The sequence below is a fragment of the Triticum urartu genome, chromosome 5A, assembly GCF_056163025.1.
Source record: "Triticum urartu cultivar PI428250 chromosome 5A, HENAU_Tu73, whole genome shotgun sequence".
NCBI classification, from domain to species: Eukaryota; Viridiplantae; Streptophyta; class Magnoliopsida; order Poales; family Poaceae; genus Triticum; species Triticum urartu.
The window spans coordinates 216,601,669-216,673,757 of NC_141877.1; positions in this window are offsets into that span (position 1 = coordinate 216,601,669).

The following is a 72,089-nucleotide window of genomic DNA, read 5'->3' on the forward strand; positions in this document are numbered from 1 at the left end:
ATCATATGTTCAGATCCTTTATGCATAGATATACCCCTCTGATTATGAACATGAATATGATTTGTGAGTAGTTATGTTTGTTCTTGAGGACATGGGAGAAGTCTTGCTATAAGTAGTCATGTGAATTTGGTACTCGTTTTGATGAGATGTATGTTGTCTCTCGTCTAGTGGTGTCATGTGAACATCGACTACATGACACTTCACCATTGTTTGGGCATAGAGGAAGGCATTGTGAAGTAATAAGTAGATGATGGGTTGCTAGAGTGATAGAAGCTTAAACCCTAGTTTATGAGTTGCTTTGTAAGGGGCTGATTTGGATCCATATGTTTCATGCTATGGTTAGGTTTACCTTAATACTTCTTTTGTAGTTGCCGATGCTTGCAAGAGGGGTTAATCATAAGTGGGATGCTTGTCCAAGGAGGGGTAGTACCCAAGCACCGGTCCACCCACATATCAAATTATCAAAGTACCGAACGCGAATCATATGAACGTGATGAAAACTAGCTTGACGATAATTCCCATGTGTCCTCGGGAGCGCTTTCCTTTATATAAGAGTTTGTCCAGGCTTGTCCTTTGCTACAAAAAGGATTGGGCCATCTTGCTGCACCTTATTTACTTTTATTACTTGTTACCCGTTACAAATTACCTTATCACAAAACTATCTGTTACCGATAATTTCAGTTCTTGCAGAGAATACCTTACTGAAAACTGCTTATCATTTCCTTCTGCTCCTCGTTGGGTTCGACACTCTTACTTATCGAAAGGACTACGACAGATCCCCTACACTTGTGGGTCATCAGAAGGTGAGAAAATTCTGAATTTTTTTGCACAGTACTGCTATACAAATTGTTTATTTTTTTCCAAATTTGTAAGAACTGTTGGAGTTACAGAAGTATGGTAGATGTTCAGATTACTACAGACTCTGTTGTTTAAGATAGATTCTGTTTTTGACGCATTGTTTTGCTAGTTTTGATGAAACTATCGATTTTATCGGTGGTATAAGCCATGGAGAAGTTATTATATAGTAGCTACAATGCAAAAAATAAAATCTGAATGGGTTTGCAACAGTATTTGAAGTGGTGATTTGCTTTATCTTACTAACGGATCTCATGAGGGTTTTGTTAAGTTTTGTGTGGTTGAAGTTTTCATGTTTTGGTTGATAAAATGATGGATGAAGGAATAAGGAGTGGATAGAGCTTAAGCTTGGGGATTCCCGAGGTACCCCAAGGTAATATTCAAGGACTCCCAAGCAACTAAGCTTGGGGATGCCCCAAAAGGCATCCCCTCTTTCTGCTAATGACCATCGGTAATGTTACTTGGAGCTATATTTTATTCGTAACATGATATACGTAAATCTTGGAGCGTCGTGTGCTTTTTATTTTTATTTTAATAATGCACCATGATGGTATGAGATAGTCCTTGGTTGATTTGTAGAATGATTCATGCACTTCACTTAGATCTTTTGAGTATGGCTTTATAGAATGCTTCATGTGCTTCGGTTATATCATTTGATGTTTGGATTGCCTCTTTGTCTATGCATAGAAAACTTCCGTTTTTAGAATGCTCTTTTTCTTTAGTTATATTTGTTGAAGTGTGGGCATATCTTTTGTACAAACAATGGAACTCTCTTGCTTCACTTATATCTATTTAGAGAGTCAACAGGAATTGGTCATTCACATGGTTAGTCATAAAATCCTACATAACTTGTAGATCACTGAATGTGATATCTTTGATTCATTGCAATAGTTTTGCGATATAAAGATGGTGATATTAGAGTCATGCTAGTGAGTAATTGTGGATTGGTAGAAATACATGTGTTATGGTTTGTGATTCCCGAAGCATGCACGTATGGTGAACCATTATGTGATGAAGTGGGAGCATGATTTAGTTTTGATTGTCTTCCTTATGAGTGGTGGTCGCAGACGAGCGATGGTCTTTTCCTACCAATCTACCCCCCTAGGGGCATGCGTGTAGTACTTTGTTTTGATAGCTAATAAATTGTTGAAATAAGTATGAGAGTTCTTCATGACTAATGTTGAGTCCATGGATTGCTAGCCTCTTCGGTACCGTGCATTGCCCTTTCTCACCTCGAGAGTTGGTGCAAACTTTGCCAGTGCATCCAAACCCCGTGATATGATACGCTCTATCACACATAGGCCTCCTTATGTTTTCCTCAAAACAGCCACCATACCTACCTATCATGGCATTTCCATAGCCATTCCGAGATATATTGCCATGCAACTTCCATCATCATTATATATATGACTTGAGCATTCATTGTCATATTGCTTTGCATGATCACAAGATATCTAGCATGATATTTCCATGGATTGTTCGTCTTTTGATATCTTTGCTACGCTAGATCATTGCACATCCTGGTACGTCGCTAGAGGCATTCATATAGAGTCATATTTTGTTCTAGTATCGAGTTGTAATATTGAGTTGTATGTAAATAAAAGTGTGATGATCATCATTATTAGAGCATTGTCCCAGTGAGGAAAGGATGATGGAGACTGTGACTCCCCCACAAGTCGGGATGAGACTCCGGACGAAAAATAAAATAAAATAGAAGAGCCCAAAACAGGAGAGCCCAAAAAAGGTAAAAAAGGAAAAATGAGAGAAAAAGAGAGAAGGGGCAATGCTACTATCCTTTTACCACACTTGTGCTTCAGAGTAGCACCATGTTCTTCATATATAGAGTCTCTTGAGTTATCACTTCACATACTAGTGGGGATTTTCATTATAGAACATGGATTGTATATTCCAATGATGAGCTTCCTCAAATGCCCGAGGTCTTCATGAGCAAGCAAGTTGGATGCACACCCACTTAGTTTTCAGTTTGAGCTTTCATACACTTATATCTCTTAGTGCATCCATTGCATCACAATCTCTACTCCTCGCATTGACATCAATTGATGGGCATCTCCATAGCCCGTTGATTAGCCGCGTCGATGTGAGACTTTCTTCCTTTTGTCTTCTCCACACAACTGCCACCATCATAATCTATTTCACCTATAGTGGTATATCCATGGCTCACGCTCATGTATTGCGTGAAATTGGAAAAGGCTTGAGAACATTAAAATTATGAAACAATTGCTTGGCTTGTCATCGGGGTTGCGCATGATGAAATAATTTGTGTGATGAAGATGGAGCATAGCCAGACTATATGATTTTGTAGGGATAACTTTCTTTGGCCATGTTATTTTGAGAAAGACATGATTGCTTTATTAGTGTTCTTGAAGTATTATTGTCTTTATGTCAAATGATAGACTATTACTTTAAATCACTCGTGTCTTAATATTCATGTCATGATTAGATTATATGATCAAGATTATGCTAGGTAGCATTCCACATCAAAAATTATCTTTTTTATCATTTACCTACTCGAGGACGAGCAGGAATTAAGCTTGGGATGCTAATACGTCTCCATCGTATCTATAATTTTTTATTGTTCAATGCCAATGTTCTACAACTTTTACATACTTTTGGCAACAATTATATGATTTTCTTGGAGTAACATATTGATCCAGTGCCCAGCTCCAGTTCCTATTTGTTGCATATTTTTTGTTTTGCAGAAAATCCATATCAAATGGAGTCCAAACGCGATAAAAACTTACGGAGATTTTTTTGGAATATATGTTAATTTTTGGAAGTGGAATCAACACGGGACGATGCTAGAGGCGGCGACAAGGTAGGGGGCGCGCCCTGGGCCCTTGTGGCGACCCTGTAAGGCGGTTGGTGCCCTTCTTCGTCCGCAAGAAAGCTAATATCTGGATAAAAATCGTGTTAAAATTTCCGCCCAATTGGAGTTACAGATCTCGGGGAATTTAAGAAACGGTGAAAGGCCAGAAACAGGGAGCGCTGAAACAGAAGGAAACTGAGAGAGAGAGACAGAGAGACAGAGAGACAGAGAGAGAGAGAGAGAGAGAGAGAGGAGAGAGGGGACAGAGAGAGATCCAATCTTGGAGGGGATCCTGCCCCTCTGCCGCCATGGAGGCCAAGACTAGAGGGGAAACCCTCCTCCCAGCTAGGGGGAGGCCAAGGAAGAAGAAGATGGAGGGGGCTCTCTACCCCTCTCTCCCGGTGGCGGCTGAACGCCGCTGGGGCCATCGTCGTGACAGTGATCTATAACAACAACTTTGCTTCCATCATCACCAACTCTCTTCCCCTCTATGAAGAGGTGTAACACCTCTTCTTCCCGTTCTAATCTCTACTTAAATATGGTGCTCAACATTATATATTATTTCCCAATGATGTATGGCTATCCTATGATGTTTGAGTAGATCCGTTTTTTCCTATGAACGTGATTGGTTCGAGTTGTATGTTTTATTATTGGTGCTGTCCTTTGGTCTTCTCGGTGTTGCGCAAGCGTGAGGGATCTAGATACGTCTCCAATGTATCTATAATTTTTGATTGTTCCATGCTATTATATTATCTGTTTAGGATGTTTTATATGCATTAGTACTATTTTATATTATTTTGGGACTAACCTATTAACCTAGGGCCCAGTGTCAGTTCCTGTTTTTTCCCTATTTTTGAGTTTTGTAGAAAAGGAATACCAAACGGAGTCCAAACAGAATAAAACCTTCGCATGATTTTTCCTGGACCAGAAGCAAACCAAGACACTTGTAGATGAAGTTGGAGGAGCCACGAGGGGGGCACAAGGATGGAGGGTGCGCCCCCACCCTTGTGGGCCCCTCATGCACCTCTTGATCTAATTCTTTCGCATATATATTCCCAAATATCCCTAAACCAATAGAGGCATCCACAAAAACACTTTTCCACCGCCGCAACCTTCTGTGCCGGTGAGATCCCATCTAGGGCCTTTTCCGGCACCCTACCGGAGGGGGGTTCGATCACGGAGGGCTTCTACATAAACTCTATTGCCCTTCTGATGAAGCGTGAGTATTTTACCTCAGACCTACAGGTCCATAGCTAGTAGCTAGATGGCTTCTTCTCTCTCTTTGATTCTCAATACCATGTTCTCCTCGATGTTCTTGGAGAACTATTCGATGTAATACTCTTTTGCGGTATGTTTGTCGAGATCCGATGAATTGTGGATTTATGATCAGCTTATCTATGAATAATATTTGAATCTTCTCTGAATTCTTTTATTCATGATTTGATATCTTTGTAATTCTCTTCGAACTATCTGTTTAGTTTGGCCAACTAGATTGGTTTTTCTTGCAATGGGAGAAGTGCTTAGCTTTGGGTTCAATCTTGCAGTGTCCTTTCTCAGTGACAGTAGGGGCAGCAAGGTACATATTGTATTGGTGTCATCGATGATAAAAAGATGGGGTTTTCTTCATATTGCTTGAGTTAATTCCTCTACATCATGTCATCTTACTTAATGCATTACTCTGTTCTTCATGAACTTAATACTCTAGATGCAAGCAGGAGTCGGTCGATGTGTGGAGTAATAGTAGTAGATGCAGAATAGTTTCAGTCTACTTGACACGGACGTGCTGCCCATATTCATGATCATTGCCTTAGATATCGTCAGAACTTTGCGCTTTTTTTATCAATTGCTCGGCAGTAATTTTTCCACCCACTGTACTATTTGCTATCATGAGAGAATCCTCTAGTAAAACCAATGGCCCCCGCATCTATTTTCCATCATATAAGTTTCTATTTTCCATCATATAAGTTTCTATTTTCCATCATACAAGTTTCCGATCTACAATATTAGTTTCCGATTTACTACTTTTGCAATCTTTTACTTTCCGATCTATAAACCAAAAATACCAGAAATATTTACTTTATCGTTTATCTATCTCTATCAGATCTCACCTTTGCAAGTAACCGTGAAGGGATTGACAGCCCCTTTATCGCGTTGGGTGCAAGTTGTTTGATTGTTTGTGCATGTATTCGGTGATTTGTTCGTTGTGCGTTGTCTCCTACTAGATTGATACCTTGGTTCTCAAACTGAGGGAAATACTTATATCTACTTTGCTGCATTACCCTTTCCTATTTAAGGAAAACACCAACACAAGCTCAAGAAGTAGCAAATCCCCACTGTATGGTTTGCAATATGTTCATGATTTGCTTATGGTGGTTTGCTAGAGTGACAGAAGCTTAAAGCTGAGTAAGTAGGTTGTTTTTCTATGGGAGTAAAGAGGACTTGATACTTTAATGCTATGGTTGGGTTTTACCTTAATGATCTTTAGTAGTTATGGATGTTTGCTAGAGTTCCAGTCATAAGTACATATGATCCAATGAGAGAAAGTATGTTAGCTTATGCCTCTCCCTCATATAAAATTGCAATAATAATTACCGGTCTAGTTATCGATTGCCTAGGGACAAATAACTTTCTTGTGACAAAAGGCTCTCTATTAAAACTAACTTAGTTGTTTCTTTATCTAAATAGCCCCTAGTTTTTATTTATGTGTTTTTTATTATCTTGCAAACCTATCCTACAACACCTTCAAAGTACTTCTAGTTTCATACTTGTTCTAGGTAAAGCAAACGTAAAGCATGCGTAGAGTTGTATCAGTGGTCGATAGAACTTGAGGGAATATTCGTTCTACCCTTAGCTCCTTGTTGGGTTCGACACTCTTACTTATCGAAAGAGACTACAACTAATCCCCTATACTTGTGGGTTATCAATCTTCCTCTTCACCACTGGCGTACCAATTGGCTATTAACATAGCCCGAGTAATAGTTGTTGTCTCAGTTTGAGCAAACTTCATGTTCAGCTCCCGGTACCTAACTCCGTCCTTGAAGGTGCAGATGTCCTGGTGCTCGGTGACATTCTCCACTGTATTGTGCAAGGTGGTCCACCGCTGAATGAACTCACGGAGAGTCTTATTTTGCCTCTCCACACAGTGCTGCAGCTCGGCTAGGCCACCCGGTCTCTTGTAAGTGCCTTCAAAAGTTTTGATGAACACTCTTGCCAAGTCGTCCCAACACAAATTGCTACCTAGCGGAACTTGTGTAATCCATGCCTGACCAGAGCCCTCGAGCATAAGCGGCAAACGCTTCATGGCCACATTGTCATTGGCACCGCCAATCTGAACTACCACTCGGTAGTCTTCCAGCCAAATCTCAGGCTTGGACTCGCCAGTGAACTTGCTGATCCCGTAGCCAACCTGAAGTTGTTGGGAGTCTCCGCTGTCCGTATGTAACGACTGAAGCACTCGGGACCCGATGCTACAGAACCACTCGGTACGTCATGATCCTCGCCCTCTCACGGGGCTGGGCCTCTGTCGACCAGGTTCTGAGCGAGAACTGGTCTCGCATTGAACCGCGGGTCTCGAGTGTCCCTTGTGTGACGAGTGGGACTCGGCCTGCAATTGGCGCTGTGTGTTCGCCTATCGTTGTAAGGCTGGCACCCATATGCACCATCTCATGGTGGAGGCATCAGGGCGCGGTCGTAGTCGTCGTGACACTGGGGCGATGCAACTCGATCGCGCCTCGAATCTTCGTGATGATCTCTTAAGGAGGAGGTGACTCGGCGTGTACCCAAGCTGAGTGGGCAATGAGCCGACTGAATAGTCTCCGCGCGCATTGGCGTGCTGTGAATCCAATCTCTAGACGGAGACACCACCGCGTTCTGCGACAGCGCTGTCTTCAGGAGTGCCTGGATCTACCGAATCCCTTCTCCGGCCATAGAGCCAGAGGGCTGGATAGAATCCGTGATCCGAGTGGTAGCTGCCAAATTTTGCAATGGAGTGCTGAGGACTTGATACTTACAAGGCTGGTGAGGGAGTCCTGGACTAAGGGGTCCTCGGGCGTCCGGCATGTTAGTCATGGGCCGGACTGATGGGCTGTGAAGATACGAAGACCAAAGACTACACCCGTGTCCGGATGGGACTCTCCTTGGCGTGGAAAGCAAGCGCGGCGACTAAATATATAGATTCCTTACTTTGTAACCGACCTTGTGTAACCCTAGATCCTCCCGGTGTCTATATAAACCGGAGAACTTAGTCCGGAGGATAGACATTATCATAGCCATACAAGCTAGACCTCTAGGGTTTAGCTATTACGATCTCGTGGTAGATCAACTCTTGTAGTACTCATATTCATCAAGATCAATCAAGAAGGACGTAGGGTATTACCTCCATAGAGAGGGCCCGAACCTGGGTAAAACATTGTGTCCCCTGTCTCCTGTTACCATCGACCTTAGACGCACAGTTCGGGGCCCCCTATCCGAGATCAGCCGGTTTTGACACCGACATTGGTGCTTTCATTGAGAGTTCCACTGTGCCGTCATCAAGAGGTTCGATGGCTCCTTCAACCATCTACAACGATGCTGCCCAAGGGGGAGTCTTCCTCCCTGGACAGATCTTCGTGTTCGGCGGCTTCGCTCTGCGTGCCAACTCGCTTGGCCATCTGGAGCAGATTGAAAGCTACGCCCCTGGCCATCTGGTCAGATTTGGGATCTTGAACTACGTGGACATCCATGGAGACTTGATCTTCACCGGATTTGAGACCGGGGCTACCACTCCTGGTCACCCCGAGGGACATGACCTAAATCTGTCATCGGACCGCATCCAGGAAACAACTCCCATAACCGCTCAGAGCCTAGATCCAGAGCAGACTACGCAATCCAAGGACGGGAGGATCGACCCTGCCACGGAGGCCACAGATTCCACGGCATTGGAGCCGCACATAGACTTGATCTGACACGATACCTGTGCCATCGGAACTCTGGACTCGTTTCCGGTCGTAAGTTCTAAACCATGTGAGCCCACGGATGCCGAACTTGATCATTTATCAATCTTCGAATTCAGCGCTGCAGACATCTTCTAGCACTCGCCTTTGGGCGACATGCTAAACTCATTGAAAAACCTGTCCTTGGCGGGGGACTCACAGCCGAACTATGTTCGGTTGGAACTAGGGGCTGATGATGGATAATCTTGCTTCCCACCCGCCACCCACTCCATAGCCACTGCCGAGGACTCAACCCGACATGCTCGATTACGGCTCCGAAGACTTCGGCGGTATAGACGACGATGTCGAAGAAGAGCAGGGCCGAAACCCGCCACTCACCGGATGCGGGACAGTCACCTCATCATACGATGTATACATGGTGGATACACCTAAAAAACTAACAACGATGACAAAGAAGATCCAGTTGAGGATAAACCTCCTGAGACATAGCCCATACGCCGGCATCAGTGGCGCCGCTCTAAGTCACGTCGTGCAAAAGACAGTAATACCGGCACCAGAGAAAACAACACCCCAGACGATGTCGAAGACAATGAAGCCCCTATTGGGGAAACATCCGAATAGGATGAACTAGAGGACAGGCACGATAGCCCGCATGAACAGGCCATACACGAAGACTCGGAGGATAGTAATTATATTCTGCTCTCCGAGGACGAGGAGAGCCTCGGCGACGAGGATTTCATCGTGCCTGAGGAACCTCTTGAGCAGGAGCGCTTTAAACGCTGGCTATTAGCCACGGCAAGGAGCTTGAAAAAGAAACAGCATCAGCTTCAAGCTGACCAAGACCTGCTCAAGGATAGATGGATAGACATCCTAGTGGCCAAAGAATAAAGCCCCAAGCACACAACCAAGGGTTACCTTAAGCACAGCTTGCTACCTCAGTTCGATGAGGAGGCGCTGGCACTTGTACCATGCGGTCGGGACAATGCGGCTAACCGACCACTATGCAGTCGGGATAAAGCGGCAGCTCAAGCTGAACAGCATCCCGCCTCACCCCAAAGAAAAACAGAGACAAAACAGCTCAACGTCATACATACGACCCTCAGCAGAACCTGGATGGCAGAGCACGACAAACCTGGCCGATCCACGGTCGCGAGGACGTGCCTCAACACACGATGTCGGCTACCTATTCGGGAGGGACAAGTCTAGTTATGCCCAGGCCAAAATCTGCAGACGGACTCCATCTGAGCTACGTCGCGACGTGGCCCAATATAGAGGCGCCGCACACCCACTCAACTTCACTGACGAAGTAATGAAGCATGAATTCCGAGAGGGGTTTAGACCCGTGAATATCGAATCGTATGATGGAACAACTGATCCCGCGGTTTGGATCGAGGATTTTCTTCTCCATATTCACATGGCTCGCGGAGACAACCTTCATGCCATCAAATACCTCCCACTAAAACTTAGAGGACCAGCAAGGTACTGGTTAAACAATGTGCCTGAAAACTCTATCGGCAGCTGGGAGGATCTGGAAGACGCTTTCCACGACAACTTCCAAGGTACATATGTCCGGTCACCAGACGCCGATGACTTAAGTCACATCATCCAACACCCCGGAGAGTTAACCAGAAAGCTTTGGACTAGGTTCTTAGTTAAAAAGAACCAAATCGTAGACTATCCGGACGCAGATGCCCTGGCAGCCTTTAAACACAGTGTCCGGGATGAGTGGTTCGCCTACCACCTCGCCCAGGAAAAACCAAAATCCATGTTAGCCCTTACCGCTCTGATGACCCGCTTTTGCACGGGGGAAGACAGCTGGCTCGCTTGTAGAAGCAACAGTGCCAGCGCCCCAGGCACTTCCGACGTTCGAGACGGCAACGGGAAATCACCAAGCAATATGCACAAACGTGGCAATAGTAATGAGGGCGCGCATGACACAGCGGCCAATGCCAGATTCAGCGGCCCCAAACCCGGTCAACGGAAGAAGCCATTCAAGGCAAACAGAGACGGACTATCCAATTTGGATAAGATATTGGATAGGCCCTGCCAGATTCATGGCCACCCCAATAAACTAGCTAACCACACCAACAGAAGCTATTGGGTCTTCAAACAGGCCGGCAAGTTAAGCACCGAATACAAGGGGAAGAAGCCGCCCGGCGACGGTGACAACGATGAAACTCGCCAACCAAACACCCGGGAGCAGAAGCAGTTTCCCCCCAAAGTAAAGACAGTGAACATGGTACACATGGCACCGTCTCCAACTGGGAATGCATGGAGTGTTCTCTCCGTGCAAAGGATCAAACTACGGCTACCTCAGCCGAACTACACAGTGGGGTCATTACACCACATACCTCGTCGGCCATCAAGCCACCGGTCTCCATTCAACATGACCGTTCAAATCCCACATAGGACTAGAAGTTCGGCTTCCACTGTGCACCTCATATACCTGGAAAATCTGTACCGCACATACATAACTATACACTTAAAATACCCTGGGCAATGGTGGAAGCACAACACGGACGGACCTGAAAGTACTCCCATAACTTTCCTTTTTTTAACTTTTCTTCTTGTTTCCCTCCACAGGTGGCTCAATGGCTGGCCTCGGACTCTATCGGAGTTCGGGTTCGTACACTCACCTAAGGGCTATTTTTGTCAACGAGTCCCTTCACCGACGACAGGCGGCACAGACGTGCGACAGGAGGTCCAAAGTAACTTTTTCTAGACCTTACTCTGTATTTTGATACTGTAAGGTGCCTTTTTCCTCCGCCTTCGACCCCTGGCATATCAAATAGCCGGGGTTGTGGCTTTGTTATCTATATACACGATTGGCACATCACTCAGATCCTAGTAAAAATAATCCACTCTTTTCTAAAAGGATCAAGTTTTGCCCCTACGGTTACCTCAAACGTACACCTCGGCATAACTTGCCAGGGGCTCGATATAGGAACAAAGGAGTTGCCGACAAGTCTGAATAGCTCTATAGCGTACTTCAACTTCGCGAGTTTGGCCTTATATGCATCATCTCCAAATCATGTCTTGGGTCAATAGTTGGGTTGCCCAGCTCTTGTGCTTGCTATCCTACGTTCCGCTCTATCGGCTAGGGTAGTAAAGGGAGAACTACTGCGATTGTGCTTCCGGTTCACTTGGTTAAGCACCTCAGTAGAGAAAGCCAAAAACTTACTGTCATGATGTGGCGAGAGCTGGCCAACCAGTCGATGACTTATCGGAATCTTTCGCGATTCCCTCTGTGTCACACGAAGGACCTCTTTCCGGTCAAATATGTAAACGCATCGCATGAATAAGCCGCATACATACTAGGGGCTATGTCGTAGACCCACCATAAAACTCCTATGGCTAAGTGAAAGTGTTAACGCCCTATAGTATGGTTGCCTGGTTCGCCGCATTGACACCTCCTTCACGGACCAAGACGTTGGGTCAAGAGTGATCAGATGCTTTTTCGAACACCCCCGTACATCCTACGAGGGGGCTGAAGCCGATGACTGGAAAACTTTCAGGTCATATACAAACGGCCGCATAGGAGGAACAAAAGCCTTTAGGCGAAATAATAATATAGACTGATTATAACAATTGTCTTTTACAATTTGTAAAGAGTTCACTCAAATATTACGCCTTTCGAACATTGACCCCTATTAAGCGGGTAGCCTCTAAGACGTCCTCAAAGTAATGTTCTGGTGCATGATGGTCCTTGCCCTTGGGTGGACCTTGCGCTGCAACATCAGCAGCCTTCATCTTCCCCAGTATTTCTTTACTCGGGCAAAGGCCATCCAGGCACCTTCAATGCACGTCGACTGCTTGATGGTGTCGATGTGGGGCACCGCATCAGCAAGCCGCCACACCAAGCCGAAATAGCTATTCGGAATCGGCTCAATCGGCCACAGCTGAAGAATGACGTTCCTCATGGCAGCGCCAGACATCCTGTGAAGCTCGGCCCATTGGGACATCTGGTCATTTAGCAGCAGAGGAAATTTTGATGCACCGAACTGTGACCAGAAAAGCTTCTCCGTTGTATATCCCTCCTGCGCTTGATAAAACTGCGCCACCTTGGATGAACACTTCGGCAGGTCCAAAAACACGTCTGGAGAACTCCATACTTGGTTAAGCTGAGCATAATTCGGATCGCCGAACTTCGTCTGTAATAAAAAGGGCTTACCAGCCACAATCTCCCTAGCATGCCTGATCTCCTCACGGGCTACTCTAGATTTGGACCGTGCTTCTTTTGCGTCTGGCAAGGCCTTGTCAAGCTCAGCCGCTTTGGCTTTATTCTCCTCCTCTTGGAATTCATAGCGGCTAGTAGCATTTTTCAGTTCGAGCACCATCGAGGATATTTTCTCTTCATCTTGGTGTCGAGCAGCTTGTTCGGCCTTTAACTCGGTCGATGCCTTTTCGGCAGCTGCATTACTAAACCGGGCCTGCTCCTTGGCCTGGGCCAGCTCCGCCCGAAGAATCTCAATGGTGGTGGCACCATCTGCTGCCATGCATATTCCAGTATGGAACTTTCAGCGTCATGCTTATATTATAAAAACGTATATGTAAGGATTGCATCGAATACGTACCTTGCGAATCGTCAAGATGCCTATTGATAAGCGCGATATCAGTACCTGACGCATTAATCTTGCGTTGCAAATCCGCATTCTCTATAGTCGGGACATTTTCTGGGGAGGTCACAACCTGTGTTCCAATTAATCATATTACTTCCTGGGCATATCATTTGATCCTTTGATCGCCTCCCTCGGGAAGCCCATCAGAGTCTCAGGGGATACTATCTATACACAGGTGTATTCTTGAATAAAACACAATCGAACATATTATGGTACAAACCACAAAGCCTCTTAGCAGGCCCACGAAGGCCTCATTCAATCCGCTTTTCGCGGCCAGGACCTTTTCGATTACCGTGCCCATCAAGGTACGATGTTCCTCTAGGACGGACGCCTGTCGCAGCATGTTCGTCAATATATCAGGCGCCTCTGGGTCCACGGAGGCTGCTGTAGGAGTGCGGCCTTCCTTTGAAGGGATCTGTTTATTCGTATCCTGCAGTAGACCAGAATGTTCGGGGCCTTTATTGTTCGTCCCTGGACCCTGGGCCACCGAAGTATCACCTCCGAGTTGTGTCTTCATCATCCCTTGCACCACTTGTTGATCGGGGGAGACCCTCCGCGACAACACCTAGAAGTCGTCCGCCCTATTGGACGAGGAGATTGGTGGAGACATCTCGCTTTCCATCATCTGTCGGAGAAGATCCCCCGAGGAAGATGATTGTTGAAGAAGACTACGTGCCGAACTTCAAAAAAGCATATATTCTAGACGTTACAAGAAAGGGACGGAAGGTGTTTAAAACACCCTTGTTCACTTACGATTTGGCCTGAGGCTTGTCCTTGTCATGGGACTGCGCGATGATGTTGTCCTCCAAGCCCGAGCCACCCGACGAAGGCATCTTGCCTCGCTTAGGAGCCTTTTCTTCCCAATCTTCGGAGGCGGCCCTTTTCTTCCCATGGGGGTAGAGACGTTGACTTCCCCTTCATTTTTGTCTTCAGACGATGGAATATTGATTCCTCCAGACGTGATGTCTGGCGCACCTTCGGGATGGGGTCCATCTTTGGTCCTCTCTGCCTTGCCCTCCTTCACAGGGATCAGGTACGGTGCCGGGGCTAGCATCCTTGTTAATACAGGAACCGCTGAACCCTCGGGGTGAGGGGCCGGACACCTAATCAGCTCCACTTTCTTTATCCAGCCCTGGAAGGAGATAGTTTGATCAGTTATGTATTATGTCATACTTAAAAAAGAGGGGAGGGGGGTGTTCGGAAGTCAAGTGCTTACCGAGGTATGCAGACAGTTACAGTCAAGGCCTGTGTCCTCAGTAGTGTCCGGCCAACATTTTCGTTTTCTGAAAAACAACTGCCACATCCCTTTGTGCGTAATGCCGAAGAATGTTGGAGGGTTCTTGGTCCAACTGGATTGAACTCCCACATACGGAGAGGCCTGTGATGGCATGGAAGGATTCGGCGATTCAACATTACTTGAATCACGCTGACCAGATCGATGTCCCTCTCGAAGAGGGTTCGGTTGCGGCTTTGTAGACTTCACACTTCATCAACTGATCCCCAATCCAGCCCCCTTGTTGGCCCATGATGCAAGCTGTAACGGTGGGCTAGGGCAAAACGTGGGTGTAGCTACCCACTTGGTGCTGTGGGGCTCTGTAACGTAAAACCACTCTCGCTACCATTGATTGGAAGTTTTGGCAAAAGAGCCTTTTGGCCAAGGAGTGTTGGTGAGAAGGCTGACTACAGCACCGCCGCACTCCACCTGTTCCCTGTCGACTAAGTTTGGTTTGACACTAAAGGTCTTGAGCCATAAGCCGAAGTGTGGGGGGATTCGGAGGAAGGCCTCGCACATAATGATGAACGCCGAGACATGGAGGGAAGACTCCAGGACTAGATGGTGAAAATCTAGTCCATAATAGAACATTAGTCCCTGGATGAAGGGGTGAAGAGCGAGCCCTAGCCCTCCAAGGAAGTGTGAGATGAACATGACCCTCTCGCCGGATCTGGGGGTCAGGATAACCTGCCCTTGAGCAGGAAGCCTATGGTGGATTTCCACGGTCAGGTATCTGGCCGCTCGAAGCTTCGCAATATCCTCCTCTGTAACGGAGGAAGCCACCCACTGGCCTTGAGGGCTGGGTCCGGACATAATGGGGAAGCTCGAAGTCGAAACTTTGGGTGCTAGAACTCGAGGTTGGAGAGGCTGAGGAGAAGTTTGGCGTCGAAAAGGACGGCCCTTGGTTCCTTTATAAAGGCAGCGGGGATTAAATGCCTCTTCCTGAGCCTGAAAGCCTGCCTATTCCTAAGGAATCTTTCCAACGGAACAGTTGGGTTACTTGTGCTCGTATTAATGAAAATCCCGCAATAAGGGGACACGATCTCTGCTTGGACAGAACATGGCAATAGCAACCGCGCCTCGAAATGTGGAACAACGGGACAGGAAACGGTTCGAAAAACTGGGCGAGCGTGATGTCACGTTGTAAAAAGTTGACAGCAGATTGGACTCCTGGAATACTATATTCTCTCTGCGGTTGTGTGTGGTGTGTGTTACAGGTCCGGAAACGTCGATACATCCGAAGACTATTTTGGAGTTTGGAAGAAGGAACCCGCCTTGCAATGCTGAAGGTATGCCTACGCGCCGGATACCTTGTCATTGAAGCTAGGTTTAGGGGCTACTGAGGGAGTCCTGGACTAAGGGGTCCTCGGGCGTCCGGCCTGTTAGTCATGGGCCGGACTGATGGGCTGTGAAGATGCGAAGACCGAAGACTACACCCGTGTCCCGATGGGACTCTCCTTGGCGTGGAAAGCAAGCTTGGCGACTAAATATGTAGATTCCTTTCTTTGTAACCGACCTTGTGTAACCCTAGATCCTCCCGGTGTCTATATAAACTAGAGGACTTAGTCCGGAGGATAGAAATTATCATAGCCATACAAGCTAGACCTCTAGGGTTTAGCTATTACGATCTCGTGGTAGATCAACTCTTGTTATACTCATATTCATCAAGTTCAATCAAGCAGGACGTAGGGTATTACCTCCATAGAGAGGTCTCGAAACTGGGTAAAACATTGTGTCCCCTGTCTCCTGTTACCATCGACCTTAGACGCACAGTTCGGGACCCCCTACCCGAGATCCACCAATTTTGACATGGACAGCTGGTCATTCGAGAAGAGCTGACATTTGTGCCGACCAAAACTGGGTTGATGGCACTCGCATTCCTCCAGCTCCCTCTGAAGCTGCTCGAGGCAATCGTGCTCGGCCAAGGAGCCAGGTGAGTTGACTCCATGGCCAACACTTCGGCAGTCTTCTCGGTGATGGGAGTGTTCAGTAGTTGTTCGTTCTTGTGACGAAGCTCATCTCGCTGCTCCCGGGTGAGAGCTTGGGGCACGTAAGGCTCATGTCCCTCAGCACCACAATTTGTGTTGCCAGGTGACGTACCCATGCGACCGTCCGTGTATCCTGGGGGCGTGTGGTGCTCAGAGTTATCCTCCATGATATCCTTAGCGGTCGATGTGGGAGTCCTGAATTAGGGGGTCCTCGGGTGTCCGGGCTGTGTGATATGGGCCGGACTGATGGGCCGTGAAGATACAAGGTAGAAGACCTTCCCCCATGTCCGAATAGGACTCTCCTATGCGTGAATGGCAAGATTGGCGTCCGGATATGTAATTTCCTTCTTCTGCAAACCGACTCTGTACAACCCTAGGCCCCTCCGGTGTGTATATAAATTGGAGGGTTTAGTCCATAAAGGCTATCAGAATTCACATAGGCTAGACTTATAGGGTTTAGCCATTACGATCTCGAGGTAGATCGACACTTGTAACCCGTATACTCATCAAATACAATCAAGCAGGACGTAGGATTTTACCTCCATTAACAGGGCCCGAACCTGGGTAAACATCGTGTTCCCCGTGTCCCTTCTTACCTTTGATCCATAGACGCACCGTTCGGGATCCCCTACATGAGATCGGCTGGTTTTGACACTAACAGTCGACTCGGTGCTTTCGCACTCGGACCCATCAGAGGAGTCGCCGAATGACCCCTCAGAGAGGTCGAGGGCGAGCTCGTCGAACTCGAGAGTCACTGCATGTTCCGTCGCGGCCTAGGTGGCCACGGCGTGCTTAATCCAGCGTTGTAGCTGCGAACGCCCGGAACACTTGCGGCGATGTGTGATGGCAGGGTGGGAAGCCACTTGGCACAGAGTCGAGGGCAGTCAGAGAAGGACTTCGTATGACGATGCGCGTAAATGTGTCGCGCCACGGACGGCAATGCCTCCACGTCCAGCGGGGCCTCATGAAGCCATGCTGAGTCGTCGGCAATGAAGGAGAGTGCCCCGAAATGGATTTCGCTGCCGACTAATATGATGATGAAGAAATCCACCTACGCCGTGAAATTTGGCTAGATGCCTAGCCCCAAGGTGGGCGCCAACTGTCGGGGTTACGATCCTAACACTGATTACTAGGGGTACGAATAAGGGGCAGAGCCTAGCTACGGCGCAGGCATAACACTCGGTGTTTAATGAGTTCAGGCCCCTCTCGGCGGAGGTAAAAGCCCTACGTCTCGCGCCCGGAGGCTTACTTTGATTTGATGGGTATGGTTACAAAGGTTGCTTGTGTCTGCCGAGGAGTGGGGGTGCAGCTTATATAGAGTGCGCCGCAGCCCCACGTCCTCCGCATTGTTTGGGCATTTAATGACACTGAATGGGCCAGTTACTAGTATAATGAGCATCTACTACGGCAGTTACAGGTAACGGTAGCTACAACTCTATTTAGTGGATGACATAGGATCCCTCGACCGTTGCAGCTCCTGCGACACCCTCCTGCCTTCTATGTCCGAGTGGAGGTCCATCAGCCGAGTGACGTGTGGCCGTCCGAGTGCCGTCGAGCCGTCCGAGCTGACATCTTGATGCAAGTATCCGTATGCTGGCATGGTCCAGGGACCTACCTATGGTGGTGATGGGTCGCATGTGGGTCCATGACCCTACCTTTAATACATGACCACGTCAAACTCCTCTCTCCATCGAAACTTTCCTCGGGACTAGTGCCTGTCTCCAATTCAACATTGGCCTCTACAGACATGTTCTGCATGTCCTCTGCGTCTAACATGCTGAACACTGACCCTGTGAAGTAGAATAGGAGGAGTGGAATAGATGAGCATCACAAAACATAGCTGATTTTGAAAATTTTGAGTTCATAGTTTGGAGCAATATCTTCAAGAACTTGAGCAATTGAGTCATGATCAAAACCTCATCTCTTTTTAATAGTACTGACTTTCTTATGGACTAAATGTGACCTTGGATCACTTAACAAAAAATGTAGAGTCTTGAAACTTTGCCAATCCATGTCCTTAGCATTTTGAGGGGTCCACATTCTTATGTCCTTGGCATGCCAATCATTGAACTTCTCTGAAATCTAATTCAATAAGCATTAGTTCAATGATATATATGTTGTTAAGGATTACCAAAACCACCCGGGAATTAGTTGCACTTTCAACAATGTTGTTACAACATGTAGGGATAAGGTTGTTACTATCCTAACAACGTGTCTCAACAAGTTATATTTTTAACAACAGTCTAGATCAAACTACTAACCACGATATAATTTGCCTGTTAGCGGATTCTATCGGATGAGTCCGCGGAATACGCGCTTGTGAGCAATGCGTCATGGTCATGTATAAATTTCCTTAACCATGCAGGTCGACTATTAGGGCCGTAACCTAATCCATGACCTAGTTCTGTCCAATTATCCATGTACAGAGTAATCTTTTCAATATAAATACAAAATATACTGTATTTCATTGGTAACTGACCAACTTCCTTGAGCACATAATACTTAATTACATTCCAAAGTGCCATGTAGAAATACATGTATAATTCCATAATGAGGCTTTTCGGAATATTAATATTTTTTATAATTTTGAATATAGTTGGATGGTATAAATTCCAACAGACTTGTTTCAATTTGATTGCAGTTTTGCACATCTTCTTCCAAGACATCATGCCATTTTGACAGTCGTTTAGATGTCTCCTTTCATCGGAATCGCAACCTTCTCCTCAGTAAAATCGCAGCAGCTCTCCTGCTATCTTAAAAAACTATCTTTAACGGTAGCAGTTTGGCTAGGGGGATGATCCGGCGAGTGGATCTAAGGAGTGGTGGTGAAGCAATCAGCTATAAGAGTGGTGGTCTAGTCCTTACAGATCCGTGTCTCAAGAGGGCTCAGTTGACAACAATTGTACCAAAAACCAGTTGACAGTCGAGAGTGTTGCATGGAAGTGTTGGTGTGGACGTGTGATGCATTGATAATTTGATTGTATGCGTTTTCATTTGTGTGGATGCAACGAAGCTTTAATTTTCTAAAAACGATCTGGTTTGGCATTTTTCTTCCTAAAAGGCCCCTAATTTATCCTGGACACAGATCGTCTTCTGGAGCGAGTCAAGACCCACGTCTGTCCGTCCAATTCTACATGTCTGGCCGTTTCTTGCGTTGCAGTCGCTGTCCGGGCTTCACGTAAGAAGGCACACGCGTCGCTGCCAATTATTCTCGGTATGGCGTCTTCAACCTTCGAAACCTTTTGTTTGACAAACCGATAGTAGTTCCAAAGTAAATTCTACAGATCAATCACATCCAAGTGTTTTTTTGGTTGCGAGAGCACATCCAAGAATCTTAGCATGAAGATCAAGCTCGAGGAAATAGTCTGAAGAAAATTACATGGTCGTCCGTGTGAAAAATTCCATATTCCGTTATGGTAGATATAGACTGGTGTGCATATCATATCATATACTCCCTCCGCCCGGAAATACTTGTCATCAAAATGAATAAAAAGGGATGCATATAGGCGTATTTTAGTTCTAGATACATACCTTTTTATCCATTTTGATGACAAGTATTTTCGGACAGAGGAAGTACGTACTAGTACTATTAGCTGGCTTTCTGGGTAAACTAGAACCGGTGACAACACACTGTTGAAAAGCTTGCATCAACTAATCAACAAACGCTGGGCGACCGCCTTAATATATTACAGTATCTAGAATTAGTTCTAGTCTCTCCTAAGTACTAGTACTTCTTGTTGACGTATAATGTGCTGCCTAGTCTCTTCCATCATATCTGTATTTTGGTTGCATTGGCTAGAGCATGCACTTCTACATGGTATCAGAGCCAAGAGGTCTTGAGTTCAAGAACCGGCTGGTCCAATTAAATTGCAGCCCACTTTCGGTCCACGTTTAGGCCTGAGGGAGCCACACGTGAGGGGGAGTGTTGGCGTATAATGTGCTGCCTAGTCTCTTCCCTCAGATCGATCTTTTGGTTGCATTGGCTAGAGCATGCACTTCTACACTTCTAGTACAGTTGACCGTTCGACTGAGTTGTGATACTAGAATTTTTTTTATTCGAGGAATCGGCAAGAGCACATCATTTTCATTTCGAACAAAAAGAGGGTTTACATACTGAGGGTTTTTGCTTTCGGAAAACCTGGCAAAACCACCTAAAAGACCAACAGGGTATTACGGCCCTGTTTGGTTCAGGTTTTATCGAAGGATTCCGCTGCGGCGCAGCAGAAGCTGAACCAAAGGGCGAACCCAGCAGAATTCGATTCCAGAAATCCGCTGCCAAAATCTGAACCAAAAGCGGAAGCGGCCCAGGACGTGCTTTCCAAAATCTGATTCCGCTACGGGCCAAAATCAGAAAAAGTTGTATCAGCTGGTTTGCCAAATGACCTACATCTTTTTCGCATCAGATTTTTCACAGCTGTTTTTCCATAACAGATTTTTCAAAACTGCTTTTAGAAATCCACATCCGAACCAAACAGGGCCTACAAATTGACCAATACGGGCCGCCACTTGGGTCCCACCGAAAGCTAGGTTTTTAAAGGAAACCTGTTAGACACTTTCGAGTCTTGCAAACTTTACATTTCCCGTATTTGGACAGAGAAAAATTATTACTACTCCCACCATTCTAAGCATAAGTCTTTTTAGAGATTCCATTGAAGGACTACATACAGAGTAAAATGAGTGAATCTACAATCTAAAATATGTTTATATACATATATATATATGTAGTTTGTATTGAAATTGTTATTTAGAAACGAAGAGAGTAATTGTTATTTACTGTATTATGCAAGTCTCAGAACGAGAGAAAGTGAGAATTTCTCTTCGCAAGAAAAAAGGAGAGTATAAGCCACCATATAATCTGTGCATTTGGATATTGCCAGCACTAGAAGTAGTAGGTAACGACCTCACCAGGATTCAGGAAGATCAGCTTAGCAACCACTTCTTCTTTTTCGAAATGGAGCCATAATATTTGCCTCATCTATTAATTAACGAGAGAATACAGTTTGTGTTACCAGAACCCTTATTACAAAATAATCACTCTCACGCCATTGTTATCCCTAGTTTCTTTGCGCCAATGGTGACCCAAAGCCTAGCCTCTAGCTTGATGATGTTGAGAAGCACATCAGAAGGAGCACTCTTGTGCCAGAACACCTGTGCGTTTTTCCATACGGTCCAAGTAATGAGCATAGTAAGGGATGCCATCGCTTTTGATCTGTTGGGTACACAGTTGGCGGAGAGGCTAACCCACCATTCTGATTTGTCCACTTTATGTGATGATTTTGATGGTTATTTTGTGCCTACATGGTGGGCTTTGTGAAATGTTATCGCGTTCATGCACCACTTTTTGCGTGGGGACCCCGACTCATAAGTCGTGATCCCCGAATGCACTCAGTGATCCCAGAAATCAATGCTCACTGAACACACAGAAGCTGAATAACAAGAGTCTTACATCCATACATACAATCTTACACAAATTATGACCATTATGGTCAATTCTTACATATATAAAGCCTGAAGTGCTGAACATCAGATAAAACACATGGAACAAAAATCTTCGTCGATAAGTAGAACCCATGCCATCTGCCTTAATCCTACAAGCATTCTGATTGGGAAAGCGTCCTAGTTCGCATGTTCATCTCCAAAGAATTCTTCTTCAAACTCCTGTTCTTCCATGCCTGGCCAATTAAATAACCAGTGGCAAGCCAATGAGTACTTTCAATGTACTCGCAAGCAACCCATGTTTTGGATCAAGGTACAACAATGCATGATATAATTCTCAGAAGGTAATTTTGTAGAAAGCTAGTTTTGAGTGCAATGACCACTACAAAAGACACATCCGTGAAATTTTGGGCCGAAAGAATTTTTTCTATCATGCTTATGAAACTTCTATGACGATAATTATGACAAAGCCGGGTATCATCATAGATGCGGTGAGCTCCTAATTCTATGACAAAATAGCATGACAGAAAATGGGCTTTTCGTCCTGGGTGGGCCAGAGAGGTAGCTGCATGACATTCTTTGGGCCTTGCATGATGAAAAAAACATGGTAGAAGCGAGAGCGAGGAAAATATCGGGTAGTTCCCGGTTACGGTGGGTGGTCGGGGCCGAGTGATGCAAAGAGGTTTGCGCGTTTCTCTCGCACACGTACGCGTGTGTGTGCGAGGCATTGCACTCTAACTGAACCCAAGTGAGGCGTTGGGCTCTAACTGAACCCGAGCAATTGCACTAGCTACGTTACTGAACCCCGATCAATCACTTGCTGTTAACTGAACCCGAGTGATTCCTTCGCTACTGGTGCTAACTGAAGTCGATTGATGCTACCTCTTGATGAACATTGAGCGTTCTTGGGGGGTTGGATGAACAGTTCCCGATGGGTGGGGGGTTGGATGAACAGGACCCTGTGGTAGTAGAGGCCGTTGCCGCTGGATGAATAGGACCCCAATCGATCTGGTTGGGGTCGATGAACAGGACCCCATGGAGGGCTGGGTGAACAGTAGCCAGTGGAGGGCTGGATGAACAATAGCCCATGGAGGGGTGGTTGAACAGGACCTCGTGAAGAGGGCTGGTTCAATAGTAGCCGGTGGAGGAGCGGTGGAGGCTGGATGAATAGGAGCCCATGGATGAATAGTCGCAGGTGGAGGCTGGAGGAGGTCGACGGTGGATGAATAGTAGCCTGTGGAGGTTGGAGGAAGTCGATGGTGGAGATGAACAGTATCCCATGGAGTCCTGTTTTGCGGTACGCCACACCCCTCCCGATGAATAGGACCCCCATTTTGAATGTATTGCTCCAACACAAGTCCGTTTCCTCCATTTTGTGGTACGCCACACCCCTCCCGATCAAGAGGACCCCTTTCGACCGCAGGAGGTCCAAGAGAAGTCTGTTTCCTCCGTTTTGCGGTACACCAGACCCCTCCCGATGAACAGGATCCTGTTTCGACCGTGGCCGGTCGAACACAAGGTCATTTCCTCCGTTCTGCAGTACGCCAGGCCTCATTTCGATCGGTTGTTCCGTCCAAGCCGGTTGGCTCCTGATGAACACGACGCAGTTTCTCCGTTTCGACCCAGCCATGTACACGAGCCCTGGCCGTACGTATGCGTGAGTAGGCGTTCGAGACCCCGCCCGTATGTACGTACGTGGCCGTATTTACTTTCTTGCAGCCTGGCTGTAGGTACGTGTACATGCTATGTGTGCACCTCTACTATGACACGTGCGCGCCTATACTACGACGCGTGCCCTTCCTTACACGACCACGGTTCATCACTGCAGCCTGCAAACAGGGCGATCGTATGTGTGTACATGTTCGCGACCAGAACGACAACGCTATGTATGCTTCAATATGGTGGGTCCCGACTGTCAGGCACATCCTTGCGTGCAAAGATGTAGCTGGTGGCTCCCAGCAGTCAGGGAGGAAACGTTTTTTTGCAAAATACGGTGGCATGTCCAGTGGGTCCCTGCTGTGAGGTGGAGGAATCATTATTTTGCGTGTAATAAGGAGGCACTTCCTTGCTGCGGCCATGGACCTAGCCTATCCACGTACAGTACTCTTCCGATGGAAGTCATTCCTTGACCACATTGACCACGCCGTGCCGAGAGCGCCAAGGCGATGGACGACGGCGAGGCCTAGGAAGGGGACGATGCGGAGCCGGGGAAGACATGGCAGTGGATGCCCACGCAGAGAGGAGTACTAGGGTTCACTTGTTCGGCTTCGATGTGAGGCTGCCATCCCCATAGAATAATAGGGGTGTGGGTGAGTAGAGGGATGTTCTTGCCAGCGGTGGGAGTAGTAGGGGGTGGTGAGGCCTCCCCGGCATCACAACCGACCACGGGAGGCAGGAGCTCGCGGCACGACCGGCGCTGGTTTGGCGGCTGCAGCAAGAAGACCAGAGGTTGAAGAAGCACTACAGTCGTTGGATGGACATCGTACGGTCAATGGATCTAGAATCATTCATATTGACTAAGTTGACAAAGCCCTCCGTTCCCGTCAACTATGGTGGGTCCCAGCTAGCAGGGGGTATTCATTTTTTGTGTGTGTAATAAGGAGGCACTTCCTTGCGTGCGAAGATATAGTTGGTGGGTCCGACCTGTCAGCGGGGGGAATGTTTTTTGTGAAATATAGAGGCCCTTCCGGTGGGTCCCAGCTATTAGGTGGAGGAATCATCATTTCGCGCGTACTAAGGAGGCATTTCCTTGTGTGCGGCAGTGGACCCAGCTCTCAGCCTCTCCACGTACAGTACACTTCTGATGGATGTCGTTCGTTGACCACATTGACCAGACCGCGCCAAACGCATCCAAGGTGGTGGACGACGGCGAGGCCCCGAACAGAAACGAGCCGGAGATGGGAAGACGCAGGAGTGGAGTCATAGACGGAGAGGTGTACGAGGGTTAACTGGTTCTGGTGCGGTGCAGTTCGGTAGTCGGTGGGGAAGAACATGAGGTGTGGAGGGGTGGAGGGATGGCCTGGCAGGCGATGGGGTAGTGCTTCACAGTGAAGCGTACTAAGCAGAGATGCTAGCAGTAGGAGGCGGGAGCAGGTGGTCTTGGCTGTTGGGGAACGCAGTATTTCAAAAAAATTCATACGATCACGCAAGATCTATCTAGGAGAAGCATAACAACGAGATGGGAGAGTGTGTCCACGTACCCTCGTAGATCGAAAGTAGAAGCGTTTAGTAACGCGGTTGATGTAGTCGAACGTCTTCATGATCCAACCGATTCAAGTACCGAACATACGTCACCTTCGTGTTCAGCACACGTTCAACACGATGACATCCCTCAAGCTCTTGATCTAGTTGAGGACGAGGGAGAGTTCCGTCAGCACGACGGCGTGGCGACAGTGATGATGATGTTACTGGCACGGGGCTTCACCTAAGCACTACGACGATATGACCAAGGTGTTAAACTGTGGAGGGGGCACCACACACGGCTAAGAAATTGTCTGTTGTGCTTTGGCGTGCCCCTTACCCATGTATATAAAGGAGGGGGGAGGAGGAGATCGGCCAAGGGGAGCGCGCACCATAGGGGAGTCCAACTATGATTCCCAATCCTAGTTGGTGTCTCCTTCCTTTTCCAAGAGGGAGAGAGAGGGAAGGAGGAAGAGAGGAAGAAGGAAAGAGGGGGACGCCACCCCTCCTAGTCCAATTCGGACTTGCCATGGAGGGGCGTGCAGCCACCCCTTGCAGCCCTTCTCTCCTTTCAACTAAAGCCCATTAAGTCCCACTAGTTCCCCGCGGGGTTCCAGTAACCTCCCGGTACTCCAAAAATACCAGAAACACTTCGGAACCATTTCGGTGTCCAAATCTAACCTTCCAATATATCAATCTTTACCTCTCGACCATTTTGAGACTACTCATCATGTTCGTGATCTCATATGAGACTCCGATCAAGCTTCTCTCATCAAATCACATAACTCATAATACAAATTGTCATCGAATGCTAAGCGTGCGGACCCTACGGGTTCGAGAACTATGTAGACATGACTGAGACATATCTACGATTAATAACCAATAGCGGAACCTGGATGCTCATATTGGTTCCTACATATTCCACGAAGATGTTTATCGGTCAAACCGCATAACAACATACGTTACTCCCTTTGTCATCGGTATGTTACTTGCCCGAGATTCGATCGTTGGTATCCTCATACCTAATTCAATCTCGTTACCGGCAAGTCTCTTTACTTGATCTGTAATGTATCATCCCGTAACTAACTCATTAGTCACATTGCTTGCAAGGCTTCTAGTGATGTGCATTACAGAGAGGGCCCAGAGATACATCCCCAATACATGGAGTGACAAATCCTAATCTCGATCTTTGCCAACTCAACGAACACCACTGGAGACACCTGTAGAGCATCTTTATAATCACTCAGTTACGTTGTGACGTTTGATAGCACACAAGGTGTTCCTCCAATATTCGGGAGTTGCATAATCTCATAGTCAGAGGAATATGTATAAGTCATGAAGAAAGCAATAGCAATAAAACTTAACGATCATTATGCTAAGCTAACAGATGGGTATTGTCCATCACATCATTCTCCTAATGATGTGATCCCATTCACCAAATGACAACACATGTCTATGGTCATGAAACTTAACCATCTTTGATTAAACAGCTAGTCAAGTAGAGGCATACTAGGGAATTTTGTTTTGTCTATGTATCCACACATGTATCAAGTTTCCGGTTAATACAATTCTAGCATGAATAATTTTATCTTGATATAAGGAAATATAAATAACAACTTTATTATTGCCTCTAGGGCATATTTTCTACAGTCTCCCACTTTCACTAGAGTCAATAATCTAGTTCACATCGTCTTGTGATTTAACACCAATAGTTCACATTTTTATGTGATTAGTGCACATCGCCATGTGACTAATACCCAAATGGCTTTACTAGAGTCAATAATATAGTTCACATCGCTATGTGATTAACACCCAAAGAGTACTAAGGTGTGATCATGTTTTTCTTGTGAGAGAAGCGTAGTCAATGGGTCCGTCACATTCAGAGTCGTATGTATTTTGCAAATTTTCTAGGTCTACAATGTTGTGCATGGAGCTACTCTAGCTAGTTGCTCCCACTTTCAATATGTATCCAGATTGAGACTCAAAGTCATCCGGATCGGTGTAAAATCTTGCATCGACGTAACTCTTTACGATGAACTCTTTATCACCTCCATAACCAAGAAATATCTCCTTAGTCTTCTAAGGATAATTTTGACTGTTGTCTAGTGATCCACTCCTGGAACAATATCGTACCCCCTTGCCAAACTCATGGCAAGGTACAAAATAGGTTTGGTACACAGCATAGCATACTTTATAGAACCTGTGGCTGAGGCATAGGGAATGAGTTTCATTATCTTTCTATTTTCTGTTGTGGTCGTATTTTGAGTCTTACTCAACTTTAAACCTTGCAACACAGGCAAGAACTCCTTCTTTCACTGTTCCATTTTGAACTACTTCAAAATCATGTCAAGGTATGTTCTTATTGAAAAATCTTATGAAGCGTCTTGATCTATCTCTATAGATCTTGATGCCCAATATGTAAGCAGCTTCACCGAGGCCTTTCTTTGAAAAACTCCTTTCAAACACTCCTTTATACTTTCCAGAAAAATCTACATCATTTATGATCAACAATATGTCATTCACATATACTTATCAGAAAGGTTGTTGTGCTCCCACTCACTTTATTGTAAATACAGGCTTCACCGCAAATCTGTATAAAACTATATGCTTTGATCAACTCATCAAAGCGTATATTCTAACTCCAAGATGCTTGCACCAGTCCATAGATGGATCACTGGAGCTTGCACATTTTGTTAGCACCTTTAGGATTGAGAAAACCTTCTGGTTGTATCATATACATCTCTTCTTTAATAAATCCATTAAGGCATGTAGTATTGACATCCATTTGCCAGATTTCATAAAATGTGGCAATTTATAACACGATTCAAACAGACTTGAAGGTCTCATCATAGTCAACACCTTGAACTTGTCAAAAACCTTTTTCAAAAAGTTGAGCTTTGTAGATAGTAACACTACTATCCACGTCCGTCTTCCTCTTGAAGATCCATTCATTCTCAATGGCTTGCCGATCATCTGCCATGTCCCCCAAAGTCCACACTTTGTTTTTATATATGGATCATATATCAGATTTCATGGCCTATTGGAATCTGGGCTCATCATCGCTTCCTCATAGTTCGTAGGTTCATCATGGTCTAGCAACATGACTTCCAGAATAATGTTATCGTACCACTCTGGTGCAGAACGTAGTCTAGTTGACCTACGAGGTTTGCTAGTAACTTGATCTGAAGTTTCATGGTCATCATCATTAACTTCCTCAGTCATTGGTGTAGGCATCATTGAAACTGATTTCTGCGATGAACTACTTTCAAATTTGGGAGAAGGTATAGGTACCTCATCAAGTTCTACTTTCCTCCCACTCACATCTTTTGAGAGAAACTCCTTCTCTAGAAAGGATCAATTCTTAGCAACGAATATCTTGCCTTCGGATCTATGATAGAAGGTGTACCCAACAGTTTCTTTTGGGTATCCTATGAAGACGCATTTCTCCGATTTGGGTTTGAGCTTATCAGGCTGAAGGTTTTTCACATAAGCATCATGGCCCCAAACTTTAAGAAATGACAGCTTAGGTTTCTTGCCAAACACAGTTCATACGGTGTCGTCTCAACAGATTTAGATGGTGCCCTATTAAACGTGAATGTAGCTGTCTCTAATGCATAACCCCAAAATGATAGTGGTAAATCAGTAAGAGACATCATAGATCGCACCATATCTAATAAAGTATGGTTATGACGTTCGGACACACCTTTTACGTTGTGTTGTTCCAGGTGGCGTGAGTTGCGAAACCATTCCACATTGTTTCAAATGAATACCAAACTCGTAACTCAAATATTTGCCTCCGTGATTAGATCGTATAGACTTTATTTTCTTGTTACGATGATTTTCCACTTCAGTCTGAAATTCTTTGAACTTTTCAAATGTTTCAGACGTATGTTTCATTAAGTAGATATACCCATATCTGCTCAATTCATTTGTGAAGGTCAGAAAATAATGATACCCGCCGCGAGCCTCAACACTCATCGGACCGCATACATCGGTATGTATTATTTCCAATAAGTCAGTGGCTCACTCCATTGTTTCGGAGAACGGAGTCTTAGTCATCTTGCCCATGAGGCATGGTTCAAAAGTATCAAGTGATTCATAATCAAGTGATTCCAAAAGCCATTCAACATGGAGTTTCTAAATGAGCTTTACACCAATATGACCTAAACGGCAGTGCCACAAATAAGTTGCGTTATCATTATTAACTTTGCAACTTTTGGCTTCAATATTAGAAATATGTGTATCACTACGATCGAGATTCAATAAACCATTTATATTAAGTGTATGACCATAGAAGGTTTTATTGATGTAAACAGAACAACAATTATTCTTTGACTTAAATGAATAACCGTATTGCAATAAACATGCACTGGTGCGTGTCAGTCCTAAACAAACAATTTTTAACCCCTTTCCGCGATGGTATTTGGGACCGTTGCCAAGTGAGTGTGTGCAATAGCGTGTCCTTCACACATGACCCAGAAATCATGGGGGATATGCCCTCCTGGGACCCACGCTGGGGCCGTGTGCGATCGGGCGAGCCATCGAAACCCAATAATTTTCGTAGGTATGTACATCCCACACGGTAATCCAGAAAATCATTTCCGTAGGTATGTACATCCCACACGGTGAATCCCAGAAAAACATTTCTGTTCGTATGTATCACACACAGTCAATCCAAGGAATATGTTTCCGTTCTTATGTACATCCCACACAGTCAATCCAGGGAACATGTTTCTGTTCGGGCGTACATCCCACACAGTTTTATGTGTAGGCTTGTGTGTCAAAGGTGTAACTATCACACATGGTTTGCCATGGTTAACTATTTTGTTTTGTCAACTATATCACACACAATTTGATGAAGAAAATTGTGTGGCATTGCGCTATCCATCGCAAGCGTTTTTTCTGCTAGAACCGTCTGCGAAGGTCCATGACACATTTAGCAGGTTTATTAGTTTACAATTAATAATTCCAGTATTACGCAACACATTTCAGATCGAACAGCTGTTTGCCAATTTCATATCAGGCACATAAATATATTATAACATCACAGTACGGTAGCTACAGGAAAACAACACAATACAACATATAGCTAGTTCAACTTCATAAGAACAATATATTCATTTCCCTAATCTAGATCATCCAGGCTCGTCTTATCCACCTCTGCTTTCAGTTCAGTAAGAACCCGTTTTGCACGGGCCATCTGGGAAAGTCCCTCCACCTTCGCCAACACCATCTTAGCAAAGTCTGATTTAAAATATCTGAGCTCATTCTCCACCTTCAACTTTTATCCCGCATCTTGAAATATGCTTCAGTGTTGACAACACTTTCTCTAAGCCTACGTGTGTTCTCTTCCTCATACATGCTCCAAAGCTTCGTAGGCACATCTTCAAAGACTGTGGCCACTCTTGATCAACCCACCCCAAGTAAGAACACTTCCGTTCATCTTATAATATTTAAAACTAGATCAGTAACAATTGTAGGGGAAAATGGATTTATAGCAACATAGAAAATCACCAATGCTTATTTTGAAAAACTAAAGAAACATGTTAATTATGATATATCTTCTCAAAAAGATCAATGTGCAAATGAAATAATTGGTACTGAGACAACAACCAAATTCTGGAACATCAAAAGCTATAATTAACTACAACGATGCTACAAGTTCTTACTCATGTACAATAAATAACAAATTGAACATTTTATGAGGAAGGTAGATATAACTGCAACAGCATAGCGACAGTGTTTGGATGACAACAAATTGATATTAACAGGTGTGTACATGCACAAATTTTGTAACATAGAACTAATAGCACTAAGGCCGTCCACTATGTATGCCAAAACTGGGATAAAGATAACTGTTGCTACATCTCGCACCGGTGCCCTGCACTGGCGAGACGATCCAGTGGAAAAAAATCAGGGACCCGGACTCCGGAGCACGTAGTTGCTCCGATGCCTAGTTCCTTTGCGCCATAAAGATTTAGTATTTGACTGCTTGGCTGCTCGGATGTGTGGACCAAAGTTGGCTGCACAAACTGCTGAAGCAGTGCCAAATAATTTTCTAATGGCACCGCTGATGAGATGGCGACAATTTAAGATACTAGGTACAAACTGTGACACTGTCTTAGGATGCGTTTGGTTGAAGGTGTGGTGTGAATGGATTGGGACTGTGACAGTGTCTGAATCACATCTAACAAATGTTTTTTAACAACGAAAGAGGGTCTAACCTTCTCTGCACATGCTAGAAACTTCCTCCCGATGTCCATAGAATCCACTGTTCTAGATATCTTCCGATATGCCGATAAATCGGCCGATTTATCGCTTACCGCTGTCAGACCGATAAGATAAATCGGCTGATAAATCAGCCGATATGGCGATAAAATCGGCCGATATGCCGATAAACTGGCCGATTTACCCCTTATCATGGGTCGACCTATAAGTTCCCGATAAGCGATATCCCCAACATTGATAGAATCAAACGCAACTATCTTCACGCTTGGAGATTGATGGTGACAACGAGCAGATAGATCTTCAGCCACCCCGCTCCATTCGTTTCCACTGATGGTCTTACGGAGCTACAAGAGGAAGAAATGACTCAAATCGAACGCCGGGTAAAAATCCTTCATTCCCAGTCATAGCCTGAGAGAGAGAGAAGAGAGGCATACCCAGGTGGTGAAGGAGTAGTCGCTGGAGGAGGAACCGCAGGAGATGTCTTTGAAGAAGACCATGGCGACCCCGACGGTAGGATGCGAGACGGCGAGAGCGAGGAAGCGGCTATAGCTTAGCAAGGAAGGAAGGAGGAAACAGGGGAAATGTGACTTGTGGTCGGGGAGAAAAGGGGGTGGGGAAGGGGGGCGGGGGTAGATATTTTGGTGGTAGGCCAAAATTTTGGAAATGTGGAGGGAAACTTTGCGCGCGGTGCCGCCGGACCATTCACTTTGAACGATTGTGTGCATCACAAATGATTCTTCTGCTTTACGCGCATGGGATAAGTTTGAGAATTCATATTTTGGTAGAAATTTCCACAGGTACGTCATTGCATAATTTAACATTGCTTGCTAATTTCGGCACACAAAAGAGCATACAACAGACAGACCACACTTACTGAATCGAGCAATTTTAGTAATTAAACAGAGCCAGTTGACATAAACATTGCTAAACAAAAGACCAGCATTAAAAACAAAGCCTAAGTAAGCATAATTTTAACAAATCCACCGCCGCACCGGCCTATGCATCGCCGGTGTGAGATGAGACGTCGATGACTTGTCCTGGCGACATGCTGCTGCTGGTGGACTACGCGTCCCCCTATTGAAGTTGACCGCGTCCTTGTCCTCGTCCTCGGTGCCACCCTTAAGGTTGTAGTACTCGTAGTGGTGGCTGCGCCAGAGCTCGTGTTGGTACTCCACCGCCGATTCCTCCACGGACAGACTCTTCTCTACCTCGACCTCGGCCACGCGCAACTCCTCCTCCCAGCACTCCTTGATTTCCGCTGCCGCCTACATCTGCAGCTCCCACTCGGTGACCTCATGAGAAAACAGGTGCTCCATGGCCACCACCGTCTTTTCAGACGTGGGTTGCATGATGAAGTCCGAGGTGGCCTAAAATATCTTGGCGTGTGAATCCTCGATCTTGGCGTGGATGCCCTCGACCCGGGCTAGGGCGACATCAGCGGCAAGGACGGCAGCTCAAGCGCTCTCGGCATTTGCAGCCGCCGTCGCAGCAGCAGCTGCGGCCGTCTCGGCTGCTGCAGCTGCCCTGTCAGCTGCCGCAAACGCCCTCTCTGCGGAAGCAGGCACGCTCAATGCGGATGCGGCAGCACTCTCGGCGTAGGCAGCCGCGCTCTCGGCGCAGGTGGCGGCGCTCGGGGGGGGGGGGGGGACGCGGCCATCCTACGGGCCTTCACGAAGCGTTTCCACGGTGTCATCTTTGCAAGAAGGGGGTGCGGGAATGGGGGCCGGGATTCATGGATTCGGGGGTTGCAGGTGTCGTGGTTCTAAGTCTGACAGCAAAATGGGAATGGGGGTAGGTATGGGGAGCCAAGATCCTAGCTATGGTGAAGTTGTGCACGCAAGATTTATGACTTCAGGCCCTTCCCAGAGGAAGTAATAGCCCTACGTCTCGGTGCTCGGAGGCTGGTCGATTGGATTATGCGTGAAGTTACAGGGGTGCAAACCCTTGTCCCAAAGAAGGGGGGTGGCTTATATAGAGTGCGCCAGGACCCCAGCCATCCCCCGTTACATCAGGTTCAATGTACATAAAGATGGGACGTTACTGGTAACGTCAATATTAAAGTCATATAAAAGATCTTTAGGACTACAGAGTGAACGCCTAACCGTTGCCATCCAGAGTGACCTTAGATCTTCGGTACTCCGAGTGGTTTCTAATATCGTCGAATGTTTATATCCTGGTCAAATAGAATTGGGTTGTCCAAGTGGAACTCATGGTCGAGTGAGTTGCATCCTGAGGTGATTTCAGTCGGTAGAATTTGCTGTCCTTTGAATGTCTTTGACTGTAGGGTAGTCTCCTTGGGACAGGTGTCTAGATCAGGTCTATTACCCTACCCTAGGTACATGTCATCATCATTAGCCTCCGAATGGTTCAGGGTCTGAGTGGAGATGGAGTTGAATGTGGTTCCGACCAAATTTTCATGCTTCAGGAGCGTTTTAATTGGATTGGTGAACCATGCAGAAACTTCGACCTCATTTTCAGTCGCCTTGATCCATTCCTAGGTTGTCGAGTGAATTTCGCTAATAGGCTTCGAATGCTGATATGGTATAAAATCTCTGGCACGATCAACTTCACTGCCATCTCCGGATCTCACTGGATTCAAAATTTGGGGAAACATGCGGGATGGAGAGGACCGTAGTGAGCGGGGCAGATTAGCCAGGGGCGCCTCGATTCTCGCACCTCCTTTTTCGCCACGTACCGAGTGCATGCCTGTTTCGGGATTTGATAGGATTGCCTGGGCCCAAAAGTCACTCACTCGAAGATCAGGCTCATATAAGGCGTCTGGGCTGGTGATTTCTGCATAGTGCGTCCCATTTCCTTTCTTCCTCATCTGCTTCTCCATTGCGTCCGCCTCCACCCTCGACGCCGCCGCCCAGCCCGAGCGCCACTCGCAGCGATGGCGAAGGACAAGACGGCGGCCCTGGAGCATGCGAAGAAGGCGACGGCGAAGGCGAAGGGCAAGAAGACGAGCCGGGGAGGGTTGTCGTCGAGATCTGGCCTGCCGCTCGGCTGGATCCAGGGCGACTGGATTTGGTCCACGATCTAGCAGGAGGATCTGGAGGATTTGGTTGAGGGGGGATTGATGCCCCCCCAGTTCCTGGCGGCTTCCAGAGGACGAGGCCGAACCTCAGCCGCATGAGGGTGACTGTGTCCTTCTTCTGACTCACGTCGACCGCGGTTTCTCCCTGCCCCCCATCCTTTTTTCGGGGTTTTTTGAACTAGTTTGGAGCCCAACTTCATCACTTCTCCCCCAACACCATCTTGTACCTTGCTGCATTCGTGTCCATGTGTGAGAATTTTCTGGGTTGTCGACCGTACTAGGGTCTCTTCAAACACATTTTCACCCGTTGTTCTCAGTCTGTAAAAAAGGCTAATCCGAGTGATTAGAGGACACATGTGATCCAGATGTGTGGAGGTCTAGGGATCCAGATGAGGAGTAAAAGTACTTTCCCTGCTATGATTCTTCCCAATTCAGTTAGAGGGTGGCAGTCGACCTGGTTCTACTATAAGGACCAACGGACCCCTGGTCAGTCGACTGGCCTTCCCCCGTTTTCCATAGAGCGAGTTGAGAAGCCTTCTCCCTTGAAAGTGACTCCAGCTAAGAAAGTGAAGGTGAATATGTTGGTTGAGCGAGTAGTCCAACTTGTCTGTGACGGTGTGACTGGCATGGACTTGTTAGCGGTGTTTCTTAGTCGACGCATCCAGCCACTCCAAGCCCATGATCATCCAATGTGGATGTACTCGGGTACTGATGACAACACTCGAATCCACCCAAAGGAAGTTAACGAGGAGACGGTGGCGCAGTGGCTTTAGGGCATCACTAGCAACAAGGACAACCCCAAGGTGTCTAGGAGGATTCCTCCACTCGACAACACCAACGAACCAGACAAGGTCTGACTCTTTTCTTCCGAGTGTCTTTTGTTCTGACATGTATTCGTTCTCGAAACTGATTAATATCTACTCGACTCCGTGCCTTGCAGATCTACACTGAGATGTATTCGATGCCCAACAGAGAGCAGGAGCAGGAGTAGGAGGGAGAGGCGAGCGGGGGTGACAGCGGCGACTGGCATTCTGACGGAGGAGGAGACAAGGAGAGTGAAGACTCGAGCAGTGGTGAGGAGGTCGACTCTCCACCTTGCTCGGAAAGACGCTCCAAGCAGAGGCAGGACCCAGCAAGTTATCGTGGCAAAGCGACTCCACTGACCGGACAGACCTCAAAGCACACTCGAACATCTTCTCCTGTTCCGACTGAGAAAGCTCGGAAGCAGCCCAAAGTCACGCCATTAAAGCCCCGGTAGGCCTTGCCCAAGATTAAAGTGGTCGTCCCCATCGCTTCTGGGTAATTATTGTGCTTGACCTCTTAGTTTTTGCATGACTCGATCTTCGGTCGACTCACTTTCCTGTTTTGACCGAGTGGATTCTGAAATTTGCAGTGCTGCTGCCTCTGGGCCTTCTATTTATAAAGATGATGATGAGGAGGAGATGGAAGACGAGGTCACTTCCAACGCGGGTATAATTCTTGACATCTTGTCTTTACTTTTGCAGCCACTTTGATGGTAGACTGAACTCTTGCAATTGATTGCTTTGCAGCTCCGCCGAATGTTATTGAACTTCCAGATGATGACGAAGATGTGCCACAGAGACCCATGGGAAGGAGGGGCAGGACTTCGAGCAGGAAGGCACCAGCTAGCAAGACGTCCCAGTCATCACCGGTAACTGGACCAGTGATTCAGCAGTCCCGAGACCTCAACCAGGCTTCTGTTACTTTTGCCATTCCAGTGTCGAGTGAACGTCCTTCATCATCGACTACACAAGTCCCTGTTTTGTCTGTACAACACCACACCTCGGATCCTCAAGCTCCCGCGACTATTCCACTGTCTTCGCTGTTTGTCACCCATCATGTTCCGGAGGATCAGGCAAGCGCTGCTAAGGAAGCTATACGCCAAGCAGACCTCATGATGGAGCAGATGAAGACGGCACATGAGACCAGCCAAGCTGCCTATGATGCCAGTGCAGCTCTCCAAGACAATGTCCAGGTTAGGTGATTTCCGACTGACCCTCCAACTTGATGCTCGAGAACTGTTGTTTTCTTATTTGTAAGATGTTCGTGGATGATCGTTTTCACACTTTCAAACTTCATGCGCATCTATTCACCCACTGGGTGCGTTCCTTTACTACACAATCTTCTTCTCTTGAATCGACGTCTAGTGAACTTTCGAATCAGTGGGAGCACGCAGAGTGCACCCACTGGGTGTAGTCCCCGAGACCACCGTCGAATGTTTGATTCAACCGGGGTCTTGAATCTCTGTTGATAAAAATCCTGTCGAGTGAATTCTTAAACCAGTGGGGGCACACCAAGTGCACCCACTGAGTGTTGTCCCCGAGACTGTGGTCGACTGCGGGCAGTCGGCCATGGTCTGAGACATTTTTTTTAGCGACTGGGCTGACCAAGTCGAGTACCAGTGGGGGCACGCCAAGTGCACCCACCGGGTGTAGTCCCTGAGACTACTGTTGAATGTTTGATTCTGCAGTAGTCTTAGAATTCTTTTCACTTGAAAGCGAATAATCTTTGATTCTGTCCACTAATATATCTTTTTTTTGACTTCAGAAATCCTGTGAGCTCATCTCCCAATTTGCCAAATTTGAGAGGAAGCAGATCCATCTCAATCTTGACTTGGAGTTGGCCAAGCAGAACTTGCAGAAGGCAAAGACGAAATAGCTGGTATGAAAGGTAAAACTTGTCGACTGTGGGATTAGGCTGTCTCTCGAGTCATATCCTTGTTCTTCTCTCTGAACCGAGTGTTGTTTGTTATATATATATATATATAGAGAGAGAGAGAGAGAGAGAATGAGGCAAGCTCTGGCATAGAAGGACCTTGATCTTGCCGAAGCTAACAAGGAAGTAACCCGTCTAAAGAAGGACAAAGTAGCCTTGAACGACTAGATTGAAGATCTCTCTTGGAAGGGAAATGACCTGGAGGCTTATCTGGGGGGACACGCCAAGAAGTTATTCCTTATGCTTGAAGGTATCTTTCCTTGTCATCTCCTCGTTCTTCTCTCTGAACTGGGTGTTGATTGTTATATACATATATATATATATATATATATATATAGAGAGAGAGAGAGAATGAGGCAGGCTCTAGCACAAAAGGACCTTGATCTTGCCGCAGCACAAAAGGAGGCTCAGGAGAAAACAGCACTCGCCGACAAGAAGCTGCCTTTAGTCGAGGCGTTATAGGAAGACAATGCCAAGCTAAAGACTGCTCTTGCCGAAGCTAACAAAGGAGTGACCCGTCTAAAGAAGGATAAAGTAGCCTTGAATGACAAGATTGAAGATCTCTCTCAGAAGATAAATGGCCTGGAGGCTTATCTGGGGGGGACACGCCAAGAAGTTATTCCTTATGCTTGAAGGTATCTTTCCTTGTCCGACTGTTTCGCTATCGTTGTTTCACCATAAAGCCATCGACTCATTAGTTCTTTGTAATTGCCGAATTCTGCCAAAACTTTGAGGAAGAAACTGGGCGGATCGAGACAAGCTTGGACCCTATCAATTCCCCTGTAAAGGATGAAGCTGCCATGAATGTGCTTCGACTAGAATCCTGTCTTGCCAGTGTTACAGACTACCTCACTCGACTGAAGGTTGCGGTGTCGCGGCTTGACATGGTGCTTTGGCCAAAGGAGACGCTCCAAAATCACCTCAAGTCTTTGATGACTTGACTAAATGAGATCCCTAGTTGAGTGCAGGAATGGAAGAAATCGTGTGCTCAATGCGGTGCTGACGTAGCTCTGTCCCATGTTCGCGTCCATTGCAAGGAGGCCAAAGAAGAGAAGTTAGCAGCGATCAAGGTTCCCAACACCAAGAGACTTGACTTCCAGTCTTTTATGGAGACCTTCATTGATGCTGCTACTCGAATTGCATATGCAATCGACCTGGATGAGTTCGTCGAGCCTGCTAGTCCTCCTCCTGTAGAGTGAACAAACTTTTACGATCCGATTAAATTTGCCTCAGTATGCGGAGTGGTTTTGTAACCGTTAAACTCCTTCGGGCTTGATGCCCGAGTAATTTAATCTGCGGTCCGGAACCTCGTGGGATTTATCTGAACTTGGTTTTTTCTTAAATATGTTTGTCTTTATTTCCAAATGGAACTTGTATCTTCACTCAGAGCAGACTTTTGTTCCTGTGATGCTACTCTGAGGAGGGGGTCACGAACGATCTGCACCTCGTCGTTCTTGCAGATTGGGATGGAGCGCACATTGTACTTGTGGCGGAGCTCCGAGGAGAAAATCACAGTCAACCAGCACCTCGTCATCCTTGCGGATCGGGATGGAGCGGACATTGTACTTGTGGTGCAGCTCCGAGGAGAAAATCCCAGTCGACCTGCACCTCGTCATCCTTGAGGATCAGGATGGAGCGCACATTGTACTTGTGGCACAACTCTGAGGATAAGGTCGGAGTCGACCTGCACCTCGTCGTCCTTGCGTATCAGGATGGAGCGTACATTGTACTTGTGGTGCAGCTCTAAGGATAAGGTCGCAGTCGACCTGCACCTCGTCGTGCTTGTGGATCAGGATGGAGCGAGAGAATCATTTTTCACTCGAAGCGTGTTTTCAACTTAGGTGAGTACAGAACTGCAGCTAAGCCCCCGAGTGAGAGGATTGCTCTTCACTCGGTGGGATGCCTTCAAACTTAGGCGAGTACGGAATTGCAGCTAAGCCTCCGAGTGGGAGAATTGCTCTCCACTCGGTAGGATTTTTTAAACTTAGGCGAGTACGGGACTGCAGCTAAGCACCCGAGTGGGAGGATTGCTCTCCACTCGGTAGGATTTTTAAACTTAGGCGAGTACGGGACTGCAGCTAAGCCCCCGAGTGGGAGGATTGCTCTCCCCTCGGTAAGATTTTTTAAACTTAGGCAAGTATGGGACTGCAACTAAGCCTCTGAGTGGGAGCTCTCCACTCGGTAGGATTCTTTAAACTTAGGCGTGTACGGGACTGCAGCTAAGCCCCCGAGTGGGAGGATTGCTCTCCACTCGGTAGGATTTTTTAAACTTAGACGAGTATGGGACTGCAACTAAGCCTCTGAGTGGGAGGATTGCTCTCCACTCGGTAGGATTCTTTAAACTTAGGCGAGTACGAGACTGCAGCTAACCCCAGTGGGAGGATTGCTCTCCACTCGGTAGGATTTTTAAACTTAGGCGAGTACGGGACTGCAGCTAAGCCCCCGAGTGGGAGGATTGCTCTCCACTCGGTAGGATTTTTTAATCTTAGCCGAGTACGGGACTGCAACTAAGCCTCTGAGTGAGAGGCTTGCTCTTCACTCGGTAGGATTTTTTAAACTTAGGCGAGTATAGGACTGCAGCTAAGCCTCCGTGTGGGAGTATTGCACTCCACTCGATAGGATTTTTTGAAATTTGGCGAGTATGGGACTGCGGCTAAGCCTCCGAGTGAGAGGCTTGCTCTTCACTCGGTACTATTTTTTAAACTTAGGCGAGTACGGAACTGCAGCTAAGCCCCCGAGTGAGAGGCATGCTATTCACTCGGTGGGATCTCTTCAAACTTAGACGAATCGGATTCGCAGCTTAGCCTCCGAGTGAGAGGTTTGCTCTTCACTTGGTAGGATTTTGTTTTTGAAACTTAGGAGAATCAGATTCGTAGCTAAGCCACCCACTGGGGGATTTTGAACACATGTATAAGTAATAACAATCATTTAGGGGATTGTAAAACCATGTGTTTGATAAACAAACTGAAAGGTACTTCTTATTACATCTCAACAATCTGAATCCTTAAGTATAAAAATGGCGGAGCAGCTCCGCATTCCAAGCACATGGCTCGTCTTTCTTGTGTTCCACATCGTATAGGTGGCATGCTCCGTTGTGGATCACTTTGGTGATGATGAAGGGGCCTTCCCAGGCGGGACCAAGCTTGTGTGGTCATTGCTGATCCACTCGAAGAACCAGGTCCCCCTCCTGAAATGCTCGACCTCTTACGTTTCTAGCGTGGAACCGACAAAGGTCTTGCTGATAAATGGTCGACCTGATCAGGGCCATCTCTCTTTCCTCTTCCAGAAGATCAATAGCATATTGCCGGGCTTGTTCTGCTTCTGCCTCTGAGAAAAGCTCTACTTGCAGGGCATTGTGGAGTAAATCTGTCAGCAGCACGGCTTCGCCTCCATAGACCATGAAGAAGGGAGTCCGTCCAGTCGACCGATTTGGCGTTGTTCTCAGACCCCACAGTACTGATGGTAATTCATCTACCCAAGCACCAGCTCCATGCTTGAGGTCATGCATCAATCTGGGCTTCAACCCTTGGAGGATCAAACCATTTGCTCTTTCTGCTTGTCCATTCGACTGTGGGTGACCGAGTGAAGCATAGTCGACCCGGGTGCCTTGGGAAGCACAGAAAGCTCTGAAATCATCTGAATCAAAGTTTGAACCATTGTCTATGATGATGCTATGTGGGACTCCATATCTGAATGTCAACTCTCTGATGAAGCTGACGGCGGTACCTGAGTCGAGGTTATTGATGGGTTTGGCTTCAATCCATTTAGTGGACTTGTCGACTCCAACAAGCCGGTGGGTGAAACCACTTCTACCAGTCCTCGGGGGTCCAACCATATCCAACCCCCAAACAACGAATGGCCAGATGAGTGGAATGGTCTTCAAAGCTGAAGCAGGTTGTGAGACATGTTGGAGTAGAACTGGAGCCCTCACACTTGTCGACTATTTCTTTTGCCATTTCATTTGCACGTGGCTAGTAAAAACCTTCTTGGTATGCTTTGGCCACGATTGTCCGAGAGGACGCATGGTGACCACAGGTCCCCGAGTGGATATCATTGAGGATCATTCGACCTTCCTCTGGGGTAGTGCATCGTTGAGCAACTCCAGTCACACTCTCCATGTACAGTCGACCACTTATCACAGTGAAGTCTTTGGACGATGGACAATCTGACACGCTTCATCTTCGTCTTCTGGAAGCTCTTTCCTGAGAATATATGTGATATATGGCACTGTCCAATCAGGAATGACGACCAAAACTTCCATGATTAAGTCGACCACGGCTGGGATTTCAACTTTAATAGGATCATTAGAACTCTTAGGCTGAGGGGGCCCTTCCGTGAAGGGATCCTCTTGAACTGATGGTGTGTGAAGATGCTCCAGGAACACATTGCTGGGAATGGGCTCCCGCTTGGAACCTATCTTTGCCAGGTCATCCGCTACCTGGTTCTTTAGTCGGGGAATGTGGTGGACCTCTAGCCCTTCAAACTTCTTTTCTAACTTTCTCACTTCATTGCAATAGCCAGTCATAGCTGGGCTTCTGACGTCCCACTCCTTCATCACTTGATTGACCAGCAAATCTGAGTCGCCTTAGACCATTAGGCGACAGACGCTGATTGAAATGGCCATTCGCAACCCATACAGAAGTGCTTCGTATTCAGCTTCATTGTTGGAGGAATCAAAGTGAATTAGAAGGGCATAACTGAGTTTGTCACCACGGGGGGATACCAGAACTACTCCAGCGCCAGAACCATTCAACATCTTGGATCCATCAAAGAACATAGTCCAATGTTCTGAGTGAACTTGAGTCGGTTGCTGCTGTTCGATCCACTCGATGAGGAAATCCGCTATTGCTTGGGACTTGATTGCTTTCTTTGCCTCAAACTTGATATCCAATGGAAGGAGTTCAATCGCCAACTTTGCCACTCGACCAGTTGCATCTCCGTTGTTCAGAATTTCTGACAATGGAGCATCGCTGATGCTACCTCTTGAGCACTGCGTTGGTTTTCCCTTGAAGAGGAAAGGGTGATGCAGCAAAGTAGCGTAAGTATTTCCCTCAGTTTTTGAGAACCAAGGTATCAATCCAGTAGGAGACTACACGCAAGTCACCTCGAGCCTACACAAAAAAATAAGAACCTCGCAACCAACGCGATAAAGGGGTTGTCAATACCTTCATGGTCACCTACGAGAGTGAGATCTGATAGAGATAATAAGGTAAATATTTTCGGTATTTTTATGATATAGATTGAAAGTAATGTTTGCAAAGTAAAATATATTGGAAACTTATATGATAGAAGATAGACCCAGGGGCCATAGGTTTCACTAGTGGTTTCTCTCAAGATAGCATAAGTATTACAGTGGGTAAACAAATTACTGTCGAGCAATTGATAGAAAAGTACATAATTATGAGAATATCTAGGCATGATCATGTATATAGGCATCACGCCCGTGACAAGTAGACCGAAATGATTCTGCATCTACTACTATTACTCCACACATCGACCGCTATCTAGCATGCATCTAGAGTATTAAGTTCATAAGAATAGAGTAATGCATTAGGCAAGATGACATGATGTAGAGGGATAAATTCAAGCAATATGATATAAAACCTATCTTTTTATCCTGAATGGCAACAATACAAGACGTGCCTTGCTGCCCCTGTTGTCACTAGGAAAGGACACTACAATATTGAACCCAAACATAAGCACTTCTCCCTATTCCAAGAAATATCAATCTAGTAGTCCAAACCAAACTGATAATTCGAAGAGACTTGTAAAGATAACAAATCATACATAAAATATTTCAGAGAAGAATCAAATATTGTTCATAAACCCACAATTCATTGGATCTCGATAAACACACCGCAAAAAGAATTACATCGAATAGATCTCCAAGAAGATCGGGGAGAACTTTGTATTGAGATCGAAAGAGAGAGAACAAGCCATCTAGTTAATAACTATGGACCCTAAGGTCTATGGTAAACTACTCACACATCATCGGAGAGGCTATGGTGTTGATGTAGAAGCCCTCCGTGATCGATTCCCCCTCCGGTGGAGCTCTGGAAAAGGCCTCAAGATGGGATCTCTTGGGTACAGAAGGATGCGGTGGTGGAAATAGGGTTTCGTGGTGATCTTGGATGTTTTGGGGTATATGGACATATATAGGAGGAAGAAGTAGGTCGGTGGAGCTGCAAGGGGCCCACGAGGGTGGGGGCGCGCCCAAGGGGGCAGGTGTGCCTCCCTGTCTCGTGGCCTCCTTGCTTCTTTCTTGACGTCTACTCCAAGTCCCCTGGATCACGTTTGTTCCAAAAATAACTCTCCCGAAGGTTTATTCCGTTTGATATTCCTTTTCTGCGAAACATTGAATAGGCAAAAAAACAACAATTTGCACTAGGCCTTGGGTTAGTAGGTTAGTCCCAAAAATAATGTAAAAGTGTATAATAAAGCCCATTAAACATCCAAAACAGATAATATAATAGCATGGAACAATCAAAAATTATAGATACCAGTTGGAGACGTATCAAGCATCCCCCAAGCTTAATTCCTGCTCGTCCTCGAGTAGGTAAATGATAAAAACAGAATTTTTATGTGGAATGTTACTTAGCATAATTATCAGTGTAATTTTATTTATTGTGGCATGAATATTCAGATCCGAGAGATTCAAGACAAAAGTTTAATATTGACATAAAAATAATAATACTTCAAGCATACTAACTAAGCAATCATGTCTTCTCGAAATAACATGGCCAAAGAAAGTTCATCCCTACAAAATCATATAGTTTGGTGATGCTCCACTTTCGTCACACAAGAATGCTCTCATCATGCACAACCCCAATGACAAGCCAAGCAATTGTTTCATAGTTTAGTAATCTCAAAAAAAATTCAATTTTCATGCAATACATGAGCGTGAGCCATGGATGTAGCACTATGGGTGGAATAGAATATGATGATGGGGTTATGTGGAGAAGACAAAAAAGGAGAATGTCTCACATCGACGCGGCTAATCAACGAGCTAGGGAGATGACCATCAATTTATGTCAATGCAAGGAGTAGGGATTGCCATGCAACGGATGCACTAGATCTATAAATGTATGAAAGCTCGACAAAAAGAAACTAAGTGGGTGTGCATCCAACTTGCTTGCTCAAGAAGACCTAGGGCATTTGAGGAAGCCCATTGTTGGAATATACAAGCCAAGTTCTATAATGAAAAATTCCAACTAGTATATGAAAGTGAGAAAACAAGAGACTCTCTATCATAAACATCATGGTGCTACGCTGAAGCACAAGTGTGGAAAAAGGATAGTACCATTGTCCTTTTTTATTTCTTTTTTTGGGCCTTTCTTTTTTTATTCGGCCTTTCCCCCATTTTTTTATTTGGGACAATGCTCTATTAATGATGATCATCACACTTCTATTTATTTACAACTCAATGGCTACAACTCGATACTAGAACAAAATATGACTCTATGTGAATGCCTCCTGCGGTGTACCAGGAAGGGCAATGAACCAAGCGTGAAATGTACGATAAATCATGCATGGTGGCTTTGCCACAAATACGATGGCAGCTACATGATCATGCAAGGCAATATGACAATGATGAAGCGTGTCATAAATGAAATGGTGGAAAGTTGCATGGCAATATATCTCGGAAAGGCTATGGAAATTCCATAATAGATAGGTATGGTGGCTGTTTTGAGGAAGATATAAGGAGGTTTATGTGTGATAGAGCGTATCATATCATGGGGATTGGATGCACCGGCGAAGTTTACACCAACTCTCAAGGTGAGAAAGGCCAATGGACGGTACCGAAGAGGCTAGCAATGATGGAAAGGTGAGAGTGCGTGTAATCCATGGACTCAACATTAGTCATAAATAACTCACATACTTAGTACAAGAATCTACAAGTCATCAAAAACCAAGCATTACGTGCATGCTCCTAGGGGGATAGATTGGTAGGAAAAGACCATCGCTTGTCCCCAACCGCCACTTGTAAGGAAGACAATCAAAGAACACCTCATGTTTCAAATTTGTTACACAACGGTTACAATACGTGCATGCTACGGGATTTGAAATATTCAACACAAGTATTTCTCAAATTCAGAACTACTCAACTAGCACAACTCTAATATCACCTTCTTTATATCCCAAAACAATTATCAAGTATCAAACTTCTCATAGTATTCAATGCACTTTTTTATGAAAGTTTTTTTTATACCAATCTTGGATGCCTATCATATTAGGACCAATTTTATAACCAAAGCAAATTACCATGATGTTCTAAAGGACTCTCAAAATAATATAAGTGAAGCATGAGAGATCAATAATTTCTATAAAAAAACCACCACCGTGCCTTAAAAGATATAAGTGAAGCACTAGAGCAAAATTATCTAGCTCAAAAGATATAAGTGAAGCACACAGAGTATTCTAATAAATTCCGATTCATGCGTGTCTCTCCCAAAAGGTGTGTACAGAAAGGATGATTGTGGTAAACTAAAAATAAAAGACTCGAATCATAAAAGACGCTCCAAGCAAAACACATATCATGTGGTGAATAAAAATATAGCATCAAGTAAAGTTACCGATGGACAAAGACGAAAGAGGGGATGCCTTCTGGGGCATCCCCAAGCTTAGGCTTTTGGTTGTCCTTGAATTTTACCTTGGGGTGCCTTGGGCATCCCCAATCTTAGGATCTTTCCTCTCCTTATTGCATAATACATCAAATCTGTACCCAAAACTTGAAAATTCACAACACAAAACTTAACAGAAAATCTCATGAGCTCCATTAATATAAGAACACAAACCACCACTTAAGTTACTGTAATGAACTCATTATTTATTTATATTGGTGTTAAACTACTGTATTCCAACTTATCTATGGTTCATACCCTCCGATACTAGCCATAGTTTCATCAAAATAAGCAAACAACACATGAAAAACAGAATATGTCAAAAACCGAATAGTCTGTAGTAATCTGTAGGTTTAGAATACTTCTGTAATCTGAAATACTATGAAATAAATTGGTGGATATGAGGAATTTGTCTATTAATCATATTCAAAAATAATAAACCTAATCACACTCTCCAGTAAAAAATGGCAGCAAATCTCATGAGCGCTAAAGATTCTGTTTTTACAGCAAGATCGCAAAAACTCCCCCCAAGTCTTCCCAAAGGTTCTACTTGGCACAAACACTAATTAAAAGCATAAAACCACATATAAACAGAGTCTAGATTATTTATTTATTACTAATAAGAACCAAAAAGCAAGAAACAAAAATAAAATTGGTTTGCCTCCCAACAAGCGCTATCGTTTAACGCCCCTAGCTAGGCATAAAAGCAAGAATAGATCTAGGTATTATCATCTTTGGTATGCCATCCATAAGTGGCTCTCATAATATATTCATATGATAATTTATTTTCTTTCTAGGAAAGTGTTCCATGCATTTCCTTAAAGTAAATTGGAATCTAATATTCCCTTCTTTCATATCAATATTTGCACCAATTGTTCGAAGGAAAGGTCTACCAAGAATAATGGGACATGTAGGATTGCAATCAGTGTCAAGAACAATGAAATATATGGGCACATAATTACTATTTGCAACAATAAGAACATCATTAATCCTTCCCATAGGTTTCTTAATAGAGGAATCCGCAAGATGCAAATTTAAAAACAATCATCAAATTCACGAAAACCTAAAACATCACACAAAGTTTTTGGAATCGTGGAAACGCTAGCACCCAAATCACATAAAACATAGCATTCATGATCTTTAATTTTAACTTTAATAGTAGGTTCCCACTCATCATGAAGTTTTCTAGGGATAGAAACTTCTAATTCAAGCTTCTCTTCATAAGATTGCATTGAAGCATCAACGATATGTTTGGTAAAAGCTTTATTTTGACTATAAGCATGAGGAGAATTTAGCACAGATAGCAAAAAGGATATACAATCTATCAAAGAGCAATTATAATAATTAAATTCCTTGAAATCCAAAATAGTGGGTTCATTGCTATGTAATTTTTGACCTCATCAATCCCACTTTTACCAATTTTTGCATCAAGATCTAAAAACTCGGAATCATGGGATGCCTTTTAACTAAAGTAGACTCATCTGCAGTCCCATCATTATCAAGATTCATATTGCAAAACAAAGATTTAATAGGATACACATCAATCACTTTTAGATTGTCATCCTTATTATCATCAAAACTAGAAGAACACGCATTTATAAAGCAATCTTTTTAGCACACATCCTAGTAGTTCTTTCTTTACACTCATCAATGGAAATTCTCATGGCTTTGAGAGACTCATTGATATCATGCTTAGGTGGAATAGATCTAATTTTCAAAGAATCAACATCAAGAGAAATTTTATCCACGTTCCTAGCCAACTCATCAATCTTGGACAATTTTTCTTCAATCAAAGCATTGAAACTCTTTTGTGAACTAATAAATTCTTTAATACTAGATTAAAAATAAGAGGGCATCTTATTATAATTTCCATAAGAATTTTTGTAGGAATTACCATAATTATTAGAGGAATTACTAGGAAACGGCTTTGGATAAAAGTTTCCTCTATACGCGTTGTTACCAAAATTGTTCCTACGAACAAAATTCACATCCATAGATTCATTATTATTCTCAATCAAGGTAGACAAAGGCATATCAATAGGATTAGAAGAGACACTCTTATTAGCAAACAATTTCATAAGTTCATCCATCCTTCCACTCAAAACATTAATTTCTTCTATAGCATGAACCTTTTTACTAGTAGATCTTTCGGTGTGGCATTGAGAATAACTAACCATAATATTATCTAGGAGTTTGGTAGCTTCTCCTAAAGTTATTTCCACAAAAGTGCCTCCCGCGGCCGAATCTAAAAGATTTCTAGAAGCAAAATTCAATCCAGCATAAATTTTTTGTATGATCATCCATAAATTCAAAACATGAGTAGGGCAATTGCAAATCATTAATTTCATCCTCTCTCATGCTTGTGCAACATGCTCATGATCTAGTTGCTTAAAGTTTATAATATCGTTTCTAAGAGAGATGATCTTAGCGGGAGGAAAATACTTAGAGATAAAAGCATCTTTGCACCTATTCCAAGAATCAATACTATTTTTAGGCAAAGAAGAAAACCAAGTTTTAGCATGATCTCCAAGCGAAATCTGGAATAGCTTCAATTTAACAATATCATTATCCACATCTTTCTTCTTTTGCATATAACACAGATCAACAAAGCTGTTTAGATGGGTAGTGGAATCTTCACTAGGAAGGCCAGAAAACGGATCTTTCATGACAAGATTCAGCAAAGCAGTATTAATTTCACAAGATTTTGCATCGGTAAGAGGAGCAATCAGATTACTAATACAATCATTATTGTTGGTATTGGAAAAATCACACAATTTAGTATTATCTTGAGCCATCGTGACAAACAATCCAACACACAAGCACAGAAGAAGCGAGCGAAAAAGAGGCGGGCGGAAAAAAGAGGGCGAATAAAATGGAAAGGGTGAAGCGGGGGAGAGGAAAACGAGAGGCAAATGGCAAATAATGTAATGCGAGGGATAAGAGTTTGTGATGGGTACTTGATATGTCTTGACTTCTACGTAGATCTCCCCGGCAACGGCGCCAGAAATCCTTCTTGCTACCTCTTGAGCACTGCGTTGGTTTTCCCTTGAAGAAGAAAGGGTAATGCAGCAAAGTAGCGTAAGTATTTCCCTCAGTTTTTTAGAACCAAGGTATCAATCCAGTAGGAGACTAACGCAAGTCACCTCGAACCTACACAAACAAATAAGAACCTCGCAACCAACGCGATAAAGGGGTTGTCAATCCCTTCACGGTCACATATGAGAGTGAGATCTGATAGAGATAATAAGGTAAATATTTTTGGTACTTTTATGATATAGATTGAAAGTAAAGATTGCAAAGTAAAATAGATTGGAAACTTATATTATAGAAGATAGACCCGGGGGCCATAGGTTTCACTAGTGGCTTCTCTCAAGATAGCATAAGTATTACGATGGGTAAACAAATTACTGTCGAGTAATTGATAGAAAAGTGCATAATTATGAGAATATCTAGGCATGATCACGTATATAAGCATCACGGCCGCGACAAGTAGACCAAAACGATTCTGCATCTACTACTATTACTGCATACATCGACTGCTATCCAGCATGCATCTAGAGTATTAAGTTCATAAGAACAGAGTAACGCATTAGGCAAGATGACATGATGTAGAGGGATAAACTCAAGCAATATGATATAAACCCCATATTTTTATCCTCGATGGAAACAATACAATACGTGCCTTGCTGCCCTGCTGTCACTAGGAAAGGACACCGCAAGATTGAACCCAAAGCGAAGCACTTCTCACATGGCAAGAAAGATCAATCTAGTAGGCCAAAACAAACTGATAATTCGAATAGACTTGCAAAGATAACAAATCATACATAAAAGATTTCAGAGAAGAATCAAATATTATTCATAGATAAACTTGATCGTAAACCCAGAATTCATCGGATCTCGACAAACACACTGCAAAAAGAATTACATCGATAGATCTCCAAGAAGATCGAGGAGAACTTTGTATTGAGATCCAAAGAGAGAGAAGAAGCCATCTAACTAATAACTATGGACCCGAAGGTCTGTGGTAAACTACTCACACATCATCGGAGAGGCTATGGTGTTGATGTAGAAGCCCTCCATGATCGATTCCCCCTCCGGCGGAGCTCCGGAAAAGGTCCCAACATGGGATCTCTTGGGTAGAGAAGGTTGCGGCGGTGGAAATAGGGTTTCATGGTGCTCCTGGATGTTTTGGGGGTATATGGATATATATAGGAGGAAGAAGTAGGTCGGTGGAGCTGCAAGGGGTCCACGAGGGTGGGGGCGCGCCCTGGGGCCTCCTTGCTTCTTTCTTGACGTCTACTCCAAGTCCCCTGGATCACGTTTGTTCCAAAAATAACTCTCTTGAAGGTTTTATTCTGTTTGGATTCCGTTTGATATTCCTTTTCTACGAAACACTGAAATAGGCATAAAAACAACAATTTGCACTAGGCCTTGGATTAGTAGGTTAGTCCCAAAAATAATATAGAAGTGTATAATAAAGCCCATTAAACATCCAAAATAGATAATATAATAGCATGGAACAATAAAAAAAATTATAGATACGTTGGAGACGTATCAGCTGACGACTGTGATAGAGTGATCTGAGAAATAATGTGCAACCTTCTTCGTGGTCATGTAAATTCCATAGACAAGCTTCTGGTAATGCGGATATCTCTGCTTGGACAGAGTTAAGACTTCGGAAATATAGTACACTGGGCGCTGAACCTTGTAGGCTTTACCTTCTTCTTCCCGCTCGACCGTGAGTACTCTACTGACAACTTGTACAGTGGCTGCAATTGGCTGACTGGAGCATCGAGCACCGGCTGGGTGGAAAGCAGGGTTTTGAGCTCTGCAAATGATGCGTCAGCTTCAGGAGTCCACTCGAACTTACCAGATTTCTTCATCAATCACTAAAGAGGCAATGCCTTTTCACCGAGACGAGAGATGAATCGACTCAAAGCGCCAAAACAACTGGTAAGCTTTTGAATGTCATGTATTCGCATAGGGCATTTCATTCGGAGTATTGCGCCTACTTTGTCTGGGTTTGCTTCAATCCCACGTTCGGAAACGAGGAAACCGAGTAACTTTCCACCTGGAACTCCAAATGTACACTTTGACGGATTAAGATTGATACCATATCTTCTCAGATTGGCAAAGGTTTTAGCAAGGTCGGTCAGCAGGTCAGAACCTTTATGCGACTTAACCACGATGTCATCCATGTATGCTTCCACATTCCGACTGATTTGAGTGAGTAGGCACTTCTGTATCATGCACATGAATGTGGCACCAGCATTCTTGAGACCAAAGGGCATAATAACATAGCAAAAGCACCCGAATGGGGTGATAAGAGATGTTTTTATTTCGTCGGGTCCATACAGTCGAATTTGATGGTACCCGGAATATGCGTCCAAAAAGGACAATCGCTCACATCCCGCAGTCGAGTCGACTATTTGATAGATGCGGGGGAGAGGGAAGTGATCTTTCAAGTAGGCCCGATTGATATGCTTGAAGTTAATACACATAGGGAGTGAATCATCTTCTGTGGGGACCATGACGACGTTGGCGAGCCACTCGGAGCGGTAAATCTCTTGGATGAACTCAGCTGCTAGAAGCCGAGCCACTTCCTCGCCAATTGCCTTTCTTTTCTCCACGGCGGACCGTCGGAGATGCTCTTTGACAGGTTTTGCTTTTGGGTCAACTCGCAAACGGTGCTCAGCCAGTCCCCTGGGTAGACTTGGCATGTTAGAAGGTTTCCATGCGAAGATGTCCCGGTTCTCATGGAGGAACTGGATGAGCGCTTCTTCCTATTTTCTATCGAGTGTTGTTGAGATATGAGTCGGAGCAGCATTGGGATCAGTCGGGTGAATATGAAATGACTTTGTTTCACCAGACGACTTAAATGCAGAGGCTGAAGCGGGCTTCTTAGCTCTCAACAAATCACTCGAATCTGCAGTCTTCTTGCATTCTTCCATTTCTACTACTGCCATCTATTCATCGACAATCTTTGAGCCTTTCTGGAAACATTCTTCTGCTTGCTGCCGATTACCAGTGACTGTAATCATGCCCCTAGGGCCAGGCATCTTGAGTTTGATGTACACGTAACATGGTCGAGCCATGAAACGAGCATACAGAGTTCTGCCCAGGATAGCATGATAGGCACTGTGAAAATCCACAACTTCATAATGTCAACTTTTCATTATGGTAATTCTTTGAATCATCGAAAACCACGTCAAGAGTGATCTGGCCGAGTGAATCGTCTTTCTTTCCAGGGATAACTCCATGGGACCGCATGTTGCTCTCGCTGAGCTTGGACATCGGAATGCCCATCCCTCGGAGAGTCTCAGCATAAAAAATGTTCAAACCACTGCCGCCATCCATTAAGACTTTGGCCAATCGGGTGCCCCAACGACCGGGTCGAACACCAACGCTTGCCTCCCGGGGGTGGCAACGCACAGCGGGTGGTCGGACTGGTCGAATGTGATGGGAGTCTTTGACCATTTCAGATACGTCGTCGTTGCCGGAGCAACCATGTTCACTTCTCTGTTTATGACTTTCAGTCGACTTTTACTTTCAATGTCAGCAAAAATCACCAAAGTGGAATTGACATTGGGAAATCCATCATCATCCTCTTCCTTGTTCTCATCCTTACCAGATTCTTTCTCTTTCTCACTAGGTTGTTTTTCTTAGAACTATTGTATAAGGACTCGACACTGTCGAGTGGTATGTTTGGGATAAATCAGATTACCCTCTTCATCCTTCTTAATGTGAATGTGACATGGCAAATCTAACACATCATTCCCTGCTGAATCCTTCACCTTTTTGGGGACCCATGGCCCTTTTGGTTTTCCCTTGAATTTTCCCTGAGTCACTGCTGCAGCTTCACCAGGAGCGGCGGGTTCGGCCTTGCGCTTCTGTTTCCGATTGGAATTTCCTCCTCCGGCTTCTTGGGCAACTGGTTTGCTCTTGCCACTGCGGAGTCGGTCTTCTTCTTCGCCATTTGCGTACCGAGTGGATATTTCCATCATTCGTGTCAGGATCATGTCTCCTGACCGACCGAATTTCAAGGTAAGATCCCGATACCGAACACCCTCCTTGAAGGCACAAACTGCTTGATGTTGGGACACATTCTCCATAGTGTGATGCAGACTGGTCCACCTCTAGATGTAATCCCTCAAAGTTTCATTCGGTTTTTGCACACAATGCTGCAATTCTGCCAACCCTGCAGGTCCTTTCAATGTGCCCTCGAACATTTTGACAAACACTCGGGCCAACTCGTCCCAGCTTGATATACTACCCGGAGCCAACTGATTCAACCAAGCCCTAGCTGACCCTTCAAGCATCAGGGAAGGTGCTTCATGGCCACCACATCGTTTCCACCACCGACCTGTACAGCCACTCGGTAATCCTCAAGCCAAGTGATACATCTCTAACATATCTTTAATCTTTGATTGTTCCATGCTATTATATTATTTGTTTTGGATGTTAATGGGCTTTATTTTACACTTTTATACTATTTTTGGGACTAACCTATTAACCGAAGGCCCAACCCAAATTGCTGTTTTTTCCTATTTCAGTGTTTCTTAGAAAAGGAATATCAAACAGAGTCAAAACGGAATGAAACCTTCGGGAACGTGATTTTTGGAAAAGACGTGATCCAGAGGACTCGGAGTGGATGTAAAGCAATCAACGAGGCGGCCACGAGGCAGGGGTGCACCTACCCCCCTGGGCGCGCCCTCCCCACCTCGTGGGCCCCTCATAGCTCCACCGACCTACTTCTTCCTCCTATATATGTTCACATACCCCGCAAACATCCAGGAGCACCACGAAACCCTATTTCCACCGCCGCAACCTTCTGTACCCAAGAGATCCCATCTTGGGGCCTTTTTTGGAGCTCTGTCGCAGGGGGCATTGATCACGGAGGGCCTCTACATCAACTCAATGGCCCCTCCGATGATGTGTGAGTAGTTTACCTCAGACCTTCGGGTCCATAGCTAGTAGCTAGATGGCTTCTTCTCTCTCTTTGGATCTCAATACAAGGTCCTCCTCGATTCTCTTAGAGATCTATTCGATGTAATCTTCTTTTGCGGTGTGTTTGTCGAGATCCGATGAATTGTGGGTTTATGATCAAGTTTATGTATGAACAATATTTGAATATTCTCTGAATTCTTTTATGGATGATTGGTTTATCTTTGCAAGTCTCTTCGAATTATCAGTTTGGTTTGACCTACTAGATTGATCTTTCTTGCAATGGGAGAAGTGCTTAGCTTTGGGTTCAATCTTGCGGTGCTCGATCCCAGTGACAGAAAGGGAAATGACACGTATTGTATTGTTGCCATCGAGGATAAAAAGATGGGGTTTACATCATATTACATGATTTTATCCCTCTACATCATGTCATCTTGCTTACAGCATTACTATGTTCTTATGAACTTAATACTCTAGATGCATGCTGGATAGTGGTCGATGTGTGGAGTAATAGTAGTAGATGCAGGCAGGAGTCGGTCTACTTGTCATGGACGTGATGCCTATATAGATGATCATACCTAGATATTCTCATAATTATTCACTTTAATATCAATTTCTTGACAGTAACTTGTTCACCCACCGTAATACTTACTCTATGTTGAGACAAGCCACTAGTGAAACCTATGGCCCCCGGGTCTATTTTCCATCATACAAGTTTCCAATCTATTTTATTTTGCAATCTTTACTTTCAATCTATATCATAAAAATACCAAAAATACTTATCTTATTATTATCATCTCTATCAGATCTCACTCTTGCAAGTGGCCGTGAAGGGATTGACAACCCCTTTATCGCGTTGGTTGCGAGGTTCTTATTTGTTTGTGTAGGTATGTGGTGACTTGCGCATGGTCTCCTACTGGATTGATACCTTGGTTCTCAAAAACTAAGGGAAATACTTACCCTGCTTTACTACACCACCCTTTCCTCTTCAAGGGAAAACCAACGCAGTGCTCAAGAGGAAGCAAGAAGGATTTTTGGCGCCGTTGCCGGGGAGATCTACGCCAAGTCAAGACATACCAAGTACCGATCACAACTCTTATCCTTCGCATTACATTATTTGCCATTTGCCTCTCGTTTTCCTCTCCCCCACTTCACCCTTGCCTTTTTTATTCGCCCTCTCTTTTCGGTTAGCCTCTTTTTCGTTTGCCTCTTTTGCATGTTTCTTGTTTGCTTGTGTGTTTGGTTGCTTACTTGTCACGATGGCTCAAGTTAATACTAAATTGTGTGACTTTGCCAATACCAACAATAATGATTTTATTAGCACTCTAATTGCTCCTCTTACCGATGCTGAATCTTGTGAAATTAATACTGCTTTGCTGAATCTTGTCATGAAAGATCCGTTTTCTGGTTTAAGGCCATCTAATAGGATAACAGCGGAAGGCTTAGAAGATAAAGTAAGTTATTCAACTCCAACGGCATAGCTGAGCTGCATGGCAACGACCTAACGAACCTTACTCCTCGTCTGAAAAGTCTGCAACATAACACGTTGCAGCCCAAAAACTGGCCAGCACATAGAATATGCTGGCAAAGTAACACAGCAGAACAGGAACAGAATAATGCTATCACTACATGCATATTTGGATGGTGGAAAGCTCTATGGTTATAGTTTTTGCGAAAAGCCAATTTTTCCCTACAACAAAGGAATAGATTTTAATTTAACTATAATGGCAGTTGAAACATCATTGAGAAGGTTCCTCCAACTCAATCCCAATTAAAGTGATTAACATCCCAACAATATTATTTAAGAATGATGAGATACATGTGATAACCCAAATACTAGATACTCAAGAATTGTCCATAACCGGGGACACGGCTAACCATGATTAGATTATACACTCTGCAGAGGTTTGTGCACTTTTCCCCACAAGACTCGATCGCCTCTGTTGGATTTCTCGGACTACAAGGTGTTTGAGAAACGGATGACCGAGACCCAGTCTTTCAGAAACATTAACTCTCTACTCCGGACAGACCATACCAAACCTACATCCCACTACCTGCTGATCTGCCTCTTCAAGAGCTTCACGTAACTTACTCAACCTATGGCTGCACACGGAAGTTTCTAGCATGAATCATCTCAGTTCCCTTTGAGCCTGGGTGGCGGTCCATAGGAAGATCACACGGTTACTCCGGGATTTCTAAAAATACAGGCAACACTGGCTCCAGGTGCCTCAATCCACCCAGATGTGTATTTAAGTTTCCACCTTAAGTTGAACCATTAATTAACACTCTCACATCTGTCATGGATTTCACTCAAACCCAAACCACGTCTATGAGCATAGCATAGCATAGAAATATAAGCAACGCGTAGAAGTAACTCCCAAGGGTTTGAATGTAACAGGGTAATAGGTTCGACCTCATCAACTACTTCCCAACCAACATGTTAATGACATCCTAATCATGCAATGTTTGAGGATTGGAACTAATGCATAAAAACTAGGTGATAAAAGGGATATGATCAAAGTGTTACTTGCCTTGCTCACGGTCTGCGAAACCTAGGGACTCGTAGTAGCACGCTTCGCACTCCGGGTGTTCTATCGCAAACAAACAATAACATACATAAAGAACAAGCAAAGATGCGCAAGCAAAACTCAAATAAAAGAGGTTGACCAGAAGGTTCAACTTAAGAACTCCGGTTCACAAAAAGAATCAAATCAAACGGAGCAACGAAACTCAAACAGCGAAAGAAAGAAGCTTCATTTACTAATATGAACCTAGGTAAAATTTTACAGTAGAAAAAACGTATTTTAGTTGGTCAAACGGAAAGAGGGTTTCGAGAAGAAACTCTAGGCGCTTGAATCGCCTGATTCTGACTAACGAGCGAAAAGATAAACAGAAACTAAGATCGGGTCAGAAATCGCGATCAGAAAACTCGCGCGATAAATCCGATAAAAGAAAACTGACGAACAGACTAACGAACGAGCATTTGTTATCTGTAACTAAAGGGCGAAAACCGTTCGTTAAAACGAACGTACGGACGAAAGTCCGCTAACTAGAAGAACCGAGAAAAACCAGCGATCTGAAAAAAACGAATCTAGGGTTTTCTAAAAAAACTGAACGGTTCTTAGAAAAAAAATCGGCGGCTCGGATCCGGCGGCTACCTCCGGCGAGGGGCTCCGGCGAGGCGAGGTGGCGGGGCGGCAGCTTGCGGGGCGGCGGCGGCGCTGGGCGCGGCAAGCGGCGGGGTTGGCGCGGGGCGGCGGTGGCTGTGGGGGTGGGGGGCTCGGGCGGCGCGTATATAAAGGGCGGGGCGGGGCGGCTTGGAGGAGGGGCCAAGGCGGCGGCGGTGGAGTCCGGCTCGGACTCCTCGTCCGAGTGGGCGGTGGCGGCGCGCGCGCGGGGAAGGCGGTGGCGGCGGCGGCCTGGTTCGGCTGGGCCATAGGCCTAGTCGGGCGCGGGAACTTTTTTTTAAAATAATTTCGCCAACCGAAATAAAATCCTAGAAAAAAAATAATTTTTCACCGTCTAAATAAAATATTTAGAACGAGATTAACATTTTCTTGGCCCTAAAATGCAATTTTGAAAACGTGCAATTTTTCTAATGAAAAAAAAATTGCAATAAAATCCAAATAAAACAAATATTTGATTTTAATATTTTTCCTCCAATATTTCAATTATCTTGGAGAAGTCATATTATCTCTGCTCGTATATTTTAATATGAAATATTTTTGGAGAGAAAAATAATTAAAACCAAAATCCTCATTTCAAAATTTGATAAAATCAAATTTGAAAACCGGGAAAAATCCCCAACTCTCTCCGAGGGTCCTTGAGTTGCTTAGGGTTTCGAGGATCGCGAGACGGAATGCAAATAAAATATGATATGCATGGATGACTATGTATAACATTCTAAATTGAAAATTTGGGATGTTACAAACCTACCCCCCTTAAGATGAATCTCGCCCTCGAGATTCGGGTTGGCTAGAAAATAGGTGTGGGTGGTCTTTGCGAAGATCATCCTCTCGTTCCCAGGTGGTTTCGTCCTCGGTATGGTGGCTCCACTAGACCTTGCAAAACTTGATAACCTTACTGCGAATGACTCTACTGGAAAACTCAAGAATCTTTATTGGCTTCTCCTCGTAAGTCAAATCGCTGTCCAACTGAATTGCCTCCAAGGGTACTGTATCTCTTAACAGTATATCGGCCATCTCAGCATGACACTTCTTCAGGTGTGAAACGTGAAACACATCATGAACACCTGACAATCCCTCGGATAATTCCAACTTGTAGGCAACTTCTCCTATCCGTTCCAAAACACGATATGGTCCTACAAATCTCGGAGCTAATTTCCCCTTAACTCCAAAATGTTTCACTCCTCGCAAGGGAGATACTCGCAGATATACTCTATCTCCAATTTCATAGGTTACTTCTTTGCGTTTTGAGTCCGCATAACTCTTCTGCCTGGACTGAGCAATCTTCAATCTATCATGAATCAATTTAACCTTCTTCTCAGACTCCTTGATCAAGTCTGGTCCAAACAACTGTTGGTCTCCTACCTCATCCCACATCAAGGGTATTCTGCACCTGCATCCATACAGGGCTTCAAACGGTGCCATCTTCAAACTGGCTTGGTAGCTATTGTTGTAGGAGAACTCTGCGTAAGGCAAATTGTCATCCCAACTAGATCCATAATCTAGCGCACAGGCTCTCAACATGTCCTCCAAAATTTGGTTCACTCGGTCTGTCCATCTGTCTGTGGGTGAAAAGCTGTACTGAACTCTAACCTCGTCCCCAAAGTCTGGTGTAATTGATGCCAAAACTTTGAAGTAAACTATGTTCCTCTATCTGATACGATGGTCCTCGGAACTCCATGCAGACATACAATCGTGGACATATAAATCTTGGCCAACTTTGCACTGGTATAAGTGGTTTTCACTGGGATGAAGTGAGCCACTTTGGTCAAGCGATCAACCACTACCCGTATGGAATCATATCCTGCTTTAGTCCTGGGCAATCCGGTGATAAAATCCATGCCAAGTTTATCCCACTTCTATTCGGGTATCGGCATAGGCTGTAATAATCCTGCTGGCTTCTGATGTTCTGCCTTCACTCGCTGACATACATCACATACGGCTACATACTCGGCAATATCCTTCTTCATACCGGTCCACCAGAAACGTTCCTTCAAATCCAGATAGATCTTGGTGTTTCTGGGGTGCATCGAGTATGGTCAGTCATGAGCCTCTTGAAGTATTAGCGTCCTGATCTCCTGGTTATTGGGCACATAAACTCGGTCCTCAAACCATAGGGTAGCGTGCTCATCTTCATGAAAACCTTTGGCCTTTCCTTTGCTCATCTTCTCCTTTATCTCGGCAATCTCCCTGTCATCCTTCTGAGCTTCCTGAATCTTGTCCAGCAATGTCGACTGGACCTCCATTGTTGCAACGAATCCTCTAGGAACAATCTCCAATCGAAGTTCCATGATATTCTCTGCTAACTCCTTCGGCAATCCCTTACTTTCAAGGCTATTATCATAACTCTTCCTGCTCAAGGCGTTTGCTACAACATTGGCCTTTCCTGGGTGATAGTGTAGCTTCATATCATAATCCTTTATAAGCTCCAACCATCTCCTCTGTCTAAGGTTCAGTTCCTTCTAGGTGAAGATGTACTTCAAACTCTTATGGTCCGTGTATACATCACATCGGTTTCCAATAAGGTAATGCCTCCAGGTCTTCAATGCATGCACTACGGCTGCTAACTCCAAATCATGCATGGCATAGTTCAACTCATGAGGTTTTAGTTGTCGTGAGGCATACGAAACAACTCTTCCATCCTGCATAAGTACACATCCAAGTCCTAAGCGAGAGGCGTCGCAATACACTTGGAATTCCTTATGTATATCCGGCCGCATTAGCACTAGTGCTGTAGTCAACCGTTCCTTCAACTCCTGGAAACTTGCCTCACAATCTTCTATCCATTTAAACTTAGTATCCTTCTTTAACAGTTCAGTCATTGGCTTCGCAATCTTGGAAAAGTTCTCAATGAATCTCCGATAGTAACCTGCGAGTCCAAGGAAACTGCGGATCTCGCTAACTGAGGTGGGTGCCAACCATTCAGTGACTGACTGGATTTTGCTGGGGTCTACTGCTATACCTTCTCCCGATATAACATGTCCAAGGAACCCGACTTCCTTCAACCAAAACTCGCATTTGCTAAACTTAGCATACAACTGGTGTTCCCTGAGTTTCTCGAGAACTAAGCGCAAATGCTCCTTGTGCTCCTCCTCGTTCTTCGAGTATACCATAATATCATCAATAAACACCACAACAAATTTGTCCAAATACTCCATGAACACCTTGTTCATCATGCTCATGAAATAAGTAGGGGCATTAGTTAGTCCAAATGACATGACCAGGTAGTCGTATAATCCATACCGCGTCGTGAACGCTGTCTTTGGTATATCCTTCTCACGTATCTTCAACTGATGGTATCCTGATCGCAGATCGATCTTCGAAAACACCTTAGCTCCTTGCAACTGATGAAACAGATCGTTGATCATCGACAGTGGGTACTTGTTCTAAATCGTCACCTCATTCAAGGCTCGATAATCAACAACCATCCTTAGGGATTTGTCCTTCTTCTCAACCAAAAGCACAGGGGCTCCCCAAGGTGATGAACTTCTTCAAATGTATCCTTTTTCCAATAACTCCTTGATCTGTTTCTTGATTTCCTCTAGATCATTTGCGGGCATCTGATAGGGTCTCTTGGATATTGGTCCTGTTCCTGGCAACAGCTCTATCAAAAACTCAATGTCTCTATCCGGTGGCATGCCTAGTAACTCCTCGAGAAAAACATCCGGATAATCCTTCACTACAGGCACTTCATCTTGTACAACTCCCGTAAGGGCATTCACTTGGCTCCTCCTAGGCACATGCCTAGACACATACTTAATCCTTTTTCCCTCCGGGGTGGTAAGATAAATCGACTTACTAGCACAGTCAATACTCCCTCCAAACTTTGACATCCAGTCCATACCTAATATCAAATCCAATCCTTGTGACTCCAAGATAATTAGGTCGGACGGAAAAACATGTGTGCCAATGGTTAAGGGTACCTGGTCGCACCATCGGCTAGCCATGTATTCTGCTCCTGTGAGCTTACTAACAGAGGGGTCCTAAGGGTTTGTGTTGGTAGTTTAAACTTATCCACAAATCCCCTTGATATGTATGAATGCGATGCACCAGTATCGAAAAGAACAAGAGCGGTAAATGACTTAACCAAAAACTTACCTATTACCGTGTCCGACTGCTCTTCAACCTCCTCCACGTTAACGTGGTTCAATTGTCCTTTGTTGAATGGATTGGGTTTCTTCCCAGCGCTCCCATTTCCATTTCCATTCTTTCCTTCAGGGCACTCTGTGGCGTAGTGTCCAGTCTTCCCACACTTGAAGCAAGTAACGTGACTTAGATCTCTTTTGGCGGGTGTGGCTGGATTGGGGCGGTTCTGATTATTGTTGGTTCCGTTCCCATTCCCATTCTTAGAACCATTATGGTTATGTGATCCTCCTCCAGTGTGGTTGTGACTTCCATGGTTATGAACAAGTCCTCTCGAATTCGGGGTTAGGCATGGCTTCTACTGTGCTCCTGAGTTATACTCCCCTTATCCATACTTTCTCTTGCGGCTCTCAATCTGCTGCTGCTTCCCTTCAATCATAAGAGCCTTATCTACCAACTCCTGGTAGTTATTGAAGGTTGCTACCATCAACTGCATGCTCATCTCATCGTTCAGCCCTTCCATAAACTTCTCCTGCTTCGCGGTATCTATGGCCACATCATCAGGGGCATAGCATGATAACTTGCTAAAATCATCCACGTACTGAGCCACCGTACGGTTCCCCTGGCGTAGGTTGCAGAACTCCCGCTTCTTCATCTGCATAGCTCCAGTTGAGACATGGGCCGTGCAGAAAGATTGCTGAAACTGGTCCCAAGTGACGTTGGCTATGGGGAAAGTGGCTGTGTAATTCTCCCACCATGAGGCTGCAGGTCCATCCAATTGATGTGCGGTAAAGCGCACCCTCTCAGCATCTGTGCAGCCTGCAGTGGTTAACTCCCTTCCATTACGGCGTAGCCAATCATCAGCAACTATTGGCTCAGTGCTACTGGAAAACACCAGCGGTTGTAACCTTAGGAAATGGGCTAGGTTGTCCACTGGCGGCAGGTTGATGTTGTTGTTATTGTTTTTGTTGTTGCCCTGGTTCTGAACTAGCAACTGCATCAAAGTATTCTGCTGCTGGATCAACTGGGTGAGCTCCGGTGGGAAAGCAAAACCGGTGTCACATCTCGGAGGCATCTGATGGGTTTAGATGGAAGAGATCAGAATAGAAAAGGGGTCTAATGAGAAAACACTAGCCATGTGCACATGAGACAAACACAAACATTTCATTCAATCAATCAAGCAAGGGCATACAAACGGTCTAGGACTATCACAATGTGCTCTTCTACTACTAATTACATGGGGAAATACTACTAATATTTGGTGGTCATCTAGAAATTTTGATCAGTGAGGACTCCATGATGTCTGCTCCAGCTTCGTCTTCAAAGTCATCATCACTAGGATTGGAATCGGTGTCGTCGATGATGATCTAGTCCTCGGGGCGTATCTCCTTGGGCTCTTCTTCTTCTTCTATTGGTGTCGGTCCTCCCATGAATACTCCGATCTTCTTGACTAGGTCATCATTCTTCTCCAGTAGTGTCTTGATTTCCTCCTCATATCCATCGCGTGTAAACTTGAGTTATTCCTCCAGCTCGATGATTCTAGTCTTCGCCTTTTTCAAGTCCATCATGTCCGCGCACATCTGGTTCTCCTGACGTTGAATGTGCTGGTTTAACTCCTGGATGAAAGCTGCAATGGATCTATCCTTCCTGGTGCTGATTACTTCCCATTTCTTGTCTCGGCGCCCACATATTTGGTAGATAGTGTCCTTAAGCTCCCTGTTGTAGGCTTCTCCAATGCGTCCCATGGTAATGTGGGCTGCCATGCTCTTGCCTAGATTCCAGGTGGGTGCTTTAAAAGAAAACTCTATGGGTTTAGAAGTTGGCGAGAACGTCCTTCCTGGAACTTGTACTTGAACCATCCAGCGCTCCTCTTCAGGTAAAGTGGCGTTGTACGTTCCAGTGAAGCTTGGTATTCCAATGTTCAAGTACCTAGTGACTTCCTTCAAGTGGCATCCAAAAGGTGTGTCTTCATCTGGTTGCGCAAACTTGTTCTTCATCTCCGCCATCCAAAAGAGTAGAAAATGGAGAGAAGTCAGAAATGAGTAGAGAAGTGTGACCTAGGGTTTATCTTAGTGGTCGTGTCCTACACTTAGCGTGTGCTCTGATACCATCTTGTAGCGACCCGACCTCAGATGGCCAAGTCTCTGTGCTTCAGTGTCATCCCTGGATCGGTAACACTGACACACACAGTACTCGAAGGATTTATAACAGAGTGGCAATCACACACTTATTACATCGAAAGCCTCAAAAGAGAACTTATTACAATAATATGGCTTAAGGCCATCTAATGCGATAGCAGCGGAAGGCTTGCAAGATAAAGCGACTCCATCAACTCCAACGGCATAGCTGAGCTGCACGGCAATGACCTAACGAACCTTACTCATCTGAAAAGTCTGCCACATAACACGTTGCAGCCCGAAAACGGGTCAGCACAAGGAATATGCTGGCAAAGTAACACAGTAGAGCAGGAACAGAATAATGCTATCACTACATGCATATTTGGCTGGTGGAAAGCTCTATGGTTATAGTTTTTGCGAAAAGCCAATTTTTCCCTACAACAAAGGAATAGATTTTAATTTAACTATCATGGTAGTTGAAACATCATTGAGAAGGTTCCTCCAACTCAATCCCAATTAAAGTGATTAACATCCCAACAATATTATTTAAGAATGATGAGATACATGTGATAACCCAAATACTAGATACTCAAGAATTGTCCATAACCTGGGACACGGCTAACCATGATTAGATTATACACTCTGCAGAGGTTTGTGCACTTTTCCCCACAAGACTCGATCAACTCCGTTGGATTTCTCGCACTACAAGGTGTTTGAGAAACGGATGACCGAGACACAGTCTTTCAGAAACATTAACTCTCTACTCCGGACAGACCATACCAAACCTACATGCCACTACCTGCTGATCTGCCTCTTCAAGAGCTTCACGTAACTTACTCAACTATGCTAGAGCCCATAATAGCCTGTGGCTGCACACGGAAGTTTCTAGCATGAATAATCTCAGTTCCCTTTGAGCCTGGGTGGCGGTCCATAGGAAGATCACACGGTTACTCTGGGATTTCCAAAAATACAGGCAACACTGGGTACTCTAGGTGCCTCAATCCACCCAGATGTGTATTTAAGTTGCCACCTTAAGTTGAACCATTAATTAACAATCTCACATCTGTCATGGATTTCACTCAAACCCAAACCACGTCTACGAGCATAGCATAGCATAGCAATATAAGCAACGCGTAGAAGTAACTCCCAAGGGTTTGAATGTAACAGGGTAATAGGTTCTACCTCATAAACTACTTCCCAACCCACATGTTAATGACATCCTAATCATGCAATTTTTGAGGATTGGAACTAATGCATAAAAACTGGGTGATAAAAGGGATATGATCAAAGTGTTATTTGCCTTGCTGACGGTCCGCGAAACCTAGGGACTCGTAGTAGCACGCTTCGCACTCTGAGTGCTCTATCGCAAACAAACAATAACATACATAAGCAACAAGCAAAGATGCACAAGCAAAAACTCAAATAAAAGAGGTTGACTAGAAGGTTCAACTTAAGAACTCTGGTTCGCAAAAAGAATCAAAGCAAACGGAGCAACGAAACTCAAACGGCGAAAGAAAGAAGCTTCATTTACTAATCTGAACCTAGGTCAAATTTTACAGTAGCAAAAACTTATTTAAGTTGGTTAAATGGAAAGAGGGTTTCGAGACGAAACTCTAGGCGCTTGAATCGCCTGATTCTAACTAACGAGCGAGAAGATAAACATAAACTAAGATCGGATCAGAAATCGCGATCAGAAAACTCGCGGAATAAATCCGATAAAAGAAAACTGACGAACAGACTAACGAACGAGTGTTCGTTAGCTGTAACTAACAGGCGAAAACCGTTCGTTAAAACGAACGTACGGACAAACATCCGCTAACTAGAAGAACCGAGAAAAACCGGCGATCCAAAAAAAATGAATCTAGGGTTTTCTAAAAAAACGAACGATTCTTAGAAAAAACCGGCGGCTCGGATCCGGTGGCTACCTCCGGCGAGGGGCTCCGGCGAGGCGAGGTGGCGGGGCGGCGGCAAGCGGTGGCGGCGGCGCTGGGCGGCGGGGTTGACGCGGGGCGGCGGTGGCTGTGGGGGTGGGGGGGCTCGGGTGGCGCGTATATAAAGGGCGGGGCGAGGCGGCTTGGAGGAGGGGCCAAGGCGGCGGCGGCGGAGTCCGGCTTGGACTCCTCGTCCGAGTCGGCGGCGGCGATGCGCACGCGGGGAAGGCGGCGGTGGCCTGGCTCGGCTGGGCCTTAGGCCCAGTCGGGCGCGGGAACTTTTTTTTAAATAATTTCGCCGATCGAAATAAAATCCTAGAAAAAATAAATAAAAAATCTAAAATGCCAAAATAAATTTTCACCGTCTAAATAAAATATTTAGAACGAGATGAACATTTTCTTGGCCCTAAAATGCAATTTTGAAAACGTGCAATTTTTCTAATGCAAACAAAATTACAAAAAATCCAAATAAAACAAATATTTGATTTTAACATTTTATCTCCAATGTTTCAATTATCTTGGAGAAATCATATTATCTCTTCTCATATATTTTGATATGAAATATTTTTGGAGAGAAAAATAATTAAAACCAAAATCCTCGTTTCAAAATTTTGTAAAATCAAATTTGAAAACCGAGAAAAATCCCCAACTCTCTCTGAGGGTCCTTGAGTTGCTTAGGATTTTGAGGATCGCGAGACGGAATGCAAATAAAATATGATATGCATGGATGACTATGTATAACATTCCAACTTGAAAATTTGTGTTGTTACACCTTCCTAGTGAAGATGCCGCTACCCATCTAGACAACTTTGTTGATTTGTGTGATATGCAAAAGAAGAAATATGTGGACAACGATATTGTCAAACTTAAGCTATTTCCGTTTTCGCTTAGAGATCGTGGTAAAGCTTGGTTTTCGTATTTGCCTAAAAATAGTATCGATTCATGGAATAAGTGCAAAGATGCTTTTATCTCTAAGTATTTTCCTCCCGCTAAGATCATCTCTCTTAGAGACGATATTATGAATTTTAAGCAACTTGATCATGAACATGTTGCACAATCTTGGGAGAGGATGAAATTAATTATATGTAATTTCCCTATACATGGTCTTAATTTATGGATGATTATACAAAAAATTTACGCCGGATTGAATTTTGCTTCTAGAAATCTTTTAGATTCGGCCGCGGGAGGCAGTTTTATGGAAATCACTTGAGTTGGAAGTAAAAAGGTGCATGCAATTGAAGAGATTAATGTTTTGAGTGGAAAGATGGATGAACTTATGAAATTGTTTGCTTATAAGAGTGATCCTACTGATCCTAATGATATGACTTTGTCTACTTTGATTGAGAATAATAATGAATCTATGGATGTGAATTTTGTTGGTAGGAACAATTTTGGTAATAACGCGTATAGAGGTAATTTTAATTCTAGGCCGTTTCCTAGTAATTCCTCTAATAATTATGGTAATTCCTACAACAATTCTTATGGAATTAATAATAAGATGCCCTCTGATTTTGAATCTAGTATTAAAGAATTTATCACTTCCAAAAGAGTTTCAATGCTTTGATTGAAGAAAAATTGCTTAAGATTGATGAGTTGGCTAGGAACGTGGATAGAATTTCTCTTGATGTTGATTCTTTGAAACTTAGATCTATTCCACCTAAGCATGATATCAATGAGTCTCTCAAAGCCATGAGAATTTCCATTGATGAGTGCAAAGAAAGAACCGCTAGGATGCGTGCTAAGAAAGATTGCTTTGTGAAAGCATGTTCTTCTAGTTTTCATGACAATAAAGATGAAGATCTAAAAGTAATTGATGTGTCCCCTATTAAGTCCTTGTTTTGCAATATGAATCTTGATAATGATGGGACTGGAGATGAGTCACCTTTAGTTAGAAGGCGTCCCAAAAATTCGGAGTTTTTAGATCTTGATGCAAAAATTGGTAAAAGTGGGATTGAAGAGGTCAAAACTTTAGATAGCAATGAACCCACTATCTTATATTTCAAGGAATTTAATTATTATAATTGCTCTTTGATAGATTGTATTTCCTTGTTGCAATCCATGCTAAATTCTCCTCATGCTTATAGTCAAAATAAAGCTTTTACTAAACATATCGTTGATGCTTTGATGCAATCTTACGAAGAAAAACTTGAGTTGGAAGTTTCTATCCCTAGAAAACTTTATGATGAATGGAAACCTACAATTAAAATTAAAATTAAAGATCATGAATGCTATGCTTTGTGGGATTTGGGTGCTAGTGTTTCCACGGTTCCAAAATCTTTGTGAAATTTGCTAGGTTTCCGTGAATTTGATGATTGTTCTCTAAACTTGCACCTTGCGGATTCCACAATTAAGAAACCTATGGGAAGAATTAATGATGTTCTTATTATTGCAAATAGGAACTATGTGCCCATAGATTTCATTGTTCTTGATATAGATTGCAATCTTTCATGTCCTATTATTCTTGGTAGACCTTTCCTTAGAATTATTGGTGCAATTATTGATATGAAGGAAAGGAATATTAGATTCCAATTTCCATTAATAAAGGGCATGGAAAACTTTCCTAGAAATAAAATTAAATTACCTTATAAATCTATTATGAGGGCCACTTATGGATTGCATACCAAAGATGACAATACCTAGATCTATCATTGCTTTTATGCCTAGCTAAGGGCGTTAAATGATAGCGCTTGTTGGGAGGCAACCCAATTTTATTTTTATTCCTTACTTTTTGCTCCTGTTTATTAATAAATAATTTATCTAGCCTCTGTTTTTATTGTGTTTTTGTGTTTAATTAGTGTTTTTGCCAAGTAGAACCGTTGGGAAGACTTGGGGAAAGTCTTTTTTATCCTGCTGTAAAAAACAGAAACTTTAGCGCTCGCGAGAATTGCTTCCATTTTTACTGGAGAGTGATATTTAGTTGATTATTTTTGAATATGATTAAAATATAAATTACTCGGGTCCATCAATTTATTTTAGAATTTTTGGGGTTCAAGAAGTGGTCGAAACCTATAGATTACTACAGACTGTTCTGTTTTTGACAGATTCTGTTTCTCGTGTGTTGTTTGCTTATTTTGATGAATCTATGGCTAGTAATAAAGTTTAGGAACCATAGAAAAGTTGGAATACAGTAGGTTTAACACCAATATAAATCAATAATGAGTTAATTACAGTACCTTGAAGTGGTGGTTTGTTTTCTTTTATTAACGGAGCTCATGAAGATTTACTTTTAAGTTTTGTGTTGTGAAGTTTTCAAGTTTTGGGTAAGGATTTGATGGATTATGGAACAAGGAGTGGCAAGAGCCTAAGATTGGGGATGCCCAAGGCAACCCAAGGTAAAATCCAAGGACACCAAAAAGCCTAAGCTTGGGGATGCCCCGGAAGGCATCCCCTCTTTCGTCTTCGTCTATCCGTAACTTTACTTGGAGCTATATTTTTATTCGCCACATGATATGTGTTTTTCTTGGAGCGTCTTGTATGATTTGAGTCTTTTCTTTCTAGTTTACCACAATCATCCTTTCTGTACACACCTTTTGGGAGAGACACACATGAATTGGAATTTATTAGAATACTCAATGTGCTTCACTTATATCTTTTGAACTATATAGTTTTTGCTGTAGTGCTTCGCTTATATCTTTTAGAGCACGGCGGTGGTTCTATTTTATAGAAATAATTTATCTCTCATGCTTCACTTATATCATTTTGAGAGTCCTTTAGAAAAGCATGGTAATTCACTTTGGTTATAAATTTTAAATGCTAAGAGAAGTTGGATGCTTGATAGATGGTTTTGAGATATAAAGGTGGTAATATTAGAAGTGTGCTAGTTGAGTAATTGTGAAATTGATGAATACTTGTGTTGAAGTTGGCAAGTCCCGTAGCATGCACGTATGGTGAACTTTATGTGACAAATTTGAAGCATGTGGTGTTCTTTGATTGCTTTCCTTATGGGTGGCGGTCGGGGACGAGCGATGGTTTTTTCCTACCAATCTATCCCCCTAGGAGCATGCGCGTAGTGCATGGTTTTGATGACTTGTAGATTTTTGCAATAAGTATGTGAGTTCTTTATGACTAATGTTGAGTCCATGGATTATACGCACTCTCACCCTTCCACCATTGCTAGCCTCTTCGGTACCGTGCATTGCCCTTTCTCACCTTGAGAGTTGGTGCAAACTTCGCCGGTGCATCCAAACCCCGTGATATGATACGCTCTATCACACTTATGCCTCCTTATATCTTCCTCAAAACAGCCACCATACCTACCTATTATGGCATTTCCATAGCCATTCCGAGATATATTGCCATGCAACTTTCCACCTTTCCATTTATTATGACACGCATCATCATTGTCATATTGCTTTGCATGATCATGTTGTTGACATCTTATTTGTGGCAAAGCCACCGTTCATAATTTTTTCATACATGTCACTGTTGATTCATCGCAATCCCGGTACACCGCCGGAGGCATTCACATAGAGTCATATTTTGTTCTACGTATCGAGTTGTAATTCTTGAGTTGTAAGAAAATAAAAGTGTGATGATCATCATTAGAGCATTGTCCCATGTGAGGAAAGGATGATGGAGACTATGATTCCCCCACAACTCGGGATGAGACTTCGGACAAAAAAAAAAGAAAGAAAAGAGGCCAAAAGAAAAAAAGAAGGCCCAAATAAAAAAAGAAAATAACAATAATAAATAAATGAGAGAAAAAAAGAGAAGGGACAATGTTACTATCCTTTTTCCACACTTGTGCTTCAAAGTAGCACCAGGATCCTCATGATAGAGAGTCTCTTATGTTGTCACTTTCTTATACTAGTGGAAATTTTTCATTATAGAACTTGGCATGTATATTCCACTAATGGGCTTCCTCAAATGCCCTAGGTCTTCGTGAGCAAGTGAGTTGGATGCACACCCACTTAGTTTCTTTGATGAGCTTTCATATATTTATAGCTCTAGTGCATCCGTTGGATGGCAATCCCTACTCCTTGCATTGACATCAATCGGTGGGCATCTCCATATCCCATTGATTATCCGCGTCAATGTGAGACTTTCTCCCTTTTTGTCTTCTATTCGACCCATAGTGCTATGTCCATGGATCGCGCTCATATATTGCGTAAAAGTTGAAAGAGTTTGAAAAGGCTAAGTATGAAACAATTGCTTGGCTTGTCATCGGGGTTGCGCATGATGAGAGCATTTTGTGTGACGAAAATGAAGCATGGACAAACTATATGACTTTGTAGGGATAAGTTTTCTTTGGCTATGGTATTTTGATAAGACATAATTGCTTGATTAGCATACATGGAGTATTACTATTTTTATCTCAACAATAAACTTTTATATTGAGTCTTTCGGATCTGAAGATTCATGCCACAATAGAGAAAAATACATTGAAGAATATTCTAGAAAGCATTCCACATCAAAAAATTTGTTTTTATCATTTACCTACTTGAGGACGAGCAAGAATTAAGCTTGGGGATGTTGATACGTCTCCAACGTATCTATAATTTTTTATTGTTCCATGCTATTATATTATCTGTTTTGGATGTTAATGGGCTTTATTTTACACTTTTATATTATTTTTGGGACTAACCTATTAACCGGAGGCCCAGCCCAAATTGCTGTTTTTTTGCCTATTTCAGTGTTTCGTAGAAAAGGAATATCAAATGGAGTCCAAATGGAATGGAACCTTCGGGAACGTGATTTGGAACAAACGTGATCCAAAGGACTTGGAGTGGACGTCAAGTAATCAACGAGGCGACCATGAGGCAGGGGGGAGCGCCTACCCCCATGGGCGCGCCATCCCCCCTCATGGACCCCTCGTAGTTCCACCGACGTACTTCTTCCTCCTATATATGTTCACATACCCCGCAAACATCCAGGAGCAATATGAAACCCTATTTCCACCGCCACAACCTTCTGTACCCAAGAGATCCCATCTTGGGGCCTTTTCCGGAGCTCCGCCGAAGGGGGCATTGATCACTGAGGGCCTCTACATCAACTCCATGGCCCCTCCGATGATGTGTGAGTAGTTTACCTCAGACCTTCGGGTCCATAGCTAGTAGCTAGATGGCTTCTTCTCTCTCTTTGGATCTCAATACAAAGTTCTCCTCGATTCTCTTGGAGATCTATTCGATGTAATCTTCTTTTGCGGTGTGTTTGTCAAGATCCGATGAATTGTGGGTTTATGATCAAGTTTATCTATGAACAATATTTGAATCTTCTCTGAATTAATTTATGTATGATTGGTTTATCTTTGCAAGTCTCTTCAAATTATCAGTTTGGTTTGGCCTACTAGATTGATCTTTCTTGCAATGGGAGAAGTGCTTAGCTTTGGGTTCAATCTTGCGGTGCTCGATCCTAGTGACAGAAAGGGAAACGACATGTATTTTATTGTTCCCATCGAGGATAAAAATATGGGGTTTACATCATATTCTATGAGTTTATCCCTCTAAATCATATTATCATGCTTAAGGCGTTACTATGTTCTTATGAACTTAATACCCTAGATGCATGCTGGACAGACGTCGATGTGTGGAGTAATAGTAGTAGATGCAGGCAGGAGTCAGTCTACTTGTCACGTACGTGATGCCTATATACATGATCATACCTAGATATTCTCATAATTATTCGCTTTTCTATCAATTGCTCGACAGTAATTTGTGCACCCACCGTAATACTTATGCTATCTTGATGGAAGCCACTAGTGAAACCTATGGCCCTCAGGTCTATTTTCCATCATACAAGTTTGCAATCTATTTTATTTTGCAATCTTTACTTTCAATCTATATCATAAAAATACGAAAAATACTTATCTTATTATTATCATCTCTATCAGATCTCACTCTTGCAAGTGGTCGTGAAGGGATTGACAACCCCTTTATCGCGTTGGTTAAGAGGTTCTTATTTGTTTGTGTGGGTACGAGGTGACTCGCGCGTGGTCTCCTACTGGATTGATACCTTGGTTCTCAAAAACGGAGGGAAATACATACGCTCATTTACTGCACTACCCTTTCCTCTTCAAGGGAAAACCAATGCAGTGCTCAAGAGGTAGCACCAAGTGTCAGGCTTCGATTCACCAGTGAACTTACTAACTCCAGTTGCCAA